Raw genomic sequence first — 72089 nt, 5'->3', positions numbered from 1 at the left:
AGGAATTATTTCCAGTTGTATTCCTTCATTAATTTAAAGGGGAGAAAGGCACAGAATTTACTGACTCTGCATCCATCAATTTTGTGTGTCCAACTTACAGTAACATGAAATTACTCTATCGTATGACAATTCATATGTCGGTAATTGCATTTGTGTGGTGCATATGTGTGAAACCACAGCTGAACGGCTCAGTTTTTTGTCAGGAAGACTCAGTGAATAAGTCAATAATTAGAATCCTTTGTTGTTCTACAGGAAAGGTGCCACCCCAAGTGGAATGTCTCTGATTCTACACTCTGTGACAATGTCTCTAGTGAGCAATCCTTCCCTCAGCCCTTTGAGGATGCAGAGACAGGCGGGATGTCTTCTGAGGGTGATCAGAATGGCGAGAGCTACCTCACTCTGAAGAAGCCCTCTCCTGGAAAAAGTTCCTTAGACTGCGTTATTCTCAGTTCACAGGCAAAAAATTCCCCAATGGGGCACCTGCTAGGTAGTGGAGCACTATTTATAGTGAGTCCCTCACAGCAACACATCCTCAACCACAGTCACCGTGAGCAGAACCAATCTACGTGTAAGGAATGTGGGGGAGCCTCCCCATGTTCTCAGCACTGTGGTGTTCTCTTAGAAAACCTCAGTGGACAGAATCCCCAGAAAAGTCAGCCTCGAGAACAAAGTGTGAGTCAAGGTTTACCCCATCGTGACCATATGAATATAAATGCAAGAGTGAAAACTTATACATGTGAAGAATGTGGAAAGACCTTCAATAGATCAGCACATCTTATTTTGCATAGGAGAATTCATACAGGAGAGAAACCATATAAATGTCAGACTTGTGGGAAGGCTTTTATTCAGACCTCACATCTTAATAGACACATGAAAACTCATAGTGGAGAGAAGCCTTATATATGTGAGGAGTGTGGCAAGGCCTTTACTCAGTTGTCAAGCCTCAGTAGACATGCAATTATTCACACTGGAGAGAAACTGTATAGATGTAAAGAATGTGGAAAGGTCTTTGTTTGGGCCGCAAAACTTAGTTTACATAGGAGAAGTCACACTGGAGAGAAACCGTATCTATGTAAGGAATGTGGGAAGACCTTTGCTGTAGCCTCAAGTCTTAGTGTACATAGGAGAATTCACACTAGAGAGAAACTGCATATATGTAAGGAATGTGGAAAGGCCTTTGCTGAATCCTCAGCACTTAGTATACATAGCAGAATTCACACTGGAGAGAAACCGTGTATATGTAAGGAATGTGGAAAGGCCTTTGCTAGAGCCTCAGGACTTAGTGTACATAGGAAAATTCACACTGGAGAGAAACCGTATATATGTAAGCAATGTGGGAAGGCCTTTGCTGTAGCCTCAACTCTTGGTGAACATAGGAAAATTCACACTGGGGAGAAACCAAATATATGTAAGGAATGTGGAAAGGCCTTTGCTTGGGCCTCAACATTTAGAGAACATAGGAAAATTCACACTGGAGAGAAACCGCATATATGTAAGGAATGTGGAAAGGCCTTTGTTAGAGCCTCAAAACTTACTGTACATAGGAAAATTCATACTGGAGAGAAACCGTATATATGTAAGGAATGTGGGAAATCCTTTGCTGAATCCTCAACACTTAGTATACATAGCAGAATTCACACTGGAGAGAAACCGTGTATATGTAAGGCATCTGGAAAGGCCTTTGCTAGAGCCTCAGGACTTAGTGTACATAGGAAAATTCACACTGGAGTGAAACCATATATATGTAAGGAATGTGGAAAGACATTTGCTAGAGCCTCAGGACTTAGTGTACATAGGAAAATTCACACTGGAGAGAAACCGTATATATGTAAAGAATGTGGGAAGGCCTTTGCTGTAGCCTCAACTCTTGGTGAACATAGGAAAATTCACACTGGGGAGAAACCATATATATGTAAGGAATGTGGAAAGGCCTTTTCTTGGGCCTCAACATTTAGAGAACATAGGAAAATTCACACTGGAGAGAAACCGCATATATGTAAGGAATGTGGAAAGGCCTTTGTTAGAGCCTCAAAACTTACTGTACATAGGAAAATTCACACTGGATAGAAACCATATATATGTAAGGAATGTGGAAAGGCCTTTGCTGGAGCTTCAAGACTTACTACACATATGAAAATTCATCTCAGAGAGAAACCTTATCAGTGTCTGACATGTGGAAAGGCATTCACACGGTTCTCTTCCCTTACTCTGCACATGAGAATTCATACTGGAGAGAAGTCTTAAATATGTGTGGAGTGTGGAAAGTCCTTTACTTCTTCCTCATAATTGACTGTACATAGGAGAATTTACCGTGGAGAGAAACCGTATATATGTAAGGAATGTGGGAAGGCATTTGCTACAGTCTCAAATATTAGTGTACATAGGAAAATTCACACTGGAGAGAAACTTTTTATGTAAGGAATGTGGAAAGGCCTCTCTATGTTTTCAATACTTAATGCACATTGGAGAATACGCACAGGAGAGAAACCATATACATGTAAGAAATGTGGAAAGGCCTTTTGAGAAGCCTCAGATTTAGTGTACAAAGTAGCACTCACGCCAGAGAAAAAACTTATATATGCGAGAAATGTGGGAAGGCCTTCTGCCATTCAGAATCCTTACTAAGCACAGGAAAATTCACAGTGGAGGGAAATATTTTCAGTGTCCGACTTGTGAGAAGATCTTCATTTGGTGCTATTCTCTTACTCAGTATGTGAGAATTCATACTGGAGACAAACTGCATAAATGTCAGTAATGTGGGAATGGCTTCATGTACCCCTCACACCATAATAAACATATAAAAATTCATACCGGATGATTTGATCCCTTAATAACAGTCTCTAAGGACAGAACAGGACAAGTCAGTCAAGCAAGTTTCCTTTGGAAACAGTAGACAAGGTTGTTAAAAAAGTGCATTTAAGAGGGAAGTAAGCCTGTCTGCTCGGAACAGGCTTCTCATGTCACTGAAAGTTACCTGCTGATTTTCACCCGGGCTTCACCTATGCCAGTATTCTAGTGCTTAGAATTGCTTGTGTGTTAACTTGTAAATAATGGGACCTGGTGATCAAAATAAGGAGGAAGGTGACTGAATGAACAGGTGTAGAAACATCCCCCTGCTCAGAGCTGTCACGACTCACTACTCTTATTGTTTGCTATGCTTCTGGCTTGGCCCAGAGGGGCTGTTTGGTGGGAATTATGGCAGAAATCAACCAAGATGAAGCACTGAATTCTTTGAAAATGGAAAAACAGGTAAACCTTCATTCTTCAGTCTTTCGTGTGTTAGAATTTGGAATGCTTCAGCACCCTGAAAATCCCGGTTTGGGAACTTGAGCGGCAGGTCACGCCAGCTTGTAGGGCACTTTCATGCTTTTATTTACTTTTTCTGGATATTCAGGCTTTAGGGGATGTGGAGCTTTTGAGGGGTGCATTGGGGGCTCTTCTGTGGCTCAAGTGTCATGGGTGAGGGTGCGTTATCCTGAGGGCCTCTGCAGCCACGATCGCAACCATGTCCAAGATGGTTGGAGGGTGGGCACATGGACTTCAGGCCTTGGTGTGAGGAGCCTGCAGAGAGTGGGGGTCTTGGCCATCTCATTCCTCCCTACTCGGGACTGCGCAGTACCATGTTTGGAGCCTTTGGACTGGACATAACACTTATCGAACCTCCAGATATCTTCACGGGCAGCCCCCAAAGGAAAGGGACACTTTTGTGATCGGTCATTTTCATTGGCTTTCGTGCTGGGTTTGGGACTTTGGGGCGTGTTTTGACAAGGAGAGAGATTTGCCTCTGAAAGTTTACTCTTTGGATTTTTTTTTTTACTTCTTGGGTCACATCCAGCATTTCACATAGGTTTCTTCTCGCTTATGTACTCAGGAATTACTCCTGGTAAAGCTCAGGGGACCATATTGTTGCTGAGATTAGAAACCGGGTTGGTCATGTGCAAGTCAAACGTTCTACCCACTCTGCTATCACTTCAGCCCCACTTTGGATTAATTTTAATAGCTTTTTTTTTTAATTCAGGGGAGTTGGAAGGGATTCTTTGATGCTCAAGGTTTACTTCTGGTTCTGCAGCTCAGGAATTATTCTGCAGTGCTGCTGGGTTCCTATGGGATGGAGAGGTTTGACCTGTATCAGCAAGGCAAGCATCCTATCCGCTTTACAGTGAGTCCAACCCCACTATTGCTGTTTTTTCCATATATAGAATTTCTACTTCCCGGGTGTATGATACCACCAGCAGGTCAATCTGTGTCTGTAAGGCGAGTGCATTAGCAGAATGATGGCACCATCAGACTTCCAGATACTCCAAAATAGATGCTGTGCCTTTGGCCAGACAACAAAAACTTTGGGCAAAGTCTTCCAATAAAGTAAACGGCCAAAAGTTAGGTATGTGCAAGACACACCAACAAACCATTTCTGGCTCAGCTATATAATTGGAGGCAAGGTCTCTCTGGTTCCTGATCAAACTGCTTAAAGGCTATGATCCCAGAGACTCAGAGACAAATCTCAGAACCCAGCGGCTTTTTGCAGAGATGCGCCCTGTTCCCACAATGATTTACCAGTGACAGACCACCACAAGGGGGAAAGGGTGTGTCTTTCCGCCTGATCCTACTTGGTGGCTTGGTGGACATCATCCTCCAGAGGCCATTGGACAGACAGGTTTGGGCCTGTAGTGACAAGACATGCGGGGCCTCATGGGATTGGGGTGGACTCTGCCCTTTCCTCCCCACCTCAATGAGACCCTGAGTCGCTGTACATGTACAGACTCTCTGGCTCTTGATCACTCGGCCATGATCCCAGAGTCTCAGTAACAAATCTCTGAATCCAGCGGCTTTCAGCAGAAATGTGTCTGGTCCCTACAGTAGGTTACCAAAGCTGGGTATTTCAGGTGGCAATAGGTTTCATGCCTGGCGACTCACTGGCCACCATCTCTAATGGCTTCTGGATGGTTAGGTTTGGAACTGCTGTGAGGAGACATGCAGGGCCTAACTGGATGGTGGTGGGGCCGGTCCTTTTCTCCCCACCCCAACGAAACCCCGAGTTGTCTGTCACCTATGATTGACCTATGTGGCTCGTGATCAAGGTGCGTAATGGCCATGATCCCAGAGATTCAGAGACAAATCTCGAAACCCAGCGCCTTTTAGCAGAAATGCATCTGGACCCTGCAGAAGGTTACTGTCCCTGGTCCACCGCAGGGGAAATTGGAGCTGCCCCCCCAACTACTCCCACGTGGTGGCTCGGTGGCCTCCATCCTCCAAAGGCCTTTGTAAAGTCAGGTTTGGGCCCTCACTCAGGAAGATACGTGGGGTCTCTCAGGATGGGGTGGAGCCGGCCAATTCCTCCCCTCCCCAACAAGAGCCTATGTCATTCCCACGAACCGCCTCTCTGGCTCATGGTAAAGTTGTTTAATGGCCATTATCCCAGAGACTCAGGAACAAATCTCGGAACCCAGCAGGTTTTGGCAGAAATCCCTCCAGATTTAGTTGTTAAAATTTCAGAATTCCAAAATCATATGTTATTTTTAACCAGCCATCAAAAAAGAATTGTCGATGTTGCGTTTTCGCCAGATCTGAGTGCTGGGGTAAAATCCCAAATAATAATGGTGGTCTCGAGTCAACCTATTGAATGTAATCAAAGTAGAGAGAAGAATGTGGAAATTATCTGCCCCATAGTTATTGGGAGACTGTGGAATGGCGGCATACTTGTGTTTTTAGTGGTGGGAAATGGGCACGGTGAAATGACGGGTGTTTCATTGTATGACCGAGAATTAAACCTGAAAGCTTTGTAATTGCTCTCCCATTTTTTCCCGTTTTCTTCGATTTATTTAGAAATGGCCAGAGCAATAGTAGGGCAAGTAGGATGCTTGCCTTGCGTGTGGCCAACCCAGGAGTCCTCCAATCCACAGCATCTTTGAGTTGCTCATTGGACATTGAGTATCCCCTTCTCATCACTAGGCCATGTGATGTGGAGGTGTGGCATGGGGTAGGGGTGTCTTCTCCCTGGAGCTTTTCATTACAGATAGATCCTATGCTTTGCTTTCTTGACTTTGTTGTCATTCTTCCTTATCTATCAGATATGTCGAGTAGTCCATGTGTTTCAAGGCCCTTGTGTCCCCGGCTGTATAACTAGCCTGGCTGTACACCTAAAGGGTCAGGTGCTCTTTCTGGACTCTGCTCAGTCAATCTTGCACCATGCATATCTTTGCCTTTGGATCATTGCCATGGTTTTTTGAATATGGGAAGAAATTTAGTTTTCTTTTGTTTTGGGGCCTGGGGATGCTCAGCAGTTATTCCTGGTGGTTCTCGTAAGTTGCTTTTGACAGTGTTTAAGGATCAACCCCTGTCAGCCTCATGCAAGGCAAATGCCTACCTGCTGTTCGCTTGTACGCACCAAAAATTGTTTTATTGTGTGTATGTTAAATTGTGACTGTGAGCCCATAGTGAAGTTCATTAGGACGAGAACAGCAGTGCAACACAGTGGGTGCTCGCCTTATAGATGCTGCCTACCTTCAATGTCCAGCATCCCCTATGGTATCCCAAGCATCACTGGGTCTGAATAAAAACAAAATCCAAAAGGCTTTTTGGGGGATTGCCAAGGTCATCCTATCAACACTTCCCGCGGATTTTCCCTTTCTGTAGGCTTGCTTGGACTGTGAGAACTATGGAGATGTCCTCCTCCTGCTTGGTCATTCTACTGCATTCCATTCAACATTGGACTGATTCTCATTGTGCATATTGTTTGATTTCAGAACTCAAATCACAGGTTCAGGATGTGGCATTACAGCAATTTTTTTTAGGAAACAGGGGTATTGTACAAGTGTGCTGTAAGATTCTCTTGTTGAAACTAACTATTATGCCATTGGAGTGCTCAATGGACCGAGCATGCAACTTGAAAGGTGGGGTCCGGCTCCATCCCCACAACCACGTCTATGGTCTCAGCATCACAGGAAAAATATCGGAGCCTAATGCTGGGACTAGAGGGGCTTTAACCTCAGTGGGTACTGCAATCTAGAAATTTATTTTATTGTATTGTTTTTTAAAGTTTTCATTAAAGTGCCAGTATTTTTAAAGTTTTTTTAGTAGTTGTATTTTGGCGTACAATAATTGAACACCAATCCCTGCATCAGCTTCCATCCACCTGTGTTCCCGTATTCCCTCCCCACCCCAGTCCTCACTCTAGCCCTGCCTTTCATCTGGACAAGCACATGACTAGGTTTCAGTGGTCACAGCTTAGATTTCTTGTTTTCAGTTCTGTTGCATCTGTGTTTTGGGTAAATGGCTACACCCCTCACTCGTGTCACTGGCATAAATGAATCCCTGATCCCTGTAAACTTCTGGTTCTCTTCCACCCCAAATTTCTTTCCTTCTTTGTCTGGCTTCTCTCTAAACACTGGAATCAGGGATGATTGAAGTAGCCCCTTTACAGTACATTTCCACACCCAGTGTTCGGTATTCCACCAATGAGTGAACATCATCCTGTTTTTTTTTCTTTTTCTGGCTAACTTTAGTCAAGACGGTATCTTCCAGTTCCAACCGTGTTGCTGCATGAAAGAAGTAATTCTAAAACCTAAAAAATAGATCACTTGATCGCTTGATCCCCCTTTATTCATCGATTTATTCGAGTGGGAGCCAGTAATGTCTCCATGCATGCCTGTTGCGTGCTAGTGTAGCCCAATGGCATCTGTTTGTTCTAGGAACATGCAGAGCCTCAAACCGATCATTCAAGGTCTTGACGAAGAAGTCTGACCATCTTGTAGGTGGACGTCCACGCGACCTTTTGACGTCCCGTGGAATCCAGTCAGTAATGGCTCTAGGCCAGTGGTTGTCTGCAAACCTCAGTACGTGTCCAGCCCATCTAATTTTTGATGACTTGGCAGATGAGACAGTGTCCCTGATTCTTGACCATCGAGAGAGATCAGAACTCCAGATTCTATCTCTCATTTGAGTGATGTGTGATATTCCAAGCATAGCTCTTTCGATTCCTCTTTGAGAGACCCGAGTAGCGTTCTCATCCTGTTTTCATAAGGCCCGGGTCTCTGAGGCATATATTAATGCAGGAAGAAAAGAGGAATCAAAGAGATGTGCTTGTAGCTGGAGGTTCTTTGTCCTCTTATTTATTTCTTCAGCGTTCTTGAAAGCATTCCAAGCTGCTCTCTTCCTCCTGTATAACTCAGGTACCAGGTCATTCATCATGTTGATTTCTCGAACTAGGTATATATATCTGTTGATTCGGAGATGGTGGTTCCATTGAGAGTGAATGGAGCGTCAGGAACGAGGCTGTTTCTCATAAACATTGTCTTTCTAGGATTCAGCTGTAGTCCGATATTTCCACACTCACGGTCGAAGTAGGGCAGCATTTGTGCCTCTTGGCTGATGTCTGGTGTTATTACAACGATGTCATCAGCAAAGCGGAGGTTGTGTAGTTGACGACCATCTATGTTCACTCCCATTCCTTCCCATTCCAGTCGTTGCATTATGTTCTTGACGGTGGCACTGAAGAGTTTTGGTGAAATGGTATCACCCTGCCGAACCCCTCTCTTGACATGGATGCTTACTTCTTTGTAGAATGGTGAGATCCTGGTAGTGAATCCATAATAGAGCTCAAGGAGGATCCTGATGTATTGCGTTTGTAAACCCTGATTGGCTAGGGCTTCAATGACCACTTCCGTCTCAACAGAATCAAAGGCCTTCTTTAAATCAATGAACGTTAGACAGAGCGGCATCTTGAACTCCTGAGAAACCTGAATGAGCTTAGTAAACGTGTGGATATTGTAGATGGCCCTGAATCCTTTACAGGACCCGGCTTGTTCACATGGTTGTTCTTCATCTAGTGTTCTGCTAATCCTATTCAGTATGACTCGAGTGAACAGTTTGTAGATGACAGACAATAGGCATATTGGGAGATAGTTGCCGATGTCGTGGATGTCTCCCTTCGTATATAGTAGTACAGTCTTGCTGGTTTTCCATTGGAATGGAACCTTGCATTCAGACAGCGTCTGAAGAGCCGAGACAGTGTATTGATGAGTACTGATGGTAAGTTCTTCAGGTGTTCAGGTCTGATCTTGTCTGGCCCAGGTGCTTTTTATTTCTTTACCGACGAGATGGCATGTTGAATTTCGGAAGGGGGAACATCGGGAACTATATATCCATTGTGCGGAATATGGTATGTGGGCAAGTGGACGTGCCTATTAAAGATATATGAGTAGAATTCATAAATAATCTTCTGACTGCCCTTCTGGAAGATGTTACAGATCCATCAGGATGTCGGAGGGGAGTCCTCTTGGTCTTGTAGTTGGTGAAGGATAGGTGGGCATTACAAATGCTTTTCCCAGCTTCTGCCGCATCTACCATCATCAGTGTTCTCCTGTCTTTGAGATCATCCTTGATGGCTTCTGTGCATTGTTTTGCCAGCTCGGACGTTCGCTTGCGGTTGCCTGAGGCATGTGCCAAGCCACGTTGGCGAATAAGTTCAAGAGGGCTCGAAGAAAGGCAGTTTTTTCGTGGTTATCTCTTGCGTTCCTGAGAGTCCCAGCAGCAGGAATCCCTGAGCACTGCTGGTGTGACCCTATCCCCACCTAAGTAAATAGAGCAAGATAACAGAAAACTCATAGATCCCCGAGAGGAATCTGCTTTAGGTGAGATGTTTTCAAAGGTCTGTCTCGGCTGTGTGGTGATGCATCATTGCCTTTGCATGTGTATCCCACTAAGCTATCCCACTAAGCTCCACACTAAGCTAGTACCAATCCCAGTCTCGGGCACCTTTTATTTTCACTCTAATGTGGTGCTTCAATTTTCTGCAGAGGGAGTTATTTCCATTACTGTGTCTGTTCTTTGAGTTGGAAAAAAATTACACAGCTATGTGACCTGCCGTCGGTCTATTTTGTTTGTCCATCTTGCTGAAACATTAGTTCGTTGCCTGGAAAATCCATCCATGTGTCAGAATTGCAACCATGTTGGGTTAATGTTAGAAACCAACCTGCAGGTCTAGAATTTTTTTTTTGACGAGAAGACTATCAGGCACAGCACAGTAATTGGAATCCTTCTCTGCTGTTCCTTGGGTAGAAACAGCCCAGGTGGAATTCTTCTGGTCATGCACACTGTGACAAAATCTCGAGTGAGCAGTTATGCCCTCAGCCCCATGAGGATGCCAAGACAGGTAGGATGTCTTCTGTGGGTTACCAGTAGGAAGTGAGAAACCACGCTGCAAACAAGCGCTCCCCTGGGTAAAGATACTCGGAGACTGTTCTGCTAAGTTCATGAACACAAACCGCCCCAGGAGAGAAGTCCCTGGACTGTGGGAGAGGAGCACTGTTTATAGTGAGTCCAGTTATGTATCCCACAAGATATGAAGACTTGAATCGAACCCAGGTTACCCAATTGAAAGAAAGCTCTCAAACACTTTGGCTCTCCATACAGCCCCACAATCATGCCAGAGTGCTTCCTGTGTGCAGAGCCAGGAGAACCTCTGCGCCTTGCTGAATTTGTGGCCCCCATACCATGAACAAACCAAATAAAAACAAAACAGCCTCAGTCCCTTATTGAAGGATTCCCTCACCCCAACGTGGACGTTTCTGAGCTGTAACTTGCTGTATCCATGCTGCCTCTTCCTCGTAGAAGAGGGTTGGGTACCCTCAGAAAGTGGGGTGATGAAGTGTGGGTTGCCCATAGCAGGAAATATTTCTAAATGGTTTGGTCAAAGACATAACAAAGTAGCTGCAGATGTTTTTCAGCTCAGACTCTCACTGTCACTGTCCTCGCGTTTTTCATTGAGTTGCTTGAACGGGCCCAGTAACATTGTGAGACTTGTTACTGTGTTTTGCATATCGAATATGTTACGGGTAGCTTGTCAGGCTTTACAGTGTGGGCAAGATACTCTCGGTAGCTTGCCGAGAGGGGTGGAGGAATGAAACTTGGGCCGGCCATGAAGGTCTCCTGCACGGCAAACACCCTACCTGCTGTGCTATGGCTTCAGCCTTGCAAATTTGCCTTGCTGTTTCCACGTCAGGTTCAATACTCTGCACCCATCGTGATCCAGAGGCAAAGATGGAGCAGCCCCCTGGACTCCCAAGGTGATTCAGCTATGTACACCACAAGATCTGAAGATGGAAATCAAATGCTTGTTACCTGTGTTAAAGACTAGCAACCTCAAGGCTCTCCTACCATTCCCCTTTGAAGCTCGTGATTGATCTTTAATTACCCTATACTTAACAAAGAAGCAAACTTAAGGGTGGAAAATTCTTAGAGAAACGGGCATGGAGAGGAACGGAAACACCCACAACTCCATCTCTTGGTGTTTCAGCATAACTTCCGTGGTCTAAATTTTCCCAAATTTAAGATTTACATCCCTTCTCTTTGCTTAAATGGGGTCATTAAGGATCAAGCACTGCAGCTTGGTCCGCTGCAATGGCAGCAGATAAGATAGGGCTCTTGCCTCGTATCCACAGGACCCGGGTATATTCATAGGATCCCCATATTGTTCTTCAGTCATGTCCGAAGTGTTTCCTGAGTTCAGAGCCAGGAGAAGGCCCTGAGAATATCCATTCTGGCCACAATCATAAAGGAACATACAAAAAAAAGTAAAACACAGAGCTTCAGTTCCTTGATGACGAATTCCCTCACCCCGACTTGAGGGTGTCAGAACTGTATATTCTTCCATTCCCCACGTTGGTGTAGAAGATGGTTAGAGTACCCTCATAATGTGGGATCATGGGGTGTGGGTTGCCCATAAAAGGAAACCTTAATAGGGCACGGTCACAGGCATCAGAAGGTGCATTCAGAACTTTTTTTGTACAGAGAGAAAAGAACAATAAATGTAAGAAAATAACCCTGCCTTGCTCATCAAAGGCTCAGTTCAATTTGCTGCACCCCTCAAGGTTTAGGAAAAAAGCTAGGGAAACCCACTCGACTCCCGAGGAGATTCAGCTATCCACCCCACAAAGATCTGAAGGCTGGGATCGAACCCAGATTACTCAAGTGAAAGACAATCAACCGCAGGCTCCCCTAACGCTGCACCTGTGGAAGCTGCTTGCTTGATCCTTAATTACCCCATTCTGAACACTGAAGATAACCCAAGAGTGGAAAATTCTTAGAGAAATGAGCCTGGAAAGGAACAGAAACGTCCACACCGCCATCTCGTCGTGTGTCGAAGGAAATACTGCTGCCCGACTTTCCCCACGCTTAAAATTTCCAGCCCATTTATTTGCTTCAATGTTAGGTATAAGGTCATTAAGGATCAAGCAAGCTGCTTGGGTCGCTGCAGCGGGAGCAGGACGGTTAGTGCCCTTGGCTTGCAGCACAGGCCCCTGGTTCTTTCTCTGGCTCTCCATACAGCCCCACCATCATGCAAGAGTGATTCCTGAATGCAGCTTCAGGAGACCCTCTGTGTGTGGCTGGATTTGTGTCCCCCAAACCATGAACAAACAAAATAAAACCAAAACAGCCTCAATCCCTTATTGCAGGATTCACTCACCCCAACGTGGGCGTTTCTGAGCTATATCATGCTGTATCCATGCTGCCTCTTCCTTGTCGTAGAGGTTAGGGCACCCTCAAAATGTGGGGTGATGGGGTGTGGGTTGCCCCTAGCAGGAAATATTTCTCAATGGCTTAGTCACAGACATAGCAAAGTGGCTTCAGAAGGTTTCTAGCTCAGAGAGAAGAGAACAAAAAATAAAAATAAATGACTTTGTCTTGTTCTTTCCACGTCAAGTTCAATCCTCTGCACCCCTTGTGGTGCAGAGATAAAGCGGAGGCAACCCACTCGACCCCCGAGAAGATTCAGTTATGTACCCCACAAGATCTGAAGGCTGGAATCAAACCCAAGTTACTCTAGTGAAAGAAAGCACCTGCGCGGTTCTCGTACAGCAGCACCTGTGGAAGCGGCTTGCTTGATCCTTAATTATACCATACTTATCAATGAAGCAAACCCAAGGTTGGAAAACTCTTAAGAGAAATGTGCCTGTTGAGGAACGGAAACTCCCACAGCGCAATCGTGTGGCATTTCTGCGGAACTACCGTGGCCTGACTTTTCCCACACTTAAGACTCACTGCACATTTCTTTGCTTCAGTGTTAGGTATAGGGTCATTAAGGATGAAGCAAGCAGTTTGGGCCGCGGGATCAAGAGCAGAGCGGTTAGTGCTCTTGACTTGCAGTCATAGGCCCCTGGTTCTTTCTTTGGCTCTCCATACAGCCCCACCATCATGCAAGAGTGATTCCTGAATGCAGCGTCAGGAGAACCTCTGTGTGTGACTGAATTATTGTTCCTCAAACCATGAACAAAACAAATGAAACCAAAACAGCCTCAGTCCCTTATTGGAGGATTCTCTCCCCTAAACGTGGGAGTTTCTGAGCTGTATCTTGCTGTATCCCTGAACTCTCTTCTTTGTTGAAGAGGGTTATGGCATCTTCAGAACGTGGGGTGTTGGCACGTGGGACTGACTATAACTGGAAACCTTTCTAGAGAGCTCGGTCATGAACAGAGCAAACAAGCATAACTTTTCTCGTTCAAAGTAAACAGAACAACAACAAAATAATCTCACCAGTCCAGTGATTCTAATTAAAAAAAAACCCTTATTTTAACTAATTTGGTGGGGGATAATTTTTTGTCATGCTCTAAGCAGCAGTGTGTTCCTCCCCCCCTCACCCTGCCTCTTTTGTACAAAGCAATAAACGGATCAGAGTTGTGTTTGTAAATTTCTTGTTTCTGACGACTTCAATGAGGGGTAAGGGAGGGGAATTGAGTGGCATCATATAAAATTGTTATCAGTTTCTGAGAATTTAAGTTAGGTTAATTTTAACTTTATGATTTAACTTGGCCGTGATTCAAAGCCCAACCAGCTTCCCCACTCTAGTGCATTGATCTCAACTTTCTATATTTTAACCGGGATGTCTCAATTTCAGGGAAACTGTGTGTCTTGTATCTTCACTTGACTCAAGTGGAGAAGCTTCATTTATGCTATTTCAACTACCGCAAATACATTCTTCACACCTAAGATGAACACCAATAACTTGGTTTTTGTTTGATTTTGAAATGGGTTCAAAACGCCGCCACCGGCCAGGGCAACAACTCAAAGGGCTGGGGCGCATGCCAGGCTGGCAAAAGACCCCACGTTTGAACGCGGGCTCCCTTTGTTTCCCCCTCCCCGCATCTGCCCCACTGGGTGTGACGTCAGCAGCATCAACCCTGGTGGCCCTCAACACTGAAGGTAAACACTGAACTGAACCCCAATCCTTTGGACCCGCACCTGGGCAGTTTTCCAGAGAGGGGGACTCTGTCAGGCACCTCCGTGGAGCTCTTTCCTCATCCCCAGGAATGGATCAAATTAAAATAAGCTTACAGAAAGGCCCTGGGTAGAGAATACTTACTTGTTTCAATCATTTAGCGTTCCTACACCACCAGTTTGACTGTCCCTCCACCAATATCAACAGTTTCCTTCCCAATCCCAATATACCCCCTTTGGCACGTAACAAATTCACTTTATATTGTTTATTTCAACAAAACATTGAGAACGACCAATAGAAACATCAGAAACTAGATCAGTAAGGGCTAATTAGTGCACATCTGAGTCTTTTAAAAATGTATTTGTGGGGCTGGAGCGATAGCACAGCAGGTAGGGCATTTGCCTTGCAGCAGCTTACTCAGGTTCAATTCCCAGCATCCCATACAGTCCCCTGAGCACCGCCAGGAGTAATTCCTGAGTGCAGAGCCAGGAGTAACACCTTTGCATCGCTGAGTGTGACCCAAAAAGAAAAAAAAGGTCATTTAAATTAAAATTTTATTTTTATAACTCACTTGATCACTTGACATCCGTTACTCATCGTTTTGCTCAAGTGGGCGCCAATCACGTCTCCATCCATACTTGTCACGTGCTAGTGTAGCCCAGTGGAGTCTGTTCGTTCTAGGAACAAGAACGACGAGCCTCAAACTGATTGTTCAGAGTCTTGAAGAAGAAATATGGCTATCTTGTAGGTGATCAGCCATGCGATCTTTTGACGCCCTGGGAATTCAGTCAGTAATGGCTTTAGTCCAGCAGTCATCTCCAAATCTCATTACATGTCCAGCCCATCTGATTTTCAACGCCTTTGCAAATGACACAGCATCCCTGATTCTTGACTGTCAATGGAGGTCAAAACTTCCGATTCTTTCAATCATTTGAGTGAAGTATGATACTCCAAGCATAGTTCTTTCAATTCCTCTTTCGGAGACGAGAATAGCGTTCTCATCCAGTTTTCATAGGGCTCAGGTCTATGAGGCGTATGTTAATGCAGGTAGAACAGTGGATTCAAAGAGATGTGCCCGGAGCCAGAGGTTCTTTGTCCTCTAAGCTGTTTCTTCGACGGTCTTAAAGGTGTTCCAAGCCACTCTCTTCCTCCTGCGCAACCCAGGTGCCAGGTCATTCGTAATGTTGACTTCTCGACCTAGGTACATATGACTGTGGCATTCGAAGATGGTCATTCCATTGAGAGTGAATCGAACGTCAGAAACAAGACTGTTTCTCATAAACATTGTCTTGGTGAGATTCAGCTGTAGTCCAACCTTTCCACACTCACTGTCAAAGTCAGCCAGTCTTTTTGCCACTTGGCTAATGTTTGGAGTTATTAGAATGATGTCATCCTCAAAGCGGAGGTGGTGTAGTTGCCGACCGTCTATCTTCACTCCCATTTCTTTCCATTGCAGTCATTGCATGATGTTCTCGAGGGTGGCATTGAAGAGTTTCGGTGAAATGGTATCACCGTGCCGAACCCCTCTCTTGACATTGATGATCACTTCTTTGTAGAATGGTGAGATCCTTGTAGTGAATTCATAATACAGCTCATGAAGGATCCTGATGTATTGAGTTTGAAAGCCCTGTTTGGCTAGGGCTTCGATGAGAGTTTCCACCTCAACGGAATCAAAGGTCTTCTTTAAATCAATGAACGTTAGACAAAGCGGCATCTTGAACTCCCGAGATACCTTAATGTGCTTGGTTATCGTGTGGTTATGGTCAATCATGCTGAATCTTTTTCGGAAACCAGCTTGCTCGTATGGTTGTCCTTCATCTGTTGTTCTGCCAATCCTATTCAGGAAGACTCAAGTTAACAGCTTGTAGATGGCAGACAATAGGAAGATTGGGCAATAGTTGCCAATGTCTTGGATGTCTCCCTTCTTGTACAGTAGTACAGTCCTGTTGCTTTTCCACTAGGAGGGAAACTTGCATTCAGATAGGTAGCATGTGGAGAGCAGAGCCAGTGTATTGATGAGTCCTAACGGCAAATTCTTCAGGTGTTTGGGTCTGACCTTGTCTGGGACAGGTGCTGTTCACTTCTTTACCGACGAAATGGCATGTCGGATATCAGAAGGGACAACATTGGGAACGACATATCCATCCTGCGAAATTTGGTATGTGGGTAGGTGGATGTGGCTATCGAAGAGGTTCGAGTAGAAGTCATGGATAATCTTTTCCATTGCCCTTCTGGAAGATTTGATAGAACCATCAGGACGTCGGAGGGCAGTCATCTTGGTCTTATAGTTGGCCATGAAAAGGAGGGCGTTGTCAATGCATTTCCTGTCTTCTGCTTCATCTGCCTAGACTTCTGCTAATCTCTCTTCAAGTTCTTCCTTTCTCACTTCTCTGCACTGCTTTGTGAGCTCGTGCTTTCGATTGTGGTTGCCTGAGGCTAGCACCAAGCCATGTTGGCGAATAAGCTCAAGAGTTTTCGAAGACAGGCATTTTTTGTGACTATCTCTCTCTTGGTGTTTCTCACACAATCATGGAGGTGCTGAACCAGTCGATTGTATTTCTTGTCAATGTTTTCTACGATGGCATCTTCCCATGTTGCCGCAATAGTGCCAAAGAGCTCCCAGTTGGTGGTCGTTCTGAGAGTTCTCTTATTAAACTTTGCGGCCCTTTCTCCCCACTCCGTGAAGTAGAATTTTGCATGAAGGAGATGGTGGTTCGATCCTGTATGGAATTTTGGGACAACAGCGACATCGGGCAAAACCATCGATTGAATATGATATGGTCAATTTTGTTGTGGAATCATCCACTGGCAGACTCCTTTGTCCAACGTTTAATTTCGGCCTTCTGGAACTATGAGTTATCATGGATAGTCTTGGTGAACTTGATGAACTCAGATAGTCTCTCACCCTGTCTGTTTCATTCTAGGCCATGAATCCCGATGTTGAGTTCTTCGTCTGATCTTATTGATCCTATCTTGACATTAAAATCACCAAAATGATCTTGTAGAAGGTGTGGTCTTCTTTATAGAACTTTTCAGCTTTCTGTAGAACTTCTCAATTTCTCCTTCATCATAATTGGATGTTGGTGCGTAGACAACGAAGACAACTACTTTTATAAAGTAGTTGACAATATTTGACAACTGCTTTATATTTGACAATTACACTTTATAGTTGAACACCAATTCCACCAACAATGGACCTTCTCACTACCATATTTTAGATCTGTCCATATAGAACCCCAACCTCTGCCCGAAAGCAGAACTAAAGTAATTTATTTTCTATTGTTTGTTAGCAATAAATCACTGAAAATGCTCCAGAAAACTTTCCTTAGGGTAGTGTGTGTGAAGATTAGTGTATTTCACCCAAGGGCCATTAAACCCTTCTATAAGAAATGATTAATATGTTGTTAAATTAAACCGCATTTAATGTGGTGTGCTACTTTTGGAATGTGAGTGGTGTGAGGTATGTGATAGTGTATGGCTGCACAGTCCAGGATTTCAGTGGCCAGGTCTGGGTCCCTTTGGGTGGGTAGGAGCTTCCCCAGGTACCCTATATGAAACAGCCTGGCTTGGGGTCCAGCAGCATGGCTATTGCGTGTGTTGTTTTATGCTGTCTTCCAAGAGAGAAGGACAGTGAGTCTCTGGATCATGTCCATTGATGAGATTACCTGGCCACATTTTATTCTTGAGCACTTCTGAGCACTAAATAAGGAATAGCCTGAGCACTGCCAGATGTGCTCCAACATCCCCCTGACTGCCAACTTTTCCCAAAGAGAGAAATGCTTGAGGATGTTAGTGGCACGTTCAGAACTTCACATTATTGAGGGTTATTTTTTGTTAATTTTTTATTTTATAAAGTAGTTTACAATATTTGATTGCATTGAATATCCCAATACTAATCCCACCACCATTGTACCTTCCCAACAACATATTTCAGATGTTTCTGTCCATCTCGAACCCCAACCCCTGCCCCAAAGTCTAAACAAAATAATATATTTTGTATTTTGTTATAAAAAACTGCTGAAAACTCCACAGAAATGTATCCTTAGAGGAAAGAGTGTGAAGATTGTTGTATTTAACCTAGGAACAATTAATCCTTCTATAAGAGATAACATGTTGTTAAAGGTTTAGCCTTCTGTGCATATATATATATACATATATATGTACACACACACACACATATATATATGTAAAAATATTTCCCTCTAAGATTGGTTGCCTCCGTCTTTGAACCCCATCAAATGTGGTGTGGTATTCTTGGAGTATGGGTAGGGTGTGTCCTATGAGGCGTTGCACTACTTGAATATGGCCACGAAGTCCAGGAATAGGTTCACTCATGGGTGAGGCTTGACCTGAGCATGTGGAGTCAAATAGCTCTGTGCGGAGTCTGGTAGCATGCTTCTGGTGAGTGTCATGTTATGATCTCTTTCGGGAGAGAAGGAGATGCGATCTGGATGGTGACTAATGACGAGATTATCTGGCGTCAGTCAGAGTTGACTTATGGGCATGCCTATTGACTTGCTGGAGACAGGGCCATATGACCAGAGGATCTCTATTCCCGGTCCCATTGAACCCAGAATTCTCAGTGACAAAGTCCTGCATCTGGGGATTCAATCATGGGTGAGGCTCAGTCCAAATGTATTGAGAGCGGCCATGAGCATGACCGTGGTTGAGTTCTGGAGGTTTTCGGTTGCCAGGACTGGGTCCCTTGGGGCAGGGAGAGGTTTCACCCAACCCCTCTGGGGCTCCCAGGGTGAAATAGCCTGGCTCAGGGTCTGGTGGCATACTTATGTCAAGTGTCATGTTATACTCACCTCCAGGAGAGAAGGACATAGGACACTGGATGGTGGCAAATGACGAGATTATCTGTCGCCAACCAGAGGTAGCTTAAGGGTGTGACTGCTGAGTTGCTGGAGATAGGGAGATATGGGCAGAGGATCTAGTGAGGAATTTTTGATATTTTGGTTGGGTTAGGCCATGGCAGGATTCATTTTCCATGTCAGAGTGTATCCAATTCTCATTGAATGATGAGGACAGAATGAGTGGAGGAAAAGCAGATTTATTATAGTACCTGTGGAAAATATCAATCCATTACCATGCAAGTTTTTATTTTTATTATAATTATTTAAATTTTTTAAATTGAATCACCATGAGATAGAGCATTACAAAGCTCTTCATGATTGGGTTTCAGTCATACAATGTTCTAACACCCATCCCTCCACCAGTATAATTTCGCAGCACCAGTGTTCCCAGTTTCCCTCCGACCACTTCAAGTCACCCCCCAGCCTGACTCTATGGCAGGCACCACTCTTCTCTCTCATTCTCTTTTTAGTCATGATGGTTTGCTACACAGACACTGAAAAGTTATGTATATCCCTTTACATACTTTCAACACTCAGTTCTTGTACAGAGTGATCATTTCTAACTATGCTGTCATGATGAATCCTCCTCTATATTAACTACCCTTTATCTCCAAAGCTTTGTGGTAATTCCCAACAATTCACTAGTCCGATTGGCCCCTGTTTTCACTGGCCTCGGATATTAGGTTATTTTAATTTTTTTAAATTTTATAAAGTAGTTCACAATATTTGATTACAATTAATACTCAAACACCAATTCCACCACCATGACACCTTCCCACCACCATATTTTGGAAGGTTCCATCCCAAACCCCAACCCGGGCCCCAATAGCAGAACTGAAATAATATATTGTGCATTGTTTGTTATGAAAAAACACTGACCATGATACAAAAAGTTTCCCTAGAGTAAAGAATGTGAGGATTGTTTTATTTCACCTACAGGCCATTAAGCCCTTCTATAAGAGATTATTCACATGTTAAAGGTTGAGCCTTGTGTATATATATATATATATATATATATATATATATATGTATATATACATGTGTGTGTGAAAATATTTTTCTCTAAGACTGGTAAGATTGGTTTACTCTTACTTGAACCCCATCAAATGTGGTGTGTTACTCTTGGAGTTTGAGTGGTGTGTCGTATGAAGTGTCATGCGGATTCAAATGTGGCTGTGCAGTCCAGGAATAGGTTCACTTGAGGGTGAGGCTCAGTGAGAGTGCGTGGAGAGTCACCATGAACATGGTGGCAGTTGAGTTCTGGAGGTTTTTGGTTGCCAGGTATAGGTCCTTTGGGGTGAGGAGGGGTCTCAACCAGCCGCCCTCTGGGGCACCCCAAGTGAAACAGTCTAGCACAGGATCCTGTGGCATGGTTATGCAAGTGTCATGTGATGCTCCCTTCTGGGAGAGAAGAACATGTGACTCTGCATGGTGGCCGATGATGAGACTATCTTCACAAGTTAGAGGTGGTTTATGGGTGTGACTGCTATTTCTGGAAACGGGGATATGGGTGAAGGATCCCCGTTCCTGGTTCCATCGAACCCTGAGTTCTCACTCACAAAGTCCCGCATGCCTGGGTTTTCTGGGGATTCAGTCATACGTGAGGCTTGGCCCAAGCGTATGGAGAGTGACAGTGAGCAGGGCGGTGGTTGAGTTCTGGAGGTTTTCAACTGCCGGAGCTGAGTCCCTTGGGGAGGGAATGTGACAGAGTTTTTAGGTTTGTCAGGCTACTCCTATCACAGTGTTCCCATTCCTCTGTGTTTATTTGTGACCTTTTCCTTTGTGCATTCCTGGGTGTGACCCAAAAAGGAAAAAAAGGACAAAAAAGAGAAAGAAAGAAATAATGTTTGTTATCATGCTAAGTGAAATGAGTCGGGAAGAGCAGAACAGACATTGACTGCACTCATTGTGGAATAAAATCATGAGACCGACACCCAAGGGCAGTAAACACATGGCCCAGAAATATTACTCCATGGTTGGTAGCCTGCCTCTTGAGCTGGGGAGAAGGCAGCTGGAATAGAGAAGAGATCATTAATTCAATGAGGGTTAGAAGGATTGCTGGGATGGGACGTGTGTGCCGAAAATAGATAAAGGGCCAAAGGTGATAGCTCCTCAGTATTTGTATTGCAAACCATAATGCCCAGAAATAGAGAGTATGGGGGAGATTGTCTGCCATAGAGGTAGTGGGGAGACATTGATGGTGGAAAATGGAGGATGGGTGTTCGATCATTGTATGACCAAAACTCAAACTCAAGCTGCAATGCGGTTGCCTTACCTGCTGTGCTATCACTCCAGCCTGGTGTCTAATTTTTGCTTGGACTCTGGTTTGAACAGAGGCCCTGGTTTTCAGGATTTATGGTAGACATCAAGCAGGACGTTGTAGTGAATCCTTTGGAATGGAAAAAGATGCAAACCTCCACACTTCAGCCCTTCCTCTGTTATATTTTGAGGAGCCACGCCTGCTTTTCTCAGCCCGTACTCTTGGCTCTCAGCTCATCCATACCTGTGAGGGAGAACATAGGTGTCCTTAAGGGGATCTGGACTTTGAATCCAGATCAGTCTTATGCAATCAAACACCTTCCCGCTGTATCAGCTCTGCACTCCTAGCATTCAGATTTTTATTAGATTTCCCTAACATTAAGAATAAATATTTCTGAAAAGTTTAGGATAATAGCCCTGCCATTGTTCTTTAATAGGGTGGATTAGAGATAGTTGAAGTGGACTTGACTGTGCACAGAAAGATTTCTGATTGTTTTATGAAAGGTTGGAACGGGCCCCTTGAACAAAATATTTTACAAATGGTGGGAACCTGGCAGAATAGTCAAACTCCCATCTCAGCAGGCAATAACATCAGCTGTGATGACTAACTATGAAGGGTTGTCACATTCCTGGATTACACTTTCCTCATTTCAGTTATATTAGGAGAAAAGACGACAAAACGATGCATTTGCAAGTGGTATAATCTCAACCTTACTAGCCACCAGAATGATTAAAACCGTTTTTGGTCTTTCCAAAAGACCAAGTCTGGGGGTATGGTGCCGCCAGTGGTCAATCTGTACCTGTGAGGCAAGTGGATCAACAGCCTGATGGCACTGTCAGGCCTTCAGATACCCAAAATTGCTGCTGTGCCTTTGACCAGACCCCTAAAACTCGGGGCAAATTTTATCAAGAAAGTAAACAGCCAAAAGTTAGGTATGTGGGAGACATACCCACAAACCACCTCCGGGTCAGCTACATAACTGGAGGCATGGCCTCTCTGGTTCCTGATCGAACTACTTAACAGCCATGATCCCAGAGGCTCAGAAACAAATCTTGGAACCTAAAAGCTTTTGGCAGAAATGCATCCTGTTCCTGCAGTAGGTTACTGGGGCTGGGCCACTCCAGGTGGGAATAGGTTCCGTGCCTTGGCGGCCTGGTGACCATCATCCTCCAGAGGCCACAAGACAGTCAGGTTTGGGTCTGCAGTGACGAGACATGCAGGGCCTCACCAGATGGGGGTGGAACCAGCTCTTTCCTCCCCATCCCAGTGAGACCTCAAGTCGCCGCCTACAAGCGGCCTCTCTGGCTCCAGATAAAACTGATTAATGGCCACGATCCCAGAGACTCAGAAACATATCTCAAAACCCAGTGGCTTTTGGCAGAAATGCATCTGGACTGCATACACAGCCATGGCTCCAAGTCAAAAGGACTTAATCCAGAGCCCAACATCTTGTGGTAGAAAAATGAATCGACCATACATCACATCATGCCTCCCCGGGAGGGAAAGGGTGTTGCTTCCTTTCACCTTTCTCCCCACCACCAGCAAGGTGGCTGCCGCCTCAGAGCTTATTAGAAAGGCAGGTATGAGCCGGCAGTGACGGGGCAACTGTAGTCTCATGGGAATGGGGTCGGTACTGGCTCGTCTTTCATGCCCTACTGAGGTCATGAGTTACGCCCCACGAGCGGCTCTCCAGAACAGACATGGCTCCAGAGGCAAATGGACTTAGCCCAGAGGCCGAAAGTTTGCGGCAGAAAAGTAAATGGACCATGCATTAAACTACATTGTCATGCCTCCCCAGGAGGAAAAGGGTGTTTCTACCTTCTGCCTCCCCACCCCCAGCAGCAAGGTGGCCACTGCCTCAAAGCTGATAGGATAGTCAGATATGAGCCAGCAGTGACAAGGCAACTTAAGTCTTATGGGAAGAGGGGTGGTACTGGCTCGTCCTTCACGCCCTACCAGGTCCTGAGTTGCCTCCCAAGAACAGTTCTCCGGAACAGCCATAACACAGGACACACACACAGTAACAACACAAAAAAACAATCTCTAAATTATCTGGCTCTTTGCAGAAATCCAAAATCGCGTGGCCACAATAGCGGCCACACAACATTATATAATTCTCATAACCAGCTATAGAAAACAAAGTATTTCACAATGCCTTTTCAGCAATTCTGATTGTTGGGGGGGGTTCTAAAAAATAATGGTACATCTTTTGTCGAAATGATGAATGTAACCAATGTAACCATTGTAGAGAAGAGATAAGTAGAAATCATCTGCCTCACAGGCATTGGGTGGGGTATATTGGAGTTAAAAAATAAAACTATGAAAAAAAGTAAGATTGAGTTCATGCCCAATTCAATCAGCTAATCAGTGGCTGAATAAATAACAGTACTCCTACATAAAAAAGACCAAGTATACAAAATGATCTGGTACACTTTGGTGCCCCTTAACTCCTATGTGCCTCCGTTCATAGGGTTGGTTCATACATGGGATTTATTTATTGAAGTATTTTTATGGAATTCATGCTATAGTTGGCAGTTCTTAGGAGTATGTATTATTTTGGATACCAAGAATGGAACTTAGGAAAACCATGTTTAACACAAGCATTAAGCTACAGTAGTATACTCTTTCCCCTTACTCTTGGTTGATAAAAGCTGCATCCTGGGGTTTCCTTGTAGGTTAGAGTTCTCTGCTCTTGTGTTTTCAAGGGGTAGAGTGTTCACAGACGGGAGTCTTCCATGTGCACCTTTACTTCCTAATGATGTCAAGTGTATCAGGCCTCCTACGGGCACGCGTTTAAAGGACAAAGTGACACTTCAGTCGAAGGGGGACACTGAAGGCCAATCAGTGGCAGGACACGAGGACCTCTCACGTTCAGTGCCAGTACTGTGACTGACGGGATCGCACCAGATTTGGGGGCACATTTGTGATTGTTTTTCACTCCCCCCATCCATATCCAGTGGTTTCCTGGGTCTGACTTGCTCCAGAGGCTCTACAGATGTAGAGCTTTGTTGGTTGCATTGGGGGGATTTAGCAAGGTACAGGGGTCTCGGGTGTCTGTGCGTTTTATTGGGGGTGCCTTTATCTCCAGCTCTGCAATGGGGTAGCGTGGCCTGGGTGCTGAGCTGAGGATTGGGGGCTCTGGGAATTGAGGACCCTGGAACTGCTGATGGCAGACCTCTTGACCATCCCAACCTTCTCAAGCAGGGGTTGTGCCGGGCCCTGTCCTGCAGCTTTCAGTGTAGACATGTGTATGTAAAATTTCCAGATCACTTTGAGGGGCAGCTCCTCAGCCCCCAGTGGAGAGGGACCCTGTTGAAGCCCATCTTTTTCATTGGCAGCTGCCAGGACGAATCCTGGGGGCTTGATCCTAGCATGTGGCTGAGAGTTGTACATGAATATATAAATGAACGTCGGGACTCAGAGAGATGGTCTTGGTGGCTGTTTGCAAAGTATTTTTGTGAATGTTACTTCCTTCGTAAATACAAAGATTCTCTACTTGACATGTTATCTGTTTAGTCGTCACTCTCCATCTATTCCGACCTGGCGACCCCCAAATGTCTGGGTCACCTGATCCTATCACAGAAACGAGGAAAAATGAAACTTTCTGACCAGTAATATTTGAAGCCTGGCCCTTTAAGGCTTTGGGCAACCATGCAGGTGACGTCACATAATCCGGGTTCTTTATCAGAGGAGACTTGGCATTCTGGGTGGAAGTGCCAGTGGGCTGCAAAAGGTGAGAAGCAGATGAGGGGGCATCCAGGGGAAGCTGGGGAAAACTATACCATTGATGAACAACAGGATGATAGTGATCGTGATGTGTTTTAGGCCTTTACCTGGTGGTGCTCAGGAGTCCCTCCCTGTGGATCCGAGGACCCTTTGGGGTGCCAAGATGCGAGGCAAGTGCCCTCCCTGCTGAACCATTGCTTGGGCCCCTTACAAAGCAGAAAGTGTCAGAGCTAGAGGGAGCGTCAGTCTACCCCACCAGATCAGATAGGGCGCATGAGTGCACCTCAGCGTTAACTTAGTTTCGGGGCGTCTCCTAGCACCTGGTCAGTCACAGGCGTTGGTGGATTATCTTAGCAGTGTCTGCAGGACATCCCATTACTGGCCCCCTTTCATTCATTAGGCTGATTGTGGAGTAGGGCTAAAGTGTGGGTTTCCCTCATCAAAGGGACCTGCGGGGCATTCTTTTTCCTCTTGGGGGTTTTTGAGTCCCACCTGGCAGTGTTCAGGGATCACTCCTGAGGTTGCTCAAGTATCCCATATCAGGGTCAGCAGCATGAAGGAAAAACACTCTCCCCACTGTCCTTTCATTCCTTCTGGGAGTCGGGCAGGTGGAGGAGCTGGGCATATTCTTTATATGCTTGGGGCTCAAAAGCATTTGGCAGAGCCTTTGATTTTCACTTGTTCCTTGTACATTCAGTGGGTCTTGGGAGTACAGGGAGGTGGGGAGCGACTCTTTACTTCTTTTTATTTTTTTATTTTTCTTTTTGGGTCACACCCAGCGATGTTGGTTGGTTACTCCTGTCTCTACATTCAGTAAGCACTCCTAGTGGTGCCAGGGATACCCAGAATTAAACCCAGGTCAGCCACCGTCAAATCAAATGCATATTTGTCTATGTTATCACTCAGTCCCCAAGGTGTGGAGCTTTAAGACAACTCAGTGTTGGGGTGTAGGTCCAGAGGGGTGCATCAGGGTTGTGCTATGCCACCGTGGTTCTTGCAACCACATATGCAATCTTAGCAGGAAGTAGCTTGGGCACTTCAGAATGTGCCCTAAACCCTCTAATAATGCAATTTAGGATCACTACTGGCCACCAAACCTTGATTGATTTAAATGAATTAATTATTTAGTCTGTAGGAGTATAACTGCAAGACTCATTTACTCCTCCTGCCTCAGTACTCATGGATCACTCCTGGATGAGCTCAGGGCACCATATGGGATGCCAGGATTCAAACCTGGGTTGGCCGTGTGCAAGACAAGCACCTCACTTGCTCTACTATCTCTCCAATCTCTTTTCACAGAATTTTTTATTATTTAATTTATTGTACTTTTTGAGGCCACAGCACCACTCAGTGCTCAGGGCTTACTCCTGGTTCTGAGATCAGGTATCATTTTTAGCAGTGCTGGGTTGGGTGAGTCTATGTACTATTGCATATTGACCCTGGCTTAGCTGCTTGATAGAAAAGCACCCTAGCAACTTATTATCTTTGCTAACCCTATATGATTATATTTCCTCAGAAAAAAATAATTTCTGCCTCAACTGTCAAGATTCCAATCATCCCCCACTGTCCATCACTCTCAGATAGAGGAGTGTCATGCTGTTGAGTTAGTACTTGCAGAAAGGGGTTTTCCAGGGACCAACTGCAATAGGTTCTAAACGTCTTACTCTTAGGGGGCTGGTGCAGTAGTATAGCCAGGAAGGTGTTTGTCTTTCTTGCCATGACCAGAGTTATCCCTGCCACACCATAGGGTCCCTTGATCATCACTAGGTATGACTCCAACTCTCCCACTCCAAAATTTGTCTTGACGCATGAGCATCCTTTGAACATCTTTTTGGTGTTGGAGTATATCTCCTGTCTTCCCCGCTCCATTTGCTACAACCGTGGAGATAGTCAGAGACAACTCTCCCCCTCTGTGTCTGTGTGTCTGAGATGCAGGGGGAGCCATGCCATGAACCCCAAAGTTAGATCAGGTGCTCAGTCATCTGAGCTCCTCTCCATAGGTGTATTTCACTACTTGGCGAGCAGATGAGGTGAGATTTGGGACCACACCTGGCAGTGATTGAGTTCTGTTCCCTGCTCTGTGCTCAGAGGACGAGTGGACACTGGGTACCAGGGAAGGCCCTCTGGGCTTCCAGTTGGCTGGTATCTGCTTCAGTCTGGTGTGCTCTTCCCTGCCCCTGTGTTCATAACTTCATTGAAAGTTCTTAGATGTGAACATTCTTGAGTCCTTTAAACAAGTGGTTATTAGGAGGAAAGGAAGGAGTTGGAGGCTCTGAGCAACATTATGGACTTTAAAATCTCATTTGGAATAAGCGTAATTTTTCTTTTCTTTTTTCTTTTATCTTTTTTTTGGGAAACAGTGGTGATGTTCAGGCGTTAATTCTGGCTTGGTACTCAGGAATCACTCCTGGCGGTGCTTGGGGAACCGGATGGGATTCCGGGGACCGAACAAATACCCTTCCTGCTGTACTATCACTCTCGCTCCAAGTGTAATTCTTCATCCTCTTTTTCTTTTATAAAATCACTTACCCGCAGGAGTAAAATCATAGTCTGAAAACCTGGCCTGTGAACTCTGAGCACTTCTGGATGTGGTCCCAAAACAAAATAACAAACCCAGTGGACTGACCCTTGAGAACATATTACAGATTTCACACTGCTGCTGTTGGCAGATAACTTCTCATTACCTTTATTTGGGCAGAAGGAGGATTGGATATGCGGGCTTTTGCCAAACCCAGCAGTTCTCCGGGACAATTCAGGATGTGACGTTGAGTCTTCTGAATTCATGACAAGTGCCCTGCCACTCAATGTCAGCTCTTTAAGGCCCCTGCAAACCTTTGAAATTGCAGCCTGTACTTCTGGCTCAAGTTTGCACTGGGAGGCCCCAGGTGCCAGCAGCCCTGCCCTGACCTCTCCCAGCTGGGCCTGATCCCTGCCCCCTGTCTGTATCCTTCTCACAAGGTTCGCATTATTTGTATAGAATTTGAATTCCTGTGATCAGAGATAGTCCAGGAGTGCAGGAACTGTCCTTGCAAGCAGTCGTCCACGGTAGAGTCTACTGTTCAACACAGGATTCTCCAAGCACTACTCAGGTAAGCCAAAAGTTCTGCCACCTGTAGCCCCAAAACCCAAACCTGCATTCTACAAAACTGGCTGGTGGAGGAGATTGACTTGTGAACAAATTTTATATATAGACTCGAGTTCGATTCCTCCGCCCCTCTCGGAGAGCCCGGCAAGCTACCGAGCGTATTCGATATGCCAAACACAGTAACAACAAAGTCTACAATGGAGATGTTACTGGGCCCGCTCGAGCAAATCGACGATCAACGGGAGGGCCTTTACCTTTATTTACACACACATATATATATATATATATATATATATATTTATACACAAAAAAACACACACATATATTTATATATTTAATGTCATACCCTGTGATCTCTGCCAAAAGGTACCAAAATCTACCTAGTGTTGTGTGGTGCTAGGGTATACAAGTCAGCTGTGTACAAGGCCAGTAACCTACCAGACTATAGTTATGGCACCTAAATTTGTTGATTTATTTTTGGTTGGCCACACCCGATGAAGATTAGAGTTTTCCCCGGCTCTTTTCTCATTGATAATGCTAGGTTTGGGGACTCTGTGAGGTGATAGGGATTGAACTCTGGTCAGCAATGTTCCAGACAAGCAACTCATGGTCTGTGCTATCTCTGTGGCGATCATAAAAATGCTTTTATGCTAATTTGAGAAAGTCGTGGTCTTTTTTTCCTGATTAACTACACAATTCTATTTTTTTGGGGGGGTCATACCTGGTGATGCACAGGGGTTACTCCTGGCTCATGCATTCAGGAATTACTCCTGTCGGTGTTTGGGGAACCATATGGGGTGCTGGGATCAAATGTGGGCTAGTGGCGTGCAAGCTAAACGCCCTACCTGCTGTGCTATTGCTCCAGCCCCCCACAATTCACTTGTTGTGTGTTTTTGTTTTCGGGTCACAGCCAGAAGTACACTGGGATTACTCCTGACTCTACATTCAGGAATCACTTCAGGGGGGGTTGGGGTACCTATGGAAATTGGGGGTTGAACCAGATTGACATGTTAACAGATGTTCCTGGACTCTCAGCGGCTCTCTCTACCTGTCTGCATTTGGTGTTCTCAAGCCACTTATCAACCCCGGACAGCTGTTGCTTTGCACTGGCGAAAGAAGAATGAGGGCCAAGCTGGTTGCTGAGTATTTGCAGTCTATCAAATCCCTTGACTCTCCCAGCACTATCCAACCGTCTCTCCAACTTGCTTACAATGCTCTCAGAGACTCCTCTTCAATCTCCCCAGCCACTGCTACTCTCAGCTCTCAGCCTTCTTTCTCAGTCGCAACCATCTCTAACTGTGTCTCCTTTTCTCTCAGTCTCCTTCAATCCCTCTGTCTCCCTTAAGCTGCTCTTTTTTCTCTTCTCACCATGCCCCCCCAACCACGCCTCCCCACGGGAAGTGTAATGAAACATGTTTTTCCAGACTTCCCCATCACCTGCAGCCCACGGGGGCAAAGCACACCTTAAGGTGTGTTTCTCCTCTCCTTAGACCAGCAAATAACTTATCATATTTAGCACAGCTGTTGGGTGTTTGCCTTGCACAAGGTCTGGCAAGCTACCCATGACATATTCAATATAACAAACACAGTAAGAACAAGTCTCAAAATGGAGACAATACTGGGCCCGCTCGAGAAAATCAATGAACAATGGGAGGACAGTGACAGTGACAGTTTAGCTTCATAATATTTACCATTCTGTATTGACACAGTATTAGACACTTTTAGGCTTGTGAGGTGACACTCCTGGGGACTGCTCACCACAAATTCAGACTACAGTGCTCAGGCTGGATCAATCACTCCTAATCCCAGCAGAGTTCAATTCTAGTTATAACTTTTTGATTTATGACAGAATTTGTCCATGACCATGCTCTTAGCTTATATATAAGCATTATGATACATTGGCCAGGCCCATTTCGATGTCAGGGTATCTAACTCACCACTTGCCCTGGGTCCATCCAGTCCTTCATCGGGACCCTGATTTGGGGGATCAAGGAAGTAAGGGCAACTGAGGTTAAGTCAAGAGAGAAGATGTCCAGGAGGTAATATTATCTGGAGACTATCAACTCCCAAGCCACTGGCTTGTCTTTGTAACTATCTTCCTATATGCATACAAAATGCAATTGCTCTGAAATCGCTAATCACGCAAAGGACATTAAGGAGATGAGAAAGACAATATTTCACGTAAAAGTCTGATCAGGAGACAAAGGTAATTGAAAGGTTTGGGGGCAATAAACAAAGACAAGCTCCCAGAGACCAGGGAGGAAGGGCAAACCAATATTATCCTACAATATCTGGTGATGCCCAGGGGTTTCTCCTGGGTTTGCACTCTGTTGGTGCTCCGGGAGACTCTTCAGGATCCTGGGGGTTGAACCTAGATCGGCCATGTGAAAGAAACACCCTACCCTGAACTACAGTTGCTCTGGGCTCGATTGGAGACAGTTTAGATGAACTTTACTGTGCACAGAATGTCGTTTGAAAGGACGGAAGGGACCCCTTGATGAAATCTTTTATAAGTGGGAATATGGGTCAGCTCCCAAGCTCCCCACATGCCATCAGGCCATTCCATTTACCTGTGATTACTCACAAGGTTGGTCACAGTCCTGGATTCCATCCATGTCACTTTACTAATATTAGAAGAAAGAAGTGCAACATTTATGATTGGATAGAGCAAAATTCCATCCGTCTCAGGATGGATGGTGCTCAGGGGACCATTAGAAATTCTGGACATTGTAACTAGATTGACTGCATATAACCCACTGTACTAGCCTGATACTCAGTTTAAAATCATGTTTCTGAAACTGCCTCCTGGGGTTTTCTTTATAGCTGACAGTCCACTTCTTGTGTGTTGTCAAAGGGTAGAGCGTTGTCCAGACTGTGCTCTCTGATGTTCTTACTAGCCTTTACTCCTGTTCCATGTCTCCAACTCTCTGGGTTTCTACTAGGCCAATTCCTCTCTTAAGCCCAGGGCTGGCTTGGGAATAACTACTTTCACCGCCATCTGGATTTATTACTTCCCCAAGAAACTTATTGTCCCATGCCCCATCAGCTACCTACCTGCAGAGCTTGATTTCTTTTGACATGAAAACTCTCATGGCATAGACTACTAATTAGAATCTTTCTCCGCTCTTCTACAAGGAATCCGCCAGCCCTGGTGGAATATCTCTTCCTGCACATTGTGATAAAATCTCAAGTGAGCAATTTATCCCCCATTCCGATGGGGATGCTGACACAGGTGCAATGTTTTCTGAGGGTGATCAGAGGATCACCCTTCCCATGTCCTCAGAACCATCATCTTCCCTTAGAAGCCAATAATGGACAGAATCCCCAGAAATTTAAGCACTGAGGACAAACTTGATTCCAGTGTCACCCCGGTGGGACTATGTGAACATCGACACAGGAGAGAAACTGGTTAAGTGTAAGGATTGTGGGAAAGCCTTCATAGCATCCTAATACCTTACACACAGGAGATTTCATACTGGAGAGTTCGTATGCATGTAAGGAATGTGACGTGGCCTTTATCTGACTCTTACAACTTAGTATGCACAGAAAAAGTCACACTGGAAAGAAACCATATGCATGTACTGAGTGGGAAGTCTTTGCTTATTCCACAAGCCTTAGTACAGAGAAAAAAGTCACACTGAAGAGATAATCTATACATGTGAGCAATGTAGTAAAGCCATTCATTATTCCTGAAGTCTTAGTTTTCACAATTTTCATTTTGGAGAAAACCCTTATATTTGTGAGGTAGGTGAAAAGGCCTTTCATTTATTATCAGATCTTTCTGAGCATTGGAAAGTTCTTACAGTAATGACACATTATTCGTGTCATTACTGTAGAAGGGTCTTCACTTTCTATTCAAACTTTTTGTCCACAAGAAAACACACTGCAGTGAATCCACATATATGTAAGGAGTGTGACAAGGCCCTTGCTTACTTCACAAGTCTTTTGAAGCACAGAAAATTTCATACTGGAGACAAACCTTATTTTTGTAAAGACTTAGGCAAAGCCTTCACTTCCCCCTAACACCTTATTAAATATAGGAAAATTCATACTCGAAAAAAACATATGTAAGGGTGTGAGAAGAACTTTACTAAATCCTCAAGATTTGCTGTGTGTAGAAAAATTTATCGTGGATTGACGCCTTTTATATGTAAGGACTGCAGGAAGATTTTCAGGCAATTAGCATAGCTTTCTGAAGAAGAAAATTCACAGTAGAGAGAAACCTCATACGTAAGGAATGTAGAAAGGTCTTTAGTTTGTCTTCAGCCCTTCATGTGCATTGGAAAGGTCATTTTGCACTGAAACCTTATATATATCAGGAGTATGGGAAGGACTTTCCTGGATCCTCAGGCCTTATTATGCAGAGGAGAATTCACACTGGAGAGAAACTATGTATATGTACAAACATGGAAAGCCCATTATTTGCACATGCGGCCTTTAAAGAGAATACTGGAGAAAATCCTTTAGGGAAGGAATAGAGGAAGGCCATCATGTTCCGTCAAGCTTTAGTAAATATAAAAGTTATGCTGGATCCATCAATTCCATAATAACAGTGACCAGGGTCAGAACAGGGACCTTGGATAAAACAATTTTAGTTTCAACAAGTGGATGGGAGATTGATACAAAAGTACAGTAAGGAAGGAACTAATCCTGGTATGTGTGACAGCTTCCTGTGATAATAGTACCATAAGTGAAAGGTACTTGCTGATTATCACCTGGACCATGGTTGTGATAACGTCCTGGTATGTGGACTTCCGAGTATGTTAACTGGTAAATAATGGTTCTTAGTAATAAACCTGGGTGGAAGGAATTAAATAAGACGTAAATAGGTACAAAATTGCATTTTGGTGGGTGCTGTCAAGACTCACCTTAGTTTAATTCTTTGCTGTGACTCTGGCTTGGCTCAGAGTCCCTGTTTTGCGGGGTTCATCAACCACGATGCTGCGGTGAACCCTTTTGACATTGAATAGACAGCCAGACTTCCATTCTTCAGGCCCTTCTGTGTTATATTCTGGCAGCCACATACCGCTGTGCTGTCCTTAATTTGTGTCCAGGTCACTCACATGCAAGGAAGCACTTAACTCGCTGTAACATATCTGCACTCATTGTATTCAGCTTTCCATTGGATTTCCACAAATACTGGGGGCAAATGTTCTGAGACTTTTACTTTGGAAGCAGGAAAATCCTAACAATCCATTATACACCAAAATGGGACCATATAGAATCCAGATGATTGAACCTGGGTCAGTTGCGTACAAGACAAACACCCTATCTGCTGTGCTTCCGCTCCAGCCAACCAGCCTTACACATTTACCTGCATTTTCCCAGTTGTTTTCTGCGCAGCTGGTGTCTGGTCCTTTAAGACTCCGTGCAGAAGCGGAAGTGACATCACAGCAGGTCACTTAGGTGTTTACGGGCAAGATGCTGGATCAGCATCCACTTGTTACACAGGTGTGGGGCCAAGTGGCTGTCACACGTGGAAGGGGTCTGTGAAGGCCGGTTTCGTGGCAGGACACCAGCAGCCTCCCGTGAACGCCCCACCCCGTGCCTCCCGGTCTCTGCACTGAGGGGCGGGGCCAAGTCACCTGGGAGGACGCTTTAGCATGCCTTTTTCAATTGGTTCCCGATATTCAGGTGGTTCCCGCAGAGTGGTTTGGTGGGGGACACGGAGCTTTGGTGAGTGCAGTGGGGGCTGTGCCGGGACGCAGGGGTCGGGGGTGTGAGTGCGTGGTTCTGGGATCCCCTGCAGCCACAATCGCCTTCGGCTCCGCCATGGGGCAGTGGCGGGTGGGCTTGAGGCTGAGCGCGGGGGCTGCAGAGCGTTGGGGCTCTCGGGCTCGGCCGTCCTGACCCTCCCAGCACGGGACTGCACTGGGCCCTGTCCTGGACGCTTTGGCCCCTACCTCACAGCTGTAGAACCTGCAGATTCACTTAGAGGACCGGAGAGATAGTACAGCTGTTAAGGCGTTTGTTTTGCATCTGGCCCACCCAAGTTCGATCTCCAAGCTCGACCAGATTGGGTTCCTGAAGCGCAGAGTCAGAAGTTTCTCATCCCGATCGCCGCTGGTGCCTCCAAAACTATAAAAAGCCTGTTCATTTTTGAGCGGGGGGCGGGGGGACACTCCCTAATGGCAAATGACACTGTAGCCCTCGGTCACTAGTCATTAGTAGCTTTGATGTTCAGGGCCATTCTGGGGCCGTGGTCCTAGTAGTGGTTGCGGTTTGCAAATGAAAATTTACTTTTGGGCTATTTTTGGTTGTATTTTGGGCACATATGTGGAAGCTCAGGGCTTACTTCAGGAGCAGTACTCTGGAATTCTTTTTTTTTCAGTTCTTTAGGGGGTCATGTGAGATACCGAGTATCTGGGTCAGCATGGGAAGCACCCCTCCCAGCTTACAATCTCTCTAACTCCACATTGTTGTTTTTTCTAACAAATAGAATTTCTGTACCCTAAAATCAAGTTGAAAATTGCACCCCGACTCTTTATCTCTCCCTGATCAGGGCAAAACCCAGCTGTAACACTGAATACTGAGAGTTGTGTTCAAATAATGTCTGGGCATGTGCTGCATGCATTTGGTGGCCATGATTGGTCTCCCCACCCTGACCAGTGAAGGGTGACAGAGGATCAAAGAAGGAAACAGGGGCCAGGCTCTTGGTGACCTGCTGGATATTAACTTACAGTATTTTAGGCTTCATCTGCCCCTCTTGCTCCTCCCGGAGAAGCTTATCATGTCCTTGCTAACATCCCTAATTTAGTTCAAGTTTATCTTTAACCTTTTCTTTCTATTTTACCTCTCATTGTCTCAGTTCCCAAGTCAGTCTTGGTTACTTAAAGCCATAACTTTCTGTTAATTCTCAACTTCATATTTGTACTTCTTTGTAGTTGAAGTGCTCTGAATTTGTACCTGCTTTTTTATTTCCCCTTTAGATTTTTTATGTTTTTACTATACAACAATTTGTTTGGTTAAACACAGAAATACCATCAATGCCATGCTCCTAATAATTGGGAGTTGATTGACTCTAATGTTATCTACTCCAGGGCTTGATTGCTTGGTCATCATTACTTGATTCAGGTTACAGTTGCTGTAGTTCCTAACACATCAAAAGGGAGGTTCTGCCATGGTACTTGGATGGACCTGGGGCAAGTGGCAAAACTACCCCGGCTTCGAAATGGAAAATTCTAGAAAGCAGATATGCATGGTCTTGATGCAGACTTACAACGTTAGAGACAGGATCCCCACGGGGAAGGACAAGCTGAACTGGCCTGAGGATTTAGTCTGGGATTTTCAGTCTTGCTTGCTGTCAGAGCATTAACTGTTTTAAGTTTTAGCATTTAAGTTTTAGCATCAAGTGTTAAAAGCCTTATATGCTCTCAGAGCCCAGAGAATTAAGTGTTGGGATCTTTGTCTCTTGCTGTTTATGCAAACAATTGCAAGTATTGATAACTTATACAACTAGAGGAAAAGATAAAAGCAAAAGCAATTTAGATGTCCCTGGGAGACAGAATGTCTCCTTGGGTGACTCTCCTCATGAGAATTTTCTCTGCCAAATGTTTATCTCTGTAAATGACCAGTCACTCCTATGTCCTTACCTCATGCACCTCAGATGTTTTATAAGTGTTGTAGCTGTTCTGCATTAAATGGCCATTTTCACCATCAGGCTATGGTTTTCTGTCTTCCTGTCTCTCTGTCTCTGTTGGGAGGTGCTCAGGAGATAGAAGGCAGCGCTGGACCACCAACACCTAACCGCACCCTCGCATTTTACTTTGTGGACACACAGTGATCTGTTGCTCTTTATTCCATACTCCTGCGCAACTATACCAGTCTCCCACTGCTCCTCATCCCCTCTCCTCACTCCTCTCCCACAGCTTTGATTCTCCAGCCAATCCCACAGAGTTAGGGGTAGCAAATACTCAGAGATGTGGTTGTACAATCAAAGGATGTAAAGCTCTTCCCTCAGGGGAAACTTCTAGGGCAAAAATCTGACTTGGAAGGAGAGATCAGCTCTAGGGCATGATTTTCTCTACGGACATATATTTTCTTTGCTTGGTCAGCTCAAGGGCATGATTTTCTCTACAGACATATTTTTTTCTTTGCTTAGTTCATATTCATTGAAACAATCATCTTAAATTTACACTTCATCTTTCTGATCATTTTGAATGGACACAGTAAGAGATCTATTAACCTTATAGGGTGGATCTGTTGGGGATATTTACTATAGCACCCAGACTACACTCTTCAGGACAGGTTAGTTCTTCCTAACCCCAGCAGGATCCTTATCCAGTTGCTTATGTTTGGGTCATGATGGAATTTGTTATGGTGCTTACCTGCCCCTTTTCAATGCCAGGGTAGCTCACAGCTATCCTGGGTCTATCCAGTGTCTTGCTTTTGGGGTGCTAGAAACATAGGGCAGCTGAGGCTTCAGTCACAATCACAACATCCTGTTGTTCGTGGATTGCCTCGAGCAGGTACCAGTAACGTCTCCTTCGTCCTAGCCCTGAGATTTTAAAAAGTGCCATATTCAAGGCTCTTTTAGGGTTAGTAGAATGAGACCCATCATTGTTACTGATATTTGGCATATTGGGTATGCTACGGGTCCTTTGCCAGTCTCTGCCCTGTCGGCAGGTTACGTTCGGTAGACTGACTGGTTGTCCAAAGTAAGAACGAGATAAGATGCTCCACTTCTGGGAGCAGGATTTTATAGTTTCTGGGACTTGGTGGAGGATTCTGGGTGCAGGATCTGGGTGGAGGATACTCAGCTCCGATCCGAGCAGGCTTGGAGATCTCAGCGTCCAGACCGCATGTCTGTGTTAAGCTGAGGCTTAAGTCTCATAAATATGACAATGCCCAGGAGTAAATCGTATCTGTAGTCAATTAACTATGAAGTTACAAAAGCATAACATTGTATTCCTTTGTCTCTACAAAGCTGAGGGCGGGGGGCATGGCCATCCTGATCCTCCCAGCACAATCTTCCCAACATGGGACTGAATTTGTCCTTGTCTAGGAGCAAAATGGATATTTGTCTAAAGTAAACTGTAGAGGACATAAAGAAAAGAGAAAGTCAAAATTTGATTTACAAATACAAAATCCAGAGATCTCTGAATAATCTGACTTTACAATTGACAGGTTCTGGTTAGGGAAGTGGTATTTAATGCATAGGGGAAGCAGAGCACCTGGAAGTTAAAGATGAATACTAAGGAAATGGGAGTGATTCAGCAGCATTGAGATAGCCATTACTCAGTAAGCCTAAGCTCCTTGTAGCAGAGGAGAAATGGTGGACCAATGTTAAACCTAAATTGTTTAGAACTCTAATCCAACAAGGGTAAAGGGTTTTTTTTAAGCAGGAAAGTTTTGGTTTTTCAGGAGTAAGAACATTTGCTCAGGGATCACCCTGGGTGCACATTTACTTAGGGCCGGAGCCATAGTACAGTGAGTAAGGACTTAACCAAGCAGTCGACCCAGGTTCCATCCCCTGCATCCCATGTGGTCCGTACCAGTGATTCCTGAGTGTAAAGCGAGGAGTAAGCCCTGAATCTGCCAGTTGTGGTCCCCAAACCAAAATCACACAAAGACACACTTGTGTATACACACTTATATGCACGTATAATTAAGAAAGATGCAAAATGGAGAAAGAACAATAGGGATTCAGAAGAAACTGTGACATACTGTAGCAGGGAAAGATCAATAATAGGGGATTTTTAAGGATCAGTAATTTGACTCTTTAAATGTATCACTCTAGAATTGTCTTTGTACATCATTCCCCCCCCCCTTTGATAATATTTGAATTTTGGGGTTTTTTTGTATATTTTTCGCCACAGTCTACAGTGCTCAGTGTTTAATCTTGTCTCTGAGCTCAGGGATCATTTGGTAAGAGTCAGGATAACATTGTGTGTCTAGATATCGTTGGTTCAATGTTTGGTGACAACTGCAGGATCAGGTTACTTCTTCTTCTTCTTACCCCCAGTCCCTCAATGTGTGGCCGAACACTCTAGCATTTGCACTCCTTTATTCGGGTCCATGCCCCTTGCAGCACAGATTCAGCTGTGTGGCAAAAAAAAGTTTCTCAGTGCCTAGACTCTGCCTCTTTAAGGCACCTTATGGAAACGGAAGTGATGTCATAAGTGATGTCATAAATGTCATGGTTCATTTTCCATCCCTGACACTCACACTGGGGCTGCTGCTCACTTGGCAAAGGACAAGTAAATTTGTGCCCCATCCTGGAAGGGGGACTCTGAAGAAGGATTTAGTTTTAGGACTCGAGCAACCTCCTGTGAGTACCCCGCACGATGCCATTTTCACACTATGAGCCGAGGGGCTGAGCCAGCTTGTGGGGGGCAATTTTGCGCTGGTTTTTCACTTGTTCCCCAACGTCCAGGTGGATCCTGAGGTGTGGTCAAGGTTTTAGTGGACCCAGAGCTTTGGTGGTACAGTGGTGGCTGTATCAGGGTTCAGGGGTGGCAGTTGTGAGTTTGTGATCCTGGGGGGCCTCTTTCGCCACGATCGTCTCCAGCTCCAGGATGGGGCAATAGTGGGTGAATGCGGGAATCAGCCGGGGGCTTGGCTGTCCCAACCCTCCCAGCAGTCCCATTTTTGAACCATAGTCCCTAACCTCGCTTCTGTAGAATCTCCAGATTTGAGGGGCAGAGCTTCATCCCCTCCTCTTAATGGCAGGAGATCCTTTGCTGGTCATCTTCATTGTCTGCTGTGATAGCCTGGGTCATGCGGGGTATGTGGTGGGGGGGAAGGGGGCCTGCAGGTGGCTGAGGTTTGCCAATGAAAATGTATTTGGGGGCTATTTTTGATTCTTTGGATTTTTGGGGGGAGGGGGAATACACCCGGAGATGCTTATGACTTACTCTAGCCTCTAAGCTTAGGAATTATCCCTGGCACTGCTGGGGGCTATATGGGATGCAGAGGATTGATCGGTGGATCTAGTCAAATGCCCAACTCACATTACTGCCTGTCCAACAACAATACTGGTGTATTTTTTTCCAGATCATGAATTTCACCTCCCTCACATGAAGCTGTAAAGCAACCCTGACTCTTCATCTCTCCCTGAGCAGACAACCCCTGGAATTGGGGTAAATACTGAGGGTAAAGGGGTTTTTAATGTTTATCTTTTGAAAGAAGATTTTTGTGTGTGGGTGGGGAGGGAGAGCTGTGTTCATGACTCACTCGTGGTACTTTTGGAAGAAATTTACATAGGAAGGGGCGGAGCAAAAGTACAGCAAGTAGGGTGATTGCCTTGCGCACAGCCAACCCAAGTTCTGTGTCTTGAATCCCACTGGTCCCCATACCTGCTGGGAGTGAAACTTGAATGCAGAGCTAGGAATACTCTGTGAGCAATGCTGGTTCTGACTCAAAGAAAAAAACAGGCACACATACCCACACAGACACATACATGTGTACAGAGAAAACGTGTGATCACAGAAAAAGAGAATAATAAGAATTCATGGAAAATCGTTCAGAAAAACTTTGTTTTAAGGACCTGCTATTTGACTATATAAATGTTCTTCCCTCTTATTTTGCACATAGAATTCTGTTTGTTTCTTGTGCTTCGTATTTGCCTTCTTGTTGCAGTATAATCTACAGTACTTAGGTCTTAATTTCTGACAGTTCATATTATGGTCCTTTGTAAAAACCCTCGTTATTTGAATTATTTTGCTATACAAACGACTGTTTGCGCGATTTTCCAATGTATTCTTGCACAACAGGAGGAACTGTTGGCTGAGGCTCACGCAGATGTGCCGTTTCAGGGTTAGAGTAAATCAGGTCCCATACGGGCTCCAGTGGGACAGAGCAGGGCTGTGCCTCTGACCCAACTGTACCCAGAAGTGATCTCGGTCCCCGGGACAGAGTTCCCAGGTGCATGTTCTTGTCCCTTCTGCAAGAGAGTGGCTGAAGCTTTGTCCACTCCATGTCCCTGTGGCTTTCCCCATGACAGAGCCACATCCAGGCTATAGTTCCCAGGGGGAAGCACTGCTGCCAGCTGCAGGAGCATTAGTACTCGCGAGTAACGGAACTCAGAGTCAGCCACTGGCTGGGCCTGTAGGGATTTTCTTGTGCAATCCAAGGAGGAATCCGGGGATCAGAGTAGGCTGTCGTTTCCTCCCCTGTAGCCTGGGCCTGAGCTCCTATTCTGAAGTGCAGCACAGATGCTAACAAAATTTACATCCCCAGCTGAGACAGGAGCTTCTGCCATTGTTTCCCTGAGGTGGAATTGTGAGGTTGTGGCTGGTCTGAGCTCAGGGGTGGGAGGAGGTGCTCCTCTCTAGTGCTCACTGTTCTGACTTCTCCAGGACTTTGCACAGAGTCTCCTGCTGATCCTCAGAACAACATGGCAGGAGAAGATGGTGACTCGGATTCTGATAAACCGTCCAAAGGTAGGAGTAGAGGGACAGAATGGCATGAGGTAGTGCCAGGAGAACCCGGGCTTCCTGGGCAATCTGTTTTGAGTTTCTTTTGGGCGGATTCCAAGATGAGACTTCCGATCGAATGCCCCATGTTTGGCTTTGGGACCGACCCAGCGGTGCATGAGGAGTACTCAAAGCTCAGTGCTCAATGATCATTCCTGACATGTCTAGGTGACCAATGGGATGCTGGAGGACCAAAGATTTTGTCTTGGGTTTTCTGTTTTATTTCGGATGGCAGAGCAAAGGATTCTCGCAATCATTCTTTGTGCTGCACTCTGGCATTGTCCCTGGCAGTGCTTGTGGGACCATATGGGATGGCGGGGATCACCAGTCCTACACACAGTCCCCGGAACAGCTGTCCTGTTACGCCAAACTGCTGCTTCTTTTTCTTTTGCATTGTTTTTGTACTCAGCCATCCTCTTGACTCTGTGCTCTGGATTCACAACTGATGGGCATCAGAACACCCTAGGGTGCGCTGGCCCCATTTGTGCATTAGCAAGTACAGTCACTTGGGCTCCAGGACTTGCTTTTCCTCTGTTTTGTCCTTCCTGCTCTGGAGAGCCTCGCCTTCTCAGTCATACAGTCTTACGTTCACATAATGTTATGTGTGGATTTCTGTGCATGTCTCAGGCCCCTTTTATTTTCACTCTAAACTGCTCCTTCAATTTTCTGCAGAGGGAGTTATTTCCACTTACTGTGTCTGTTCTTTGAGTTGGAAAAAAATTTACACAGCTATATGACCTGCCGTTGGTGTATTTTGCTTGTCCATCTTGCTGAAACATTTTAGGTCGCTGCCTGGAAAATCCATCCACATGTTCAAATTGCAATCGGGATGGGTAAATGTTAGAACCCAACCTGCAGGTCTAGAATTTTCTGGACAAGGAGACTCTCAGGCACAGCACAGTCATCGGAATCCTTCTCTGCTATTCTTTAGGGTAGCAGCCAGCCCAGGTGGAATTTTTCTGATCATGTGCACTGTGACAAATGCTCGAGTGAGCACTTATGCCCTCAGCCCCATGAAGATGCCAAGACAGGTGGGATATCTTCTGTGGGCGACTAGAAGGAAGTGAGCTCCCATACTGCAGGGTAGCGCTCCCCTGGGTAAAGCTTCTCGGAAACTGTTCTGCTCAGTCCATGATTCCAGACTGCCTCAGGTGAGAAGCCCCTGGACTGTGGGAGAGGAGCACTGTTTATAGTGAGTCCAATTATGTACCCCACAAGGTATGGAGGCTGGAATCAGACCCAGGTTACCCAAATGAAAGAAAGGACTCACAATCTTTGGCTCTCCATACAGCCTCACCCTCATGCTGGAATGCTTCCTGAGTCAGGAGTCCTTCTGCACGTTGCTCGATTTGTGGCCCCCAAACCAGGAACAAACCAAATAAAAACAAAACAGCCTCATTAGAGGATTCCATCATCCCAACGTGGGTGTTTCTGAGCTGTATCTTGCTGTATCTATGCTGCCTCTTCCTCGTATAAGAGGTTTGTGTACCCTCAGAACATGGGGTGATGAGGTGTGGGTTGCCCATAGCAGGAAATATTTCTAAATGGTTTTGTCACAGACGTAACAAAGTAGCTTCAGATGTTTTTTTTAGCTCAGAGTGTCACTGTCACTGTTCTCCTGTTGTTCATGGATTTGCTCTAGCGGGCCCAGTAACATTGTGAGACTTGTTACTGTGTTTGGCATATCGAATATGTGACGGGTAGATTAACAGGCTTTGCCCTGTGTGCGAGATACTCTCGGTAGCTTGCCGAGAGGAGTGGAGGAATCAAACTCAGGTCAGCCATGTCGGCCGCATGCCAGGCAAACGCCCTATCTGCTTTGCTATTGCTCCAGCCTTGCAGCTTTGCCTTGCTCTGCCCATGCCATGTTCAATCCTCTGCACCCCTCGTGGTCCAGATGCAAAGGTGGAGCAGCCCACTCGACCCACAAGGTGATTCAGCTATGTACCCCACGAGATCTGAAGGTGAGAATCGAATGCTGGCCAACTGTGTGAAAGACTAGCACCATCAAGGCTCTCCTAACACTGCCCCTTTGAAGCTCCATGCTTGATCTTTTAATCACCCCATACTTAACACAAAATCAAATCTAAGGGTGGAAAATTCTTAGAGAAATGGGCCTGGAAAGGGACGGAAACAGCCACAACTCCATCTCGTGGCGTTTCAGCCTAACTTCCGTGGTCCAATTTTTCCTGCGTTTAAGATTCTCAGCACTTCTCTTTGCTTAAATGTTAAGTATGAGGTCATTAAGGATCCAGCACGCAGCTTGGGCTGCTGCAACGGGAGCAGAGAGGATAGGGATTTTGCCTTGCATCCATAGGACCCAGGCATAGTCAGACTTCCCCTGCAGTTCTTCAGTCATGTCCATAGTGATTACTGCATGCAGAGCCAGGAGAAGGCCCTGAGCATACCCGGGTGTGGCCACAACCATAAAGGAATGAACAAGAAAGAAAAGTAAAACATAGGGCTTCAGTTCCTTGATGGCGATCTCTCTCACCGCGAGTTGAGTTTGCCAGAACTGTATAATCTTCCATTCCCCACGTTGGTGTGGAAGACGGTTAGAGTACCCTGATAATGTGGGGTGATAGGGTGTGGGTTGCCCATAACAAGAAACATTCAAAGGACTTGGTCACAGGCATCACAAGGTGTGTTCAAAACTTTTCTTGTACAGAGAGAAAAGAACAAAAAATGTAAGAAAATCACCGTGCCTTGCTCATTAAAGGATCAGTTCAATCCTCTGCACCCCTCTAGGTTCAGAGACAAAGCTAGGGCAAACCAGTCGACCCCTGAGGAGATTCAGCTATCCAACCCACAAATATCTGAAGGCTGGAATCGAACCCAGATTACTCAAGTGAATGACAAGCAACCACAGCCTCCCCTACCGCTGCACCTGTGGAAGTGGCTTCCTTGGTCCTTAATTACCCCATACTGAACACTGAAGCAAACACAAGGGTGGAAAATTATTAGAAACCAGCCCGGAGAGGAACAGAAACGTCCACAGCGCCATCTCTTGGCGTTTCGGTGGAATTACCGCGGCCCGATTTTTTCCAAGCTTAAGGTTTCAGCCCATTTCTTTGCTTCAATATTAGGTATAGGATCATTAAGGATCAAGCAGCTGCTTGAGTCGCTGCAGTGGCAGCAGAGCGGTTAGTGGTCTTGGCTTACAGTCACAGGCCCCTGGTTCTTTCTCTGAATCTCCATGCAGCCCCACCATCATGCCGGAGTGATTTCTGAATGCAGCTTCAGGAGAACCTCTGTGTGCTGCCGGATTTGTGTTCCCCAAACCATGAAGAAATCAAATAAAACCAAAACAGCCTCAGTCCCTTGATGGAAGATTCCCCCACCTCAACGTGGTGGGTTCTGAGCTGTATCTTGCTGTATCACTGACCCCTATTCTTTGTTGAGGAGGGTTGGGGCATCCTCAGAACGCGGGGTGATTGCACATGAGGTTGACTATAACTGGAAACCTTTCAAAGAGTTGGGTCACAGACAGAGCAAAGACGGCTTATAACTTTTCTTGTTCAAAGTGAATAGAACAACGACAAAATAATCTCACCCTGCTTGTAATCGACCAGGTTCAATCCCAGGTACTCAATTGTCCCCAGAACCCTGTGGGCACACACCAAAGCAGGCCCCCCAAAAAACCTTTGATGCCAGAGCTATAGTATAGCTGGTAGGATATTTGTCTTGCATACAGTCAACCCGTGTCTAATCCCCGGCATCCCATATGGTCCCCCAAGTACCATCAGGAGTAATGTCTGAGTGCAGAACCTGGAGTAACCCTTGAGCATTGCTGGGTGTTACCAAAAAAGCAAAACAAAATTCTCTGACAGAAGTGATGTATTTAGAATTTCCAGGGAAGGGGAATGCCCAGTCTTAGGCTCATTATTCCTGTGTTCATTAAAATTCTTCTTAACATACCCTAGTTCCTGTGATGACTGTTACCTTCACCCCACACATTTGGAAATGCAAGAGTTGAATCTGGCCTCTGCAAACCTCCTCCACGGAGAACAGAAGACGTGGTACTTCTCATGTGTATAGGAACCCCAAAACTCAGGACGGAAGATGGCAATCTCAGCAGTGTGGGGTATTGTGATATGGGCACATGGGGTCTTGAGACCCTTAAATCCGAGTTGGTTGTAGATATCATACTGCAGGAAGGCAAGCCTCTCCTGTGTCACCCTGTTCGCTCTCGGGCAGCTGGCTCTGGAGCACAGCCCACTGGGTGTCTCTCCATGCAGAGGGTGAGAGGGGCGAGCCCCAGGCAGCATAGACACCCGGAGACAGTTCACCAGTTTATTCTCTGACCTGTGGTCCAGCAGGGCTCTGCAGGGCCGGAAGTTGCTGGACTCTCATCACCTCCAGCCCTTGGCGAGTCGAATCCAGCAGAGGCGGCCTGCTCTTAGCACATGTATCCCTCAACCCCCACTCCATCACACCTGGTCCACACCTCCATTTTTGGCTATATGATTCAGGGGAGGGTTCACAGGCAGAGGTGAGGCAGCTTCTGGAGTTGGGCTGAGGTGGGAGGGCACACAACTCGTCCAGGGGGCCCTACATTGTCTGGAGTCCGACTTTGGTTCCCACACTTGGGGACCCCCCACCTGTCCTTCTCCGAGAAATTTCTGGAGAAGCCAATGAGCAGTCTACCTGGAACAGGAGGGAATCCAGTGGTCAACAAGGAGGTCCGGATGCACCAGATATTTGGGGGAACAGGACGGGAGGCAGGTTTAGGAGGGCTGTATCAGCTCTGAACCTGAAAGTCTTTGTATGCGGTGCAGAGGTGTTAAACTTCCAGCAATACTTCCACTGTGACCCCCCCCCCCCAAGAGAGGAGGGGAGAGGCTTGGGGGTCCCCCGGGAGGCTGAAGAAGGAAGGAAATTCCTTTTGTCTGACCATGAAGCAGTTGCAGGAGAAGATAAATGGGTCGGCTAGAGGCCTCATCACCATTAGTGCCCCCGTGGGGGTGTCTCATCTGTACCCCCTTCTCCTCTGCGACCCCCAACACTCTCAGCTACTGAAGCAGAGAGCCCCTGTTGGAAGCTGAACTTCTGGTCTGGCTGTCTGAATTCAGCAGCTGGCATATTGAGCAGCGACAGGATCTGTCCCTGGGAGCACATAATGCCAGCAGGGTCTCTGCCGGGGCCCCCCAGAACTGAGGGGGTGTGGGCAGAGCTTGTCAGGGGCACGGCTAGCGGGTGCGGGGACCCCCATGTGTGCTCCCACCGCCTGCTCCACGGATCCACCAGTGGTCCTGGGGGACCAGAGTGCGGCCACCACCATCTGGTTGAGCCCAGCTCCTGGCCCACAGACCCCCACAAGTGCAGCTCGTGGCCCTGGCCCCCAGTGTCCTCAGCCTGGTGGCCGAGTTCTGGCACAGGTAGGCAAAGGTCTGCCGTCAGCAGGGACAGGAAGGTGAGCTGCATGTGCTCACTGGGGCACTGATCGCGTCCACTTAGGAGAACTGCCCAGGCAGGAGTCCGGGGAGAGTGAGCCACCAGGGGCAGGCCGGCCAGCCCTGGTTCTTCCTCCTGGTTGCACTTGGTTTTCTTTTTGCACACCTGGCAGTGCTGAGGGCTCATTCCAGTCACGCCTCGGGGGGCACTATGGGGTGCCCGAGATCAAACTCTGGTTGATGTGTGCAAGACCAGTGTGTCCCAGTTGGACATCGTTGGGGCCCGGCTGAAATTTTTTCCCTCTGGAGACGCCTGTGCTCTCTCCCCAGCGTGTGCTTCTCTCTAAAACTTTCTAAGTAATTTTCTATAAAAACTATCTTGTTGGAGCCCGAGTGATGATATAGTAGGTAGGGCACACAGCAGACCAGAGTTCGATTCCTGGCATCTCATAGTGTTCCCCTGAGCACAGCCAGGAATAATTCCAGGACAGAGAGCCAGCAGTCAGCCCTGAGTATTGCTTTGTGTAGCCCAAAAAGGAAAAGAAAACTCTCTTGCTTCACACACACACACACACACACAATTTTAAAAAATCCAGTTGAGCCTCTCTGGCTCTGAGCTTCAACAGAGTCTGTTCCAGCAGCTGGCACACTTGTCCCTGTTCTCCCAGTCACTGACCGCAGTCATTGCTCAAGCCTCAGTCAGTTTGCACCTTGTCCCCAGACCTTTGGATCCTTCCAGCACGTACGGCCCCCAAACTGCCATCATGTCTATGGGTTCCCCGCCCTCTCCCACAAGCCAGTCTCTCTTCCCAGCCTGCCTGAGTTCTAATGACATGACTGACCTTCTTCCCTCAACGGAAGGAGCTGTACCAACTTCCTGGCTTCTCCCTGGACAATGAGGCCAGTTTCACCTGGGGGACACAGGGAGTCAGTGGAACACAGGTTTTGGCTGCCTCCTCCCAGCATGATTTTTATGAGGGGGGGTCAATTCCTATGCAATGCTAAGGGGTTTGTGGGCCCCTCCTGGTGAGAATTGGTTGTTCAGACCTTGAGGTGCTGAAGGCCTCCAGTGTAATACCTGTGTGTGGGGGACATGTGGTTCCATGGACAAAACTCAATATTTGCACGTGCAAGGCATGTGCCCCACCTCCTGAACTACCTCTCCAGACCCTGCCCTGGCCCTTGTGGCCTTGTCATCCCAGGCTGGAAACTGGAGGCATCTGGGTCTCCCATCGTGCTAGTGGGCTTCAGGAAAGGTTCGATACAGCACACACTCTTCAAGCAATGATGGACAGATGGAGCTTGTGGGCAAATGCCCCTAGTTCTTGGCCCGCTCTATGCCGATGTGGAGCAATTCCCAAGTGCTGTCTGCCTCACACTGTCTCTCAGATGTCCCCAGTGAAGCTGAGTACACCCAACAATGACAATGTAACTAAGCTCCCTTGGGGCCACTTCCCTAAGTTTGTCACCTGCCACCATCCCCCTCTTGCCTTCGGGGGCTAGATTATACTGGAGACTCCTGCCTTGTACACAACTGACCCGTGTTCCATCCCTAGTATCTCAGAGGTTTCCCAGAGCCCTGCCACGAGTGATCCCTGAGCATTGCTACATGTGATCTGAAGACTAATAATTATCATTAGTATTAATTTTGTTTGCAGGTCATACCTGGCAATGCTCAGGGATCACTCCTGGCTGGTCTGAGGGACCCTTCAGAGGACTGGGGATCCAACCAGGACCAGCTGCATGCAAGGCAAGCACCTCCCCTCTGAACTAGCTCTCTGGCCTCACATTTGTTTGTTCTTTTTAAAACAAAAAAAAAGGTTTTATCTGGACACTCTCAGGAAGGAGAGAGAGAGAGGGATAGAGAGAGAGAGAGATGCTAGAGAGAACACATTGGTCCCAAATAGAGCAAGCCTCGGACACAAATGTGCCTATTCGGGTAGAAGGGCTTGTCTCAGGAGTCGGGGGAAGGCTCAATGTGACGGCACAGAGGGGAGGGCACTGGCCGTACATGCCACTGACCTGGATTTTATCACAGGATCCCACAGGTCCCCCAAGCACTGCCAGGAGTGAGTCTTGACGCAGTGCCAAGGTGCTTGTATCTATATCTCACAGTGATTCAACTAAAAACACACACCAAAAAAAAAAAAAACTTGTTGAATGTGTGAGTCTCTCTCCTTGCTGGCCCTTAAATGCATTCCTGAGGACTGGAATGTTCCCTTTGATCACGAGCCTATTTCCAGTTGATTCTCAGTCACTCATTTTGAAACATTATTCATACACCTACGACCTCTGTCACTGAAAAGTTTTTGAGCCCAAATCACTGTCTTCCCTCCACAGATTCTGATCTCTGGCACTGCCTAACCCACCCCTGCTCCATTTTGGTGGTGTGATGCTCAGGAAAGCTATTTTCAGTACTCATCCCCCTCACCCTCTGACATTCGTTAATCCTCACTTCTCACTCTGGTTGTGGCCTTCCTCACACATTCTGACTCTGCTCACAATATAGAAATTCGCCATTCGGGTTGAAGTCATAGTGCAGTGCTAGACATTTGCTTTGCATGAAGCCAGCTCAGGTACAATTTCTGGCATCCCCTATGGTTCCCTGGGCACTGGAAGCAGTAATTCCTGAGTGCAGTGCCAGGAGAAACCTTGAGCATCACCAGCTGTGTCAAAGAAAGAAAAAATTGTCAATAGGAAAAGGAATAAACTCATTTTTTTATTTGAGTTGATGTAATTTTTCAGCTAGATAGAAGTAAATGTTGCACAACATTTCTAATGTAGGAACAGTCATGAGGAAAAGGAGCACCGTATTATTTAAAGAAGAATTTGTTTCAGTCAATTATTAAATGAAGTACAAAATATGCATGTAAGTAATAAATGTTTTCAAAATAGCATAGGAAAAGGCTTGGAGCAATAACACCACAGGGAGGATACTTGCCTTGTAGACAGCTGTCCTGGGTTCGATCCTGGTACAACATATCACCTGAGCCCCAGAAGGAGTGATCCCTGAATATGGACATAAATATGAACATATCAACTATCATAAGCTCACTTTATTCCATTATATCTGTAATAGTATAATAAAGCAAGAAAAAAGATACACGTTGAAAAATATAAATTGATGTCTTGATTCACTGTTTATGAAGGATCTACATTGGTTAATAATTGAAACCTCCAAAGAAAACTATCATTCTGATAACACAAGTCATAAAAGAATTGCAAAGTTAAAGGATTTTCAATAGTCTTACTCATATAAAATAATTCTAATTGGTCCAAGAAATTCTCTCTACCCTGCTCACAGTCACTCTCCGTACACTCGGGTAAAGCCTCACGTATGACTAGATCCCCAGAAAACCCAGGTATGTGGGATTTTGTGACAGAGAATTCAAGGTTTGATGGAACCAGGAATGGGGATCCTTCACCCGTATCCCCGTTTCCAGAAACAGCAGTCACACCCATAAACCACCTCTGGCTGGTGCCAGATAATCTCATCATTGGCCACCATCCAGAGTCACATGTCCTTCTCTCCCAGAAGGGAGCAGAACATGACACTTGCCATAACCATGCCGCTGGATCCCGCACCAGGCTGTTTCACTTGGGGAACCCCAGAGGGCGGCCAGTTGAGACCCCTTCCCACCTCAAGGGACCCAGCCCTGGCAACCAAAAACCTCCAGAACTCATCTGTCACCATGCTCATGGCCACTCTCCACACAATCTGGCTGAGCCTCACCCACAAGTGAACTTATTCCTGGACCGCACGGCAACATTTGCATTCACACTTCATATGGCCACACTTCATACCACACACCACTCAAACTCCAAAAGTACCACGCTACATTTGATGGTGTTCAAGTAAGAGCCAACCAATCTTACCAATCTTAGAGGGAATTTTTTTCATAGATAAATATATATATGTATACATACATATATCACATCACACAAGGCTCAACCTTTAACAACATGTGAATGATCTCTTGTAGAAGAACTTAATTGCCTGTGGGTGAAATACAACAATCCTCACATTCTTTCCTCTAAGGAAACTTTCTGTATCATGTTCACTGGTTTTTCATAACAAACAATACAAAATATATTATTTTAGTTCTGCTTTGGGGCAGGGGTTGGGGTTTGGGATGGAACCTTCCAAAATATGTTGGTGGGAATGTGTAATGGTGGTGGAATTGTTGTTTGAATATTAAATGTAATCAAATATTGTGAACTACTTTATAAAATTTAAACAATTTTAAAATAACCTAATATCCGAGGCCAGTGGAAACAGGGGCCACATGGACTGGTGAATGGTTGGAAATTACAACAAGGGTGTGGGGGTAGAGGGTAGTTAAGATAGAGGATGATTCATCATGACAGCATAGTTGGAAATGATCACTCTGGACAAGAACTGAGTGTTGAAAGTTGGTAAAGGGATATACATAACTTTTCAGCATCTGTATAGCAAACCATAATGCCTAAAATAAGATAAAAAGAATGAGACAGAGAGAGGTGTCTACCATAGAGGCAGGCTGGGGTGGGGGCGTGTGACTTGTATGGGGTGGGAGGTAAACAGGGAACACTGATGCTGGGAAATTATACTAGTGGAGGGATGGATTTTAGAAAATTGTATGACTGAAACCCAATCATGAACAGCTGTGTAATGCTCTTTCTCATGGTGATTCATTTTTTTAAAAATTAATAAGAATATTAATAAATAAAAACATGTGTGGTCATGGATTGATATGTTCCACAGATACTACAATTAATCTGCTTTTCCTCCACTCATTCTGTCCTCATCATTCAATGAGAATTGTATACACTCTGCCATGAAAAATGAATCATGCCATGGCCTCACCCAACCAAAATACCAAAAATTCCTCAATAGATCCTCTGCCCGTATCTCCCTATCTCCAGCAACTCAGCAGTCACACCCATAAGCCACCTCTGGTTGGCGACAGAAAATCTCATCATCGGCCACCATCCAGAGTCACATGTCCTTCTCTCCTGGAGGGGAGCATAACATGACACTTGACATAACTATGCCACCGGACCCTGAGCCAGGCTGTTTCACCCTGGGCGTCCCAGAGGGGTTGGGTGAAATCCCTCCCCGCCCCAAGGAACCCACCCAGTCCCGGCAGCCGAAAACCTCCAGAACTCAACCACGGTCATGTTCATGGCCGCTCTCCATACATTTGGACTGAGCCTCTCCCATGATTGAATCCCCAGAAAACCCCGGTATGCAGGATTTTGTCACTGAGAAATCTTGGTTTAATGGGAACTGGAATAGAGATCCTCTGGCCATATCCCCCTGTCTCCAACAACTCAACAGTCATGCCCATAAGCCAACTGTGACTGATGCCAGATAATCTCATCATTGGTCACCATCCAGATCGCATTGCCTTCTCCGCATTGTCTTTCTCTACTGGAAGTGATCATAACATGACACTCACCATAATAATGCTTCCAGACCCCGCACAGAGCTGTTTCACTCCATAGGCTCATGTCATGCCTCACCCATGAGTGAACCTATTCCTGGACTGCGTGGCCACATTCACAGCTGTGTGATGCTTCATAGGACACACCCTACCCATACTACAAGAATACCGCAATACATTTGATGGGGTTCAAAGTAGGAGGTAACCAATCTTAGAGGGAAATATTTCTTTATAGATATACATATATATATGCATATATATGTATATGCACAGAAGGCTAAGCCTTTAACAACATGTTATCTCTTAAAGAAGGGCTTAATGGTCCCTGGTTGAAATACAACAATCTTCACACTCTTTTCTCTAAGGATACTTTTTGGTAGGATTTTCAGCAGTTTTTTATAACAAACAATACAAAATATGTTATTTCATTTCTGCTTTGGGGCAGGGGTTGGGGTTAGGATGTACATATCTAAATTATGTTGGTGGGAAGTTACAATGATGGTGGAATTGGTGTTCAAATATTAAGTGTAATTCTCAAATATAAAGCAGTTGTCAAATATTGTCAACCACCTTATAAAATTAAAATAAAAATTTAAATGAACAAATAAAATTTTTAAAAGACTCAGATGTGTACTAATTAGTCCTTGCTGATTTATTTTCTGATGCTTCCATTTGTAGTTCTCAAAGTTTTGTTGGAATAAACAATACAAAGTAAATTTGTTATGTGCCAAAAGGGATAGATTGGGATTGGGAGGGAAAATGGAGATGTTGGTGGAACGACAGTCACACTGGTGGTTTTGGGACACTAAATGCTTGAAATAAGTAAGTATTCTCTACCCTGGGCCTTTCTGTAAGCTTATTTTATTTTGATCAGTTCCTGGAGACTGGGGAGTAGCTCTACAGAGGTGCCTGACAGGGACCCCCTCTCTGGAAAACTGCCCAGATGCAGGCCCAAAGGTTTGGGGTGCAGTTCAGTGTTCAACTTCAGTGTTGGGGGCAACCAGGGTTGGTGCTGCTGACTTCACACCCAGCGTTGCAGACGCGGGGAGGAGGGAACAAAGGGAGCTCGCATTCAAACTTGGGGTCTTTTGCCAGCTTGGTACGTCCCCCAGCCCTTTGAGATGTTGCCCTGGCTTGTGGCAACGCTTTGAAACCATTTCAAATTCAAACATAAACCAAGTTATCGGTGTTCATCTTAGATGTGAAGAATGTATTTGCTACAGTTGAAATAGCATAAATTGAAGCTTCTCCACTTGAACCAAATGAAGATACAAGACACACTGTTTCCCTTAAATCGAGACACCCGGATTCAAACATAGAAAGTTGAGATGAACGCACTAGAGTGGGGAAGCAGGTTGGGTCTGGGCTCCAGAATCACGGCCAAGTTACATCATAAGTTAAAAATAACCCAACTTAAATTCTCAGAAACGGACAGCGTTTTAATATGATGTCACTCAATTCCCCTCCCCTCCCCCTCATTGAAGTCGTCATAAAAAAGAAATTGACAAACGCATCTCTGATCCTTTTATTTCTCCCGTTTTCGCTTTGTCAAAATGAGGTGAGGGAGGAGGGGACACTGTTGGGTTGCACAGCAATGTCCTCCCGTTTTTCATTGATTTGCTTGAGCAGGCCCAGTAATATCTCCATTGTGAAACTTGTTACTGTGTTTGGCATATTGAATACATCACGGGTAGCTTGCCAGGCTTTGCCGTGATGGGGAGATACTCTCAGTAGCTGGCCGGGCTATCTGAGAGGGATGGAGGAATCGAACCCTGCTCAGCCAGGCTGGCTGCATGCTAGGCAAATGCCCTACCGCTGTGCTATTGAGCATGACAAAAAATTACCCCCCAAAAAATTTAATTAAAATAATTTTTTAAAAAATATATAATTGCTGGACAGGCAAGAAATGGGTGTTTCACCTTGGGTTATCAGTTCCAAATCTGGCACCTGCCCCCACAGCAAAGAAATTTCATACACACACACCTCTGACCCTGACCCAAGGTTGGCTCTAGTGGGACATGGAGAGCAGGGTGAGGAGCTTTCAGAAGGAAATTCCCCAAAAGTTCCTCAAGGAATATCTGCACCCAATAAATGATGTCAGCAGTATAGATGCCTCTACCAACCGGGTCCGCACCACGCTGGTCACCAGCCATCAAATCCAACTCATCCCCCAGGACTTAATCCACCACCTGCCAGTGGGACCCTCTGAATGAAATGAGGTCCCTCCCTCCCCCCAGTCCCTTCCTCCCTGACCCAGTCTAGGTGAGAGCAGCCCCCATCCTGCTCACCTGTCATCTGAAGATTCTTGGGATTCTTGGAAAGCTCGGGATCCCCAGTGCAATTTCCTAGACCTCATCCTAGCAAATCAAAGTCCACGACTGACCACTTGGATGCTGAGGCAGGCAATGAGCCAAACCCTGTTCCAGGGACGGGGAATACCTATGGACACGCCTCCTATTGGTCCATGTTTTGCCCCACTTCTCTCTCATTTGCTGGCAATGAACCAAACCCTACCGGGACATACCTATGGACTCGCCTCCTATTGGTCCATGTTTTGCCCAGCTCCTCTCTCATTGGCTGTTGCTAAGGCCCAGAGCCACCGGTTTCTGGGGGCGGGCTCAAAGGCGTGTGCTCCTTAGCCAGGAGACCTTTGTGCTCCTGCCACCAACTGACACTGGAGCTGGCTCCAGCCAGCAGCTTCTCTTCCCCATCATTAGATACTGACCGTTAGGCTACAGATCCTGTGCTTCATCACCAGAGCTAGTCGTCCAGTGCCTGTTTATAAGCTTTTCTGCATGTTTTGTAAAACCCAGGACAAATACCCAAACCTTAGCTCGAATTCATTAGAAGGCCTCAGTGGAACCTATATATCAGAGTTTTAGGAATTAAGATCAATCTTAGGATATTTGAAGTTTAAGTTTAGCCAACAAAAGATCTGTCCAGGTTTTCATAAGATCCACCTGCCACATTTCTATTTGTGGGGCGAGGGTTAGCACTTCCTAATTGAGAAACTTTCTATAAAACTTGCCCTGTGTGTGGCCAGCATATGACTTTGAACTTGGCACCAGGCACGGTGAATTTTGATGTACCCATTACAAACGTGGCTCCCCCAAACCCAGTGATTGTCGCTCAAATATAAAGAATCTCAGACAACCCTGCCTTTCCTTAGTATTTATGGTTCACGGATGAAGGCAAACAAAACAAAACATGACTGACAGTTACCGGAATTTTACATTCAAACTAATACATAGAACGCCTCATCTTTGTTTTCTTTTATCTCAAAATCTTTAATTTTTTTTTATTTTAACAAATCACCATGAGACACAGTTACAGACTTACAAACTTTCATGATTGTGTTTTGATCTTGAAATCTCTTGAGACAAATAAAAAGTGTTTGTATGAAGCTCATAGCTCTGGGCATGTTGTGTAATAATACCCTCAATATAATACTCAGGAAGATTAAGGTATTTTACTGGAGTGACTGAGAAGTTATGTATTTTTCAATATATTGTGGTATTTTGCTCAGTTTAAATTGTCTCTTGGTTACGGATGTGTCGACAAGGTCTTATAAACCTGTTCTCTTTCCCCTGGCAATGAGGCAAGGCAGTAGATAAGTCCAGTTTTGGTCCCAAAGCAGGACCCAGAAGCCTGTTGGCTGGATCCCCCTCTGTAAATGCACTATCTAAGTACCTACATACAGTAAACTCACTGCATGCTTTAAATGGTGTGGTAATAATACTTTGGATTTTTTTCTTTTGTTTTGAGGCTCTCCTGGCAGTACTCAGGAAATACTCCTGGCAGGGCTCAGTGGATCATAGGGGATGCTCAGAATTATGCTCAGATTAGTTGCATATAAGGCAACCACCCTACCTGCTATACTATCACTCCAAACCCTATTAAGTAGGATTTTAAATGGAAACTTCATTTACCCTCCATAAGACGATAATTTGTTTTTTTTTCTACAGTGAAACTTGTCTCTGAGGGGTAATATGGTTTCCATTCCACATTTTCAATTACAGTCACAGATCGTATTCAGTAAAAGTGGCAATGTGTTCACATTGCTGTGGTTAGAACTGGGGTCAAAATTTATGAATTATTTATATTTTTATTGAATCAGCATGCATTAGAGCATTACAAAATTGTTCATGATTGTGTTTCAACCATACAAAATTCCAACACTCATCCCTCCCACCAGTGTAATTTCCCAACACCAGGGCCCTCAGTTTCCCTCTCACATCTTCAAGTCACGCCCAACCCCAACCTGTCTCTATAGCAGGTACCTCTCTACTCTTTCTCTCTCTCTTTTCTCTCTCTCTTTCTCTTTCTCATTTTAGGCATTATGGCTTGCAATACAGATGCGGGATGTTATCATGTATGTCCCTTTATCAGCTTTCAACACTCAGCTCTTGTCCAGAGTGATCATTTCCAACTAGTGTTGTCATAATGGACCCTCCTCTATCATAACTACTATCCAGTTCCCGCACCACTGACCAATCACTGACCATTCAACTAACTTGAGAGTTGTTAATTTAGATTAAATAAAATTAGAGAAAGATCGCTTTACCCAGGAGGCACCTGGTCCTATTTTCCCAACTGCAGGACCCAAGGCAGTTTAGCTTTTTTGATTTTTTTCTGCCTGACCCCAAAGGATCCTTCTATATCTCAGAGACAGAAGCACTGTTTTCCTCTTGTTAGAGGCTGTGTCTTTAAGTCAGTGACCTACTATCAATATGTGTGTGGCCCCATGGAAAAAAATACCAATAGATGCTAAAGAATCAAACAGGACCTGGCCCAGACAAGGTCAGACCTAAACACCTGAAGAACCTGCAATCAGTACTCATCAATACACTGGCTCAGCTCTTTATACACTACCTGTCTGAATGCAAGTTTCCGTCCCAATGGAAAACCAGCAGGACTGTACTACTGTACAAGAAGGGAGACATCCACGACATTGGCAACTATCGCCCGATCTGCCTATTGTCTGTCGTCTATAAGCTGTTCACTCAAGTCATCCTGAATAGGATTAGTGGAACACTAGATGAAGAACAACCATGCGAGCAAGCTGGCTTCCGAAAAGGATTTAGCACAAACGACGATATCCACATGATAACCAAGCTCACTGAGGTTTCTCTGGAGTTTAAGATGCTGTCCTGAATAACGTTCATTGATTTAAAGAAGGTCTTTGATTCTCTTGAGACTGAAGTGGTCATCGAGGCCCTAGCCAAACAGGGCGTTCAGAGGCAATACATCAGGATCCTCCGTGAGCTGTATTGCGGATTCACTACCAGGATCTCACCATTCCACAGGGAGGTGATCATTGATGTCAAGAGAGGGGTTCTGCAGGGTGATACTATTTCACCGAAACTCTTCAGTGCCACCCTTGAGAACGTCATGCGACGACTGGAATAGGAAGAAATGGGAGTGAAGGTAGACGTTCGATAACTATACCACCTCCGCTTCACTCATGACATAGTTCTTAGAACACCAAACATCAGCCAAGTGGCACAAATGCTAGCCGACTTCGTCCGTGGAAGGGTCGGACTACAGCTGAATCTAACAAAGACAATGTTTATGAGAAATGGTCTTGCTCCAGGCGTTCCATTCACTCTCAATAGGATAAACGTCTCCGAATGCAACAGTTATGTGTACCTAGGTCGAGAAGTCAACATGACTAATGACCTGGCATCTGAGTTGCGCAGGAGAAAGAGAGAGGCTTGGACCGCCTTCAAGAACGTCAAAAAATAGCTAAGAGGACAAAGAACCTCTGGTTCCGGGCACATCTCTTCGATTCCACTGTTATTCCTGTATTAACATACACCTGAGAGACCTGGGCCCTACTCAAACATGATGAGAACGCTATTCGGGTCTCCCAAAGAGAAATCAAAGCTATGCTTGGAGTATCACTCTTCACTCAAATGAGAGAAAGAATTCGAAATTCTGACCTCTGTCAACAGTCAAGAATCAGAGACCATGTCTCATTTGCCAAGGCATCAAAAATCAGATGGACTGGACACGTAATGAGATTTGGAGATGACCGCTGACTAGAGCCATTACTGACTGGATTCCACGGGATGTCAAAAGATCACGAGGCCGCCCACCTATAAGATGGTCAGACTTCTTCGTCAAGACCCTGAAAGATTGATTTAAACCTCTTCGTGTCCTAGAATGAGCAGAAGCCATTGGGCTATATTAGCACGCGACAGGGATGAATGGAGAGGTTGCTGGCACCTGCTCGAGTGAATCAATGAATAATGGTATATCAAGTGATCAAGTGATCAAGATGCTAGTGATAAAGGAATAAGAAATAATGAAGAGATTGTACACAGAAGTTTCAGGTCAGTGATGTTCCTCTATGATTATAATGATGGATAAATAATATGAATTTCTCCAAACATCTAGAAAGTATAGCATTGAGAGTGAATCATGGGACCAGATTGATAAGGGTAGGGTGTTTGCCTATTATGTGGCTGACCTGGGTTAAATTCCCAGTATCCCATATGGTCCACCCATGCACTACCAGGAGTAATTCCAAACTGCAGAGCCAGGAGTAACCCCTGAGAATCGCCAGATATGACCTCAAAAGCTAATAATAATAATATCCATCATATCTACTTTAGAAATGTCTTTGACGATTGTTAAATGAAGCAAGTCAGAAGAAAGATAAACACAGGATGATACCACTTGTATGAGGCATTTAGAATAACTGGATGAAGAAATGCAATGTCTTAAAGAGGAGGATGCTCTATTCAATCTTAGCCTCAGGATGGAGAGAGGAGAAAGAAAAAAATGTGGAAGGGAGGGAGAGAAAAGACAGAGGAGAAGGAATGGGGGTCAGGTCTGGAGATGCAGGTTTTATTAAGGAAAGATATAACCAAATTCCCTAACCACAGTATCAACAACACTGAAATCAAGTTACCTAAACTGTAACAGCCAAAGCGAGAAAGCGGCTTGTCCAGAGGGCAGGGCTGGAGGTGGGTAGGGGATATGGGCAGGAGTCTGAGACCATTGGTGTGTAGAACTTGGCACTAATGCACGGATTGGTGCTGTAATGTTGTATGTCTAAAGCTCAACACTGAATAACTTTGGAATTATGGTGTTTTTTATTTTAAATGTCTTGATTGGAAAATACATTTTAAAAGGAAAAGAAAAAGAAATGTCTTTGATAATTAAATTTCATGGAAAAGAAAGTCAAAGCAGAAGGAGTACATCAAACTTAAACACTTCTGCACTGCCAATGAAAGGCGGCCAAAATTAAAACACTCCCTCAATGAACAGGAGAAAATATCTGCACAGCATTCGTGTGACAGAAACACAAATGTCCAAGATGTGCAAAACGTAGCAACGAAATAATATACTCAGAACTTATTCCTAGCTCTGTCCTCAGAGATCACTCCTGGTGGGCTTCGGGGACCGTAAGTGGTGCAGGGTATCAAACCCAGGCAGGCCTCGGCACTGTGCAAAGCAAACTCCCTTCCCACTGTCCAAGTAATCCAGCCCCTATCCACATAATTTTAACTGATGCTTCCAGGATCTTGAGTCTCTCTGGAGTGATCCCTGAGCAGAGCCAAGTGTGCCCCCCGCCAAAAAAGAAAAAAATCACAAAATAACAAAAACATATCTTCCCCCTTTTACTTTTCATTTCCCCCTTCCTCCATGCCCATGCTTGCAAGACGTCAGTGAGGAAGAGTTCATCAGAGATTCTGCCCTACTCAGTGTAGCCTTTCTCCACTAATCAAGAGCTGTAGGAATGTAAGTACAAGGTCGGTGTGCTGAGATTTTTTTTCTTGAATCTCATTTTTTTGCGCAAGGTTCAGCCTATTTTATTTTAGTTTTGCTTTTAGTTGGGAAGTCACACCTAGTGATACTCAGGGCTCACTCCTGGGTCTACACTCAGAAATTCCTCCTGGCCTTTCTTGGGATGTGGAGGAGATGGAGAGATAGAGTAGGAGTAGGGTGTTTGTCTTGCATGCAGCTGACCCAGGTTCCAACATCCCTGACATTCCATAGGGTCCCCCAAACACTGTCAGGAGTACTTCCTGAATGCAGAGCCAGAAGTAACCCGAACATCACCAAGTGTGTGAGTTCACAAGGTAAACCACTGGGGCTGCTACTGCGATGCGTGTGTTTGTGTTCTGTGGCCCAGAGCTGGCTCCCCACCTCCCCACCTCCCCAGGGCTCCCCAACAGAGAGAAAGAGGGATGGGTAGACGGGGGAACATAGTTGATGGTGAAAATTGCCCCTTTATTGGAGAGGTGCTAGCATGTTTATAGAATATCTGAAGGGGGATTGAGGTCAGGACATAGGTGTGATTGGTCATTTACATAGATAAACATTTGGCAGAGGAAATTCTCTTGGAGAGATCAACTCAAGAAGACACTGCCTCCAAGGGAAATCTACATTGCTTTTTATCTTTCCCTCTAGTGTATAAGTTATCAATAAATCCAGTTGTTTGGATAAACACAGTAAGAGTCAAAGATCCCAGCACTTAGTTCTCTGGGCTCTGAGTGCAAGCAAGGCTTTTACCATAAATCCCAGACTAAGTCCTCAGGTCAGTTGAGCTTGTCCTTCCCAATGGGGGTACTGTCTCTTAGGTTGTAAAAGTTTGCATCAAAACCATGCATGTATGCCTTTTACAATGTCCCATTTCGATGCCAGGTAGCTGTGCCACTGCCCCGGGTTCATCCCAGTCCCACGGCGGAACCTCCCTTTTGGGGTGTTAGGAACTACAACAACTGAAGCCTGACTCAAGTAATTATGACCAAGTAATTATACCCAGGAGCAGATATAACTTAGAATCAATCAATTCCCAAATATTAGGAGCATAGCATTAATGGTCTTTCTGTGTTTAACCAAAGAACATTGCTCTATAGTAAAACATAGAAAAGGCTATAGGGGAGATAGAAAAGCAGGTAGATATATAGAGCACTTCAAATACAAAACAGTACAAATACAAAGTTCAGAATTACCAGAAAGTTTTGGCTTATGAATAATCAAGACTAACTTGGAAATTTATTGCAATGAGAGGTAAAATATAAGGGAAAGGTTAAGGATGTACTTTAACCAAATTAGGTTTTCCGGCAAGAGCTTGTTAAGCTTCTCTAGGAGGAATAAAGGGGACAATTCACTGATGAAATTTAAAGCACTTAGGGTTAATATCCAACACAACGGAAAGGTTGAAGATACACTTTAATAAATTAGGGATGTTAGCAAGGGCATGGGAAGCTTCTCTGAGAGGAGGAAAGAGTCAATTATTCTGTGAAGCCTAGGGCACTGAGGGTTGATATCCAACAAAATGTGACAAAAATAAATAAAAAAATAAATTTGTAAAACGGAGAATTTTTTTCCTGGTGCTGTTTTTGTGGGACACACATTGGAATGTTAAGCTCACCTGAGTTCCTATACTGACATTCCGTTATACTCATGATACTCTGAGAGGTCTTCCTGCCTCTGCACACAGGAATTACTACGGATGGTGTTTGGGGCACCCTATGGGATGGAACTGGTCAGCTGCGTGCAAGGCAAACAGGAATTACTGTGGTTGTACAAAGAGTATACTGGGGATGGAATCCGGGTTGACTGTGTGAAAGGCAAGTGGGGACCCCATACGATGCTGGAGATAAATACCAGATCCATCACGAGCAAGACAAGATCCCAGCCACTGGACTATCTTTCTGGCCCCTTTTATTGCTTTTAATCTGTATTTTCATTTAAAGTATTTTTTAAAACTTTTTGGTGGCATAACCAGTTCTTATAGTAACACATACAACAAGTCACTTAGAATGTTTACATCCTCACTCATTCACTGACACAGCTCTATTAACCTTTACACTATGATTAAACTTTGTTTTCTGAGTTCAATTTTCTTTTATTAATCTTCCCCCATCTCTTTATGCATTCCTCATTGATCTTTAACTTTTCTCTCAAATGCCCTTTTTTCATGTATTTTTTGTAGCACCTATGATTTAATAACCAAAGTATTAGAACTATTGGGGGAGGCAGCCACAGTGAGGTGGGGAGGGCTCTTGCTGTGCATGCAGCTGATGCAGGTTCGAACCCCGACAGCCCATAGGGTCCCTGAGCCTCCAGGACTGATTTTTGAGGGCAGAGCCAGGAGTAAGCCCTGAGTAATGTTGAGTGTGGCCCCAAAATAAACAAAATAAAATTAGAACTATCTTATCTAGTTCATATTAGTTAAATGATTCTAGGGTTGTTTACGGATTTGTTTTAAAAAATTTTAGAGTTTTTAATTTTGGTAAGAATTTTCTATCACAATACCAGATGTTCTGATTCATGAATATTTTATGTACTCAAATGTCTTTTTCTGTCTTCCAAAAATGGGACTGGAGAGCTAGCACAGCGTGTAGGGCATTTTCCTTGCACGCGGTTGACCTGGGATCAATTCCCAGCATCCCATAAGTCCCCTGAGCACCGCCAGGAGTAATTCCTGAGTGCAGAGCCAGGCGTAACACCTGTGAATTGATGGATGTGACCCAAAAAGCAAAATCATATCAAAAATATTTTTCTACCATTTAAACGTTTTGACCAAGAATTTCTTGAACCAATTAGAATTATTTTATATGAGTAATATTGCTGAAAATTCTTTAATTTTGCAATTCTTTTATGACTTGTGTTATCAGAATGATAGTTTTCTTTGGAGAGTTCAATTATTAACCAATGTAGATCCTTCATTAACAGTGAATCAAGACATCTAATTATTTATATTTTTCAACGTTTTTCTTTTTACTTGCTTTATCATACTCCAGGTAAAGTATGAGTATGATAAAGCAAGTAAATTCCTCCGCCCCTCTCGGAGAGCCCGGCAAGCTACCGAGAGTATTCGATATGCCAGACACAGTAACAACAAAGTCTCCAATGGAGACGTTACTGGGCCCGCTCGAGCAAATCGATGATCAACGGGAGGGCCTTTACCTTTACCTTATCATACTATTGAAGATACAATGGAATAAAGTGAGCTGTAGTATATATTTAGTATAGTTCATCTGTTAATACTTATGTTCATACTCAGGGATCACTCCATCTGGAAATATGTGGTAGCCGAGATTGAACCCAGGACAGCTGCGTACAAGGCAAATATCCTCCTCACGGTGCTATTGCTCTAAGCCTTTTCCTATACTATTTTGAAAACATTGTTTATTACTTACATGCATATTTTGTACTTCATTTAATAATTGACTGAAACAGATTCTTCTTTAAATAACCCTATGCTCTTTCACTCATGACTGTGCCTACATTGGAAATGTTGTGCAACATTTACTTCTATCTAGCTGAAAAATTACATCAACCCAAATGAAAAAAAATGAGTTTAATTCCTTTTCCTAAGGACAATTTTTTTCTTTCCTTTCCACATTTGGTGATGCTCAAAGTTTCTGCTGGCCCTGCACTCAGGATTTACTCATTCCAGTGCCCAGGAAACCATATTGGATGCCAGAGATTGTAACCGAGCTGGCTTCATGCAAAGCAAATGTCTAGTTCTGCACCATGACTTCAATCTATATGGCAACTTTCTATATTGTGAGCAAAGTCAGAATGGTGAGGAAGGCCACAACCAGAGTGAGATGTGAGAATAAACGGATGTCAGAGGGTGAGGGGGATGGGTACTGAAAATAGTTTTCCTCCATTTCCACCAAAATGGAGCAGGGGTTGGGTTAGGCAGTGCCACATTATTATTCTGATAATCTGTGAATCTGTGGAGGGAAGACAGTGATTTGGGCTCAAATAACTTTTCAGCGACAGAGGTTGTACGTGGATGACCAGTGTTCCAAAATGAGTGACTGAGCATCAACTGGAAATACACTTATGATCAAAGGGAACATTCCAGTCCTCGGGGGTATATTTAAGGGGCAGAAAGGAGACTCACACATTCAACAAGGTTTTGTGTGTGTGTGTGTGTTTGTGTTTGTGTCTGTGTGTGTTTAATTGAATCACTGTGAGATAAAGATACAAGCACCTTTGCACTGCATCAAGACCATTCCTGGCAGTGATTGTGGGACTCTGCGTGATGCTGGGGATCGTGCAATCACACTGGCCCCGGTCTCCTGAGACAAGCACTTCTACCCAAATAGCTGCATTTGGGTCCCGGGCCTGCTGTACTTGGGACCAACGTGTTCTCTCTCGCATCTCTCTCTCTCTCTCTCTCTCTCTCTCTCTCTCTCTCTCTCTCTCTCTCTCTCTCTCCCTCTCTCTCTCTTTCCCCTTCCACAGAGCGTCCAGATAAAACCTGTTTTTATTTTAAAAGAACAAAGATTGTTGGGGATCTCTGACACAGACAAGGACCACACAGGAATGCCATCAGCAAGCAGGCAGTTTATTGAGCTGGCTCGCCAGAGTCAAGCTGTCCCACCGACACGCAGGTCCAGTAGGTGAGGCAAGACCCCGAGCTTCTTCATAAGGGAGCATTTATAGGCCTATACTGGCCGTTACAGAGGATTTGAAGGTCTCAATTTACGTAAGTGCCTGCTCCAGGCTTCACGTGATATCCGGGTCTGAGGGCTGAGCCTGGACCCGTGGCAACTGTTTCATTACTCAACCACAAGGTCTTTTATGAAATTAGATTATACCTTTATATGGTCATAGCTCAGGGGCCCATTCATTCCTCCTGGAACAAGCAGATAATAGAGGCGTGAGTGGAAACTATACTATCTTCATTGTCCTTGGCCCAGTCCGAGGCTGTCCTGTCCTAACAAGATATGTGAAGCCAGAGAGATAATCCAGTGGGGAGGCGCTTGCCTTGCTAGTATGGCTCCATTCAATGAGGGAAGGTCATTCATGCTGTTGGGCCGCAGGTGGGCTGGGAGAAGAGAGGCTGGCTTGTGAGAGAAGGCGGGGGACCCAAAGACATGGTGGGAGTTTGGGGGCCATGTGTTCTGGAAAGACCCACTGGCCTCCCGGGTACAAGTTTCAGCCTGATTGGGGCCTGAGCAATGACTGGGGTCAGTGACTGGGAGAACAAGGACAAGCGTGCCAGCCAAAGGAACAGACTGTTGAAGCTCAGAGTCAGAGGCTCCTCTGGATTTTTAAAATTTGTGTGTGTGGTGTGTGTGGTGTGTGTGGTGTGTGTGTGTGAAGCAAGATTGTTTTCTTTTTTTTTCCTTTTTGGCTTACACCAAGCAATACTCAAGGCTGACAGCTAGCTCTGCGTCCTGGAATTACTCTTGGATGTGTTCAGGGGAACACTATGGGATGCCAGGAATTGAACCTGGGCCTGCTGTGCAAGTCTGTGTGTCCTACCCACTATATCATCACTCGGGCCCAACAAGCTAGTTTTATAGAAAGTTACTTAGAAAGGTTTAGAGAGAAGCACACGCTGGGGAGCGAGAAAAAGGCTCAGTCGGGCCGCAGTGATGTCCAACGGGGACACACTGGCCTTGCACACGACGACCGGGGTTTGATCACGGGCACCCCATAGTACTCCCTGTGACCCACCTGGAGTGATCCCTGTGCACCGCCGTGTGTGCAAAAACAAAACTAAAACAAAGCCAAGTGCAACCAGGAGGAAGAGCCGGGGCTCGCCAGCTTGTCCCTGGCGGCCCTCTAGCCCCCGAATCCTGCCCGGGCACCCGCAGTTCTCCTACATGGATGCTGATGGCGCCCAGGAGAGCGGCGTGCAGCTGACCTTCCTGTGCCTGCTGAGCACCCGCACCTGGCAGTCCTTCACAGACATGTGCCAGAACAATGCCGCCAGGCTAGACTTGGCGGTGGGGAGCCAGGGCCTCATGCTGCACTCCCGGGAGGCCACGGGCCAGAAGTCGGGCCTCAACCAGATGGCCAGATGGCGGCAGCCTCACTACGGCCCCCTAGGACGGCTAGGTCAGCAGAGTAGGCGGTGGGAGCGCACAGGGGGTCCGTGCGCCTGGGGAGGGGCCAGGTCAAGACCCTGCTGGAATTCAGTGCCCCTAGGGATGGGTCCTCCCGCTGCTGGATGTGACGGCTTCCGGTTTCAGACAGCCTGACCAGAAGTTCGGCTTCCAATGGGGGGCCGTTTGCTTCAGTAGCTGAGAACCTGGGGGTTGCGGAGGAGAGGGAGGGACAGATGGGAACGCCCTCACAGGGGCACTAATGGTGATGAGGCCTCCAGCCACCCTATTTCTCTTCTCTTGCGACTGCCTCACTGTCAGATAAGAGGAATCTCCTTCCTTCTTCAGCCCCCAGGGGGATCACCAAGCCTCTCCCCTCCACTCTTGGGGGCGCAGTGGAAGTTTAGCACCCCTGCACCGCATACAAAGGGCTTCCAGCTCAGAGTTGATACAGCCCTCCTAAACCTGCCTCTAAACCTGCCTCACATCCTGTTCCCCCAAATATCTGGTGCTTCCGTACCTCCTTGTTGACCACTGGATTCCCTACCATTCGAGGTAGACTGCTTGTTGGATTCCTCAGAAATTTCTGGGAACAGAGCAGGTGGGGGGTACCCGAGTGTGGAAACCAAAGTCAGACTCCAGAAGGATGTGGGGCCCCCTGGCGGAGCTGTGTGCCCCCCCCCATCTCAGCCCAACTCCAGACACTGCCCCACCCCTGCCTCCGAATCCCTTCCCCTGAATCATATAGCCAGATCAGGTGTGGACCAGGTGGGGTGGAGTGGAGGGTGGGGCATGACCCTGACCCCAATGGTTCTGCCTTCATTCTCAAGGGATCTGTGTGCCAAGAGGAGGCCTCCTATGGTAGATTCGACTCCCTTACACCCGCCAAGGGCTGGAGGGGATGAGAGTCCACCAATGCCCGGCTCTGTAGTACCCTGCTGGAACTCAGGTCAGAGAATAAACTAGTGAACTGTGTCCGTATTCCGTGCTGCCTGGGGCTCGCCCTACTTACCCTCTATATGGAGAGACACCCAGTGGGTCGTGCTCCAAAACCAGCTGCCCGAGAGTGAACAGGGTGACACAGGACAGGCTTGCTTTCTGCAGTACGATGTCTTCAACCAACTTGGTTCTAAAGATCTCCAGACCCCAGGTCCCCACATCTCAGCACTTCACATTGCTGAGGGTACCATCTTTCCTCCTGAATTTTGGGGCTCCTATACACATGAGAAGTCCCATGTCTTCTGTTCTTCATGGAGGAGATTGGCAGAGGCCAGATTCAACTCTGGCATCACTAGATGTCTGCAGTGAAGCTAACAGTCATCAGAGGAACTAGGGTGTGTTAAGAAGAATTTTAATTAACACAGGAATAATGTGCCTAAGACTGGGAGATCACCTTCCCTGGAAATTCTAAATACATCATTTCTGTCAAGAATTTTTTTTTGCTTTTTGAGTAACACCCAGCAATGCTCATGGATTATTCCAGACTCTGTACTTAGAAATTACTACTGGTGGTACTTGAGGACCATGTGGGATTCCGGGGATTGGACCTGGGTGGCTGTATGCAAGGCAAACATCCTACCAGCTATACTATACCTCTGGCTCTGAGGGTTTTGGGGGGCTGCTTTTCTGTGTGCCCACAGGGTTCTGGGGACCCTTGAGTACCTGGGAATCAAACCTGGTCAGTTACAAGCAGCGTGAGATTATTTTTTCGTTGTTCTGTTCACTTTGAACAAGAAAAGTTATGAGCCCTCTGCTCTGTCTGTGGCCCAACTCTTTGAAAGGTTTCCAGTTATAATCAACCCCACGTGCAATCACCCCACATTCTGTGGATGCACCAACCCTGTTCAACAAAGAATAGGGGTCAGTGATACAGCAAGATACAGCTCAGAACTCACCAAGTTGGTGTGGGGGGATCTGCTATCAAGGGACTGAGGCTGTTTTGGTTTTATTTGGTTTGTCTATGGTTTGGGGGCCCAACACCAGCAATACTCAGGGGTTCTCCTGGCTCTGCACTCAGCAATCACTCCAGCATGATGTTGGGGATGTATGGAGAGCCATAGAAGAACCAGGGGCCTGTGACTGCAAGTCAAGTGCACTAACCGCTCTGCTTCCTCTGCAGCGACCCAAGCGGTTTACCTGATTAATGACCCTATACCTGATATTGAAGCAAAGAAAAGGTCTGGAAATCTGAAGTGTGGGAAAGTCTGGCCCTGGCAGTTGCACAAAATGCCATGGGATGGCGATGTGTGCATTTCCATCCCTCCCCAGGCCCGTTTCTCTTACGAATTTTCCACCCTTGGGTTTGCTTCAGGGATAAGCATGGGATAATTAAGGATCAAGCAAGCCACTTCCACAGGTGCTGCAGTAGGAGAAGGTGTGAGTGCTTTCTTTCACTTGGGTAACCTGGGTTCGGTTCCAACCTTCATAATTTCTGGGGTACATAACTGAATCTTCTCGTGGGTCGAGTGGGTTTCTCTCTCTTTGTCTCTGTCTCTGGACCACGAGGAGTGCAGAGGATTGAAACTGACGTGGAAAGAGCAAGACAAAGTCATTTCTTTTAAGTTATTTCTTTTTAGTTATTTATTTTTGCTCTTCACTCTGAGCTAGAAATCTTCTGAAGCCACTTTTCTATGTCTGTGACCAAGCCATTGAGAAAAATTTCCTGCTATGGGCGATCCACACCCCATCGTCCCACAGTGTGAGGGAGCCCAAACCTCTACTACAAGGAAGAGACGGCATGGATACAGCAAGATACAGCTCAGAAACCACACATTGGGGTGAGGGAATCCTCCAATAAGGGAGTGAGGCTGTTTTGGTTTTATTTGGTTTGTTCATGGTTTGGGGGCCACAAATCCAAAAATGCGCAGAGGTTCTCCTGGCTCTGCACTCAGGAAGCACTCGGGCATGATAGTGGGGCTGTATGGAGATTCAGAAAAAGAACCGGATGCCTGTGACTGCAAGCCAAGAGCACGGACTTCTCTGCTCCCCCTGCAGCGACCCAAGCGGCTTGCTTGATCTTTATTGACCCTATACCTAACAGAGAAGCAAAGAAATGGGTTGGAAACCTTAAGCGTGGAAAAAGTGGGGCAGCGGTAGTTCCGCTGAAATGCTACAAGATGGCACTGTGGACGTTTCTGTCCCTCTTGAGGCTCATTTCTCTAAGAATTTTCCATCCTTGGTTTTGCTTCAGTGTTCAGTGTGGGGTAATTAAGGATTAAGCAAACCGCTTCCACAGGTTGCAGTTGTATGAGAGCCTGCGGTCGCTTGTCTTTCACTTGAGTAATCTGGGTTCGATTCCTGCCTTCAGATCTTTGTGGGGTGGATAGCTGAATCGCCTCGAGGGTCAAGTGGGTTGCCCTACCTTTGACTCTAAACCCCGAAAGGTGCAGAGGATTGAACTGAGCCTTTAATGAGTAAGGTAAGGTTATTTTCTCACATTTCTTGTTCTCTTCTCTCTGTACAAGAAAAGTTCTGAATGCACCTTGTGATGCCTGTGACCGAGCCCTGTGAATGTTTTCTGTTATGGGCAACCCAAACCCCATCACTTCACATTATGAGGGCACTCTAACAGTATTCTACACCGATGTGGGGAATGGAAGAATATACAGTTCTGACACCCTCAAGTCATGGTGAGAGAATCGCTATCAAGGAACTAAAGCTCTGTGTTTTACTTTTCTTTCTTGTTTGTTCCTTTATGGCTGTGGCCACACCTGGGCATGCTCACGGCCTTCTCCTGGCTCTGCACTCAGTAATCACAATGGACTTGACTGAAGAACCGTAGGGGAAGCCTATGAATATACCCCGCTCCAACGGATGCATGGCAAAAGCCCTATCCGCTCTGCTCCTGTTGCAGCGGCCCAAGATGCGTGCTGGATCTTTAATGACCTCATACTTAACATTTCAGCAAAGAGAAGGGCCGAAAGTCTTAAAAGTGGGAAAATTTGGACCCAAGAATTTATGCTGAAACACCACGAGATGGAGCTGTGGGCATTTCTGTCCTCAAGGCTCTTTCCTTTAAGAATTTTCCACCCTTTCTTAGGTTTGCTTCCGTGTAAAGTATTGGGTAATTAAAGATCAAGCCAGGAGCTTCAAAGGGGAAGTGGTAGGAGAGTCTTGAAGGTGTGCGTCTTTCACATGGGTGACCAGTATTCGATTCTCGCCTTCAGATCTTGTGGTGTACATAGCTGAATCACCTCGAGGATCGAATGGGCTGTCCATCTTTGCCTCTGGACCACGACGGATGCAGAGGATTGAACCTGAGGTGGACAGAGCAAGGCAAAGCTGCAAGGCTGGAGCCATAGTACAGGGCATAGGGCGTTTGCCTTGCATGTGGCCAACATGGCCGACCCGAGTTCGATTCCACCACCACTCTCGGCAAGCTACCAAGAGTATCTCGCCCGCACGCCAAAGCCTGAGAACCTACCTGTGTCATATTTGATATGTCAAACACGTAACAAGTCTCACAATGTTACTGGGCCCGCTCCGAATAATCCATGAGCAATGGGAGGACAGTGACAGTGACACTCTGAGCTAAAACACATCAGAAGCCACTTTGTTATGTCTGTGACCAAACCATTTAGAAATATTTCCTGGTATGGGCAACCCACACCACATCACCCCACGTTCTGAGGATACCCAACCCTATACTACAAGGAAGAGGCAGCATGGATACAGCAAGATACAGCTCAGAAACGCCCACGTTGGGATGAGGGAATCCTCCAATAAGGGACTGAGGCTGTTTTGTTTGTATTTGGTTTGTTCATGGTTTGGGGGCCACAGATCAAGCAACACACAGAGATTCTCCTGGCTCTGCACTCAGGAAGCACTCTGGCATGATGGTGGGGTTGTATGGAGAGCCAAAGAGTATGAGAGCTTTCTTTCACTTGGGTAACCTGGGTTCCATTCCAGCCTTCATATCTTGTGGGGTACATAACTGGACTCACTATAAACAGAGCTTCTCTCCCACAGTCCAGGAGCTTCTCCCCCAGGGACAGCTTGTGTCCATGGACTGAGCAGAACAGTCTCCGAGTAGCTTTTTCCAGGGGAACGCTTCTTTAAAGCATGGGCGCTTACTTCCTTCTGGTCTCCCACAGAAGACATCCCACCTGTCTTGGCATCCTCATGGCGCTGAGGGCATAATTGCTCACTCGAGATTTTGTCACAGTGCGCATTATCACAAAAATTCCTCCTGGGTTGACTGCTACCCTCAAGAACAGCAGAGAAGAATTCCGATTATTGTGCTGTGCCTGAGAGTCTCTTCATCCAGAAAATTCTAGATCAGCAGGTTGGTTTCTAACATTTACCCAACTCAATTGCAATTCTGACAGGTGGATGGATTTTCCAGGCAACAACCTTACATTTCAGCAAAATGCACAAGCAAAATAGACCGACGGCAGGTCACATAGCTGTGTAAAATTTTTTCAACTCAAAGAACTGACAAGCAAACAAAACAAACACAAACATTGTCCTCCCATTGTTCATTGATTTGCTCGAGCAGGCCCAGTAACGTCTCCATTTTGAGACTTGCTGTTACTATGTTTGGCGTATTGAATATGTCACAGGTAGCTTGCCAGGCTTCGCTGCACGGGCGAGATACTCTCGGTAACTTGCCAGGCTGTCCGAGAGGGGTGGAGGAATCAAACCCAGCTCGGCCGGGCTGGCTGTGAACAAGGCAAACACCGTACCGCTGTGCTATCGCTCCAGCCCAAGATACAGTAACTGGAAATAACTACCTCTGCAGAAAATTGAAGCACCAGTTTAGAGTGAAAATAAAAGGCGACCCTGACTGGGTTTGGTACTAGCTTAGTGTGGAGCATAGTGGGATAGCTTAGTGGAATACACTTGTGAAGGCAATGATGCATCCCCACACAGCCGAGACAGACCTTTGAAAACATCTCACCTGAAACAGATTCCTCTCCAGGTTTAATGAGTTTTTTTGTTATCTTGTTCTATTTACTTAGGTGGGGAGAGGGTCACACCAGCATTACTCAGGGATTCCTGCTGCTGGGGCTCTGGGGGCCCTGAGGGGTGCTGGGATGGAACCAAAGTTTTCTTCCTGGGGCCAAGCAAGTGCCCTTCTTAATGCACAACCACTAGTGCTGAACCATCGAGTTCTTTTCAACAATCACAGTTGTCCTTGCTGTCTATCAAATGTAAAGTCACAGTATTTACCTTGTAATAAAAAGAATTTTTGGGGGGTTCCATAGTACAGGGGTAGGCATTTGCCTTGCATAGAGCCGGCCGAGCTTCAATCTCAGGCATCCCATATGGTCCCACATGCACCACTAGGAATAATTCCTGAGTGGAGAGCTAAGAGTAATCCCTGAGCATCGCTGGATGTAAAACAAAAAGCAAAAATAAATAAATAAATATATATATATATATATTTTTAGGTTTTAGAACTACTGATTTTATGCGGCAACACGATTGAAACTGGAAGATACCATCTTGAATGAAGTTAGTCAGAAAAAGAAACAAAAACAGGATAATGTCACTCATCGGTGGAATACAGAACACTGGATGTGGAGATGTACTGTAAAGGGTCTAATTAAATCATCCCTTATTTCAGTGTTAAGAGAGAAGCCGGATAAAGAAGGAAAGAAATCTGCGGGCAGAAAAAAACCAGAAGTTTACAGGGATCAGGGATTCATTTATTGCAGTGACATGAGTGACGGGTGTAGCCATTTACCCAAAATACAAATGCAACAGAACTGAAAACAAGAGATGTAAGCTGCAACCACTGAAACTTAGTCATGTAGTTGTTCAGATGACAGGCGGGGGTGGAGTGAGGACTGAGGTTGGAGGGAATATGGGAACATGGGTGGAGGGAAGCTGACACTGGCGCAGGGATTGGTGCTGAATTATTGTATGCGTAGGGCTGGAGCGATAGCACAGCGGG

General features: G+C 45.6%; 1 protein-coding gene across 1 annotated transcript in view; it reads left to right on the top strand.

The window, feature by feature from the left end:
• Positions 1 to 1839, top strand: part of LOC130022031 (zinc finger protein 479-like) — a gene marked incomplete at its 3' end in the record, with an annotated part of 2893 nt that extends 1054 nt beyond the window's left edge. Inside the window, exon 2 of the mRNA XM_056112750.1 lies at positions 1193 to 1839. Within this exon, the coding sequence (XP_055968725.1) occupies positions 1193 to 1839 (647 nt within the window). The remainder of the gene's footprint in view (positions 1 to 1192) is intronic.
• Between the last annotated feature and the right edge of the window lie 70250 nt (positions 1840 to 72089).

The sequence above is a fragment of the Sorex fumeus genome, unplaced genomic scaffold (assembly GCF_029834395.1).
Source record: "Sorex fumeus unplaced genomic scaffold, SorFum_2.1 ptg000019l, whole genome shotgun sequence".
NCBI lineage: Eukaryota > Metazoa > Chordata > Mammalia > Eulipotyphla > Soricidae > Sorex > Sorex fumeus.
The sequence above is the reverse complement of the archived record's forward strand: the minus strand, read 5'-3'. Positions and strand labels throughout refer to the sequence as shown.